The sequence below is a fragment of the Eucalyptus grandis genome, chromosome 10 (assembly GCF_016545825.1).
Source record: "Eucalyptus grandis isolate ANBG69807.140 chromosome 10, ASM1654582v1, whole genome shotgun sequence".
Classification (NCBI taxonomy): domain Eukaryota; kingdom Viridiplantae; phylum Streptophyta; class Magnoliopsida; order Myrtales; family Myrtaceae; genus Eucalyptus; species Eucalyptus grandis.
The window spans coordinates 23,478,992-23,551,080 of NC_052621.1; the positions used below are offsets into that span (position 1 = coordinate 23,478,992).

At 41.0% G+C, this 72,089-nt stretch overlaps 2 protein-coding genes and 1 pseudogene across 5 annotated transcripts; 1 reads left to right on the top strand and 2 right to left on the bottom strand.

The window, feature by feature from the left end:
• Positions 1-5,616: 5,616 nt before the first annotated feature.
• LOC120288771 (F-box/kelch-repeat protein SKIP20-like) lies at positions 5,617-6,348 on the top strand. Its single transcript, XM_039302919.1, has one exon. The coding sequence runs from the start codon at positions 5,617-5,619 to the stop codon at positions 6,346-6,348; it is 732 nt and encodes a 243-aa protein (XP_039158853.1).
• Positions 6,349-17,196: 10,848 nt separating this feature from the next.
• LOC104429320 (probable acyl-activating enzyme 18, peroxisomal) lies at positions 17,197-57,096 on the bottom strand. 4 transcript variants are annotated; one of them, XM_039303354.1, is made up of 14 exons: positions 56,436-57,096; positions 27,361-27,490; positions 26,588-26,847; positions 21,134-21,335; positions 20,627-20,667; positions 20,192-20,320; positions 19,918-19,988; positions 19,616-19,836; positions 19,169-19,263; positions 18,866-19,082; positions 18,424-18,549; positions 18,171-18,269; positions 17,718-17,924; positions 17,197-17,472 (listed from the first exon to the last, which is right to left on the bottom strand). In XM_039303354.1, the coding sequence occupies exons 1-14, from the start codon at positions 56,735-56,737 to the stop codon at positions 17,359-17,361; spliced, it is 2,214 nt and encodes a 737-aa protein (XP_039159288.1). In that variant the 5' UTR covers positions 56,738-57,096; the 3' UTR covers positions 17,197-17,358. The 4 variants fall into 4 exon arrangements, with proteins under 4 accessions (XP_039159288.1, XP_039159287.1, XP_010040496.2 ...); XM_039303353.1 differs by having other exon boundaries at positions 19,918-19,991; positions 56,436-57,090; XM_010042194.3 differs by lacking the exon at positions 56,436-57,096 and adding an exon at positions 28,133-28,544 and having other exon boundaries at positions 19,918-19,991.
• On the bottom strand, positions 31,435-34,545 carry LOC104429323 (annotated as a pseudogene).
• Positions 57,097-72,089: the final 14,993 nt, after the last annotated feature.

Consider the following 72,089-nt stretch of genomic DNA (forward strand, 5'->3'; position numbering starts at 1 on the left):
CCACCGATTGCATAATCCGATGCGTCCGTCTCTACCTCGTAAGGTTTGGTGTGGTTGGGCAACGCCAACACCGGCTCCTCGATCATGGCGGTCTTCAATCGGTCGAAGGCTCTTTGGCACCGATCCATCCACTCCCATGCTTTCTCCTTCTTTAGTAGGTCCGTGAGTGGCACGGTGATGCTCGAGTAACTCCGCACAAACCGTCAGTAGTAGTTGGTGAGACCCAAGAATGACCTCAACGCAGGTACCTTCATCGGCGGCTCCCATTCGACGATTGATTGAATCTTCGCCTTGTCCATGTGCACTTGTCCACCCCCGACGATGTGCCCCAAGAACGGAACTTCTTCTTGGGCAAATGCGCACTTCTCACGCTTGACGTACAACTTGTTCTCGCACAAGGTTTGGAAGACCTGCCTTATATGTTCGACATGCTCTTCCAACGTTCGGCTATATATGACAATATCGTCTAGGTAAACCACTACAGACCTATCTAGGAAAGGGTGGAGTACCTTGTTCATCATTGTGCAAAAAGTAGTCGGAGCGTTGGTCAAGCCGAACGGCATCACCAGGAACTCGTAGGACCCATACCGCGTCACGCAGGTTGTCTTCGGCTTGTCCCCTTCAGCGATCCGAACTTGGTAGTAGCCCGATCGAAGATCCAACTTGGTAAACCACTGAGCTCCACCAAGTTGATCGAAGAGATCCGCGATGAGCGGGATCGGGTACTTGTTCTTCACAGTCAGCTTGTTCAGCGCTCGGTAGTCGATGCACATCCGGAGTGACCCATCGTGCTTCTTTTGGAACAGGACCGGCGCACCGAACGGGGCTTTTGACGGCTGTATATAACCCGCGTCGAGCAGCTCCTTGAGTTGCCTCCTCAACTCTTCCAATTCGAGCGGCGCCATACGGTAAGGCGCCATGGCAGGCGGTCGAGCATCAGGCACAAGCTCGATCCAGTGATCCACCTCTCTCTTGGGTGGCAGCTTCTTCAGCGGTTCCGAAGGCATGACATCCTTGAACGAGTCGAGGACTTGGGTTGCTTCCGTCGGGACTCCCTTCCCTTCACCCTTGTCGTCCTCAATCTTCAAGGTTGCCAGGAAGGTCACCTCGCCCCTCCTTGCTTTTTTGGTGAGTCGCATGGCCGAGATCATCTTCCAATCACGATCCGACTCACGATGGACTGGAATCACGCATTGACTACTCTTGTCCAACACGCATATGCATTCGGCAAAGGGAACTACAACCGCATGGATTCTATCTAGGAATTTGATTCCAATGACAATATCGTAGTCATCAAGTGGAATTACCTCTAGAGTTTCTTTGCCTCTCCATGACCCGAGTTACAGCTTGACATCCCTCGCAACACCGATCGCGGGGACTTCCTTCGAATTCATGGTCTTGAGCCAACCGGCTCCCTTCTCAACCCGTAGGTTAAGTTTCTTTGCGGCTTCCTCCAAGATGAAGATGTTGGATGCTCCCATGTCCACGAGTGCACTCATCGTGGTCACCCCGATCTTCACGTCCGCGAACATCAAGCCTTTAGGCTCCTTCGCCTTCTTGGCCTTGATCGTGCTAAGGAGTCGCAGCGATCCCAACCGTGCTTCCTCCCTAGGCTCATCCTCTTTGCAAAGAGCGGCCAGCTTGGCCTTGTTCGAGCAAACCCGCGCCATGTGCGGACCATCGCAAAAGAAACAGCTATACGAGCATACCTTCCTTTGCCCACCTCCATTTGGCCCCGCATTAGCCCAGTGAGGGTGAGGACTATTCGGCGGTCTAGCTCCAGTCGGGCGATTGTTGAATCTACCCTAATCTCCCCCACCAGTGCCTTTATCCCTTGGACGGGTGTCCGGTCGAGATGTGGAAGGTGACGCATTGTACTCCACGAGCGACTCGGCTACGGTCATGGCCGTAGTGAGATCTCCCACGTTCTACCGCTTTAACTCTTGCTTCGTCCATGGCTTGAGACCGCCCATGAACTGGTGAAACGCTTTGACTTCATTCATCGAGGGGATTTGGAGTAGCAACTCCGAGAACCGCTTGATGTAGTCGCGCACACCACCCTTCTGCTCGAGACGCTTCAGCTTGTCACGAGCTTCCTCCTCCGCATAAGCGGGAAAGTAGTTTCGTTGGAACTCTTCGACGAAACCACCCCAGGTCGCGATAGGGTTCCCGCACCTATCATCTGACCGATGACGCCACCACAACAAAGCACTATCTGCTAAGTACATAGATGCAATGTTTACTCGTGTTTGGTCGTCGTTGATTCCCATGGCTTGGAAGTACCGCTCCATGTACCACAGAAAGTTGTCCACGTCCTTGGCCACCCGCGAGCCCTGGAACTCCTTTGGCTTCGGCGTGTCCACTCGTGGACCTTGCACCGTGATGACACCGTTCACTCGTGCAGCTTGTGCTTCAACGAGCTTACCCGTAAGCTCCGCGATCTCCGCGCGCATGGCCGTCATCATGGCCTCCAAGGGTTCACACCGTTGTGTGAGTTCCTCCTGCAGGGTCCCCAGCAACTCGTGGCGGAGCTCTCCCATGCCGGTCTTGAGCTCTTGCACATCTATAACCAGCTCCTCTCTTCCGGCGTCGACTCCGTCCACGGTCTGGGTCAGGTCATCGACCGATCCTTGGACATCGGTGACGAACAACTCCAGCTTTGTCATCCGTTGTGCAAGATCCCCCATTGGATCCCTAGAACTCGAAGCACCACGGTTCTTCTTCCCCTTGGCACCACCTTTCTCGGCGTTCCGCCCACGATCAGCGCAGTTCCCACCCATTGCCAGCGCCTCATCAGATCGTGGATCAGCCATTGCACTTGCGATTTAATCACAAATAAGCTCTGATACCACTTGTCACGGGTTGATTGATTCGCTCTCGATCACTCCTTGGCTTACCCGTGCGGCCTTAAGGTTTTACCCCTAAGCAGCCTTTCAACACTCGACTCATAAGGGACTTTGTAGAGAGAGAAACTTCTTAGAGAGAGAAGCTCTGCTTTTCATATAACATGTGAATGAGAATACAATGAGGGAGGAGACCCCTTTATATACAAGTACAAGCCAAACTGTATCCGTAGATCTCCCTTAGATCTAACGGTGGAGATTGCACCTCCCCATCTACCAACTACCAGCATTAATTACACAACTACTAGCTACTCGCATTTATAGAGTATGCGTACAAATACAGTATCGCCCGCCCCCAGGAGAATACTCTAAGTCTCGGGGGTATAAGCCGAGGGTCTTTAATGTGTCACGCCCGTGTTCGAGAAACCTCTTGGACATGCTTTCTTTCGGGCCGTGACACATGTCTAGGATCCTTCACAACACTGTCAACGCCCCTCTATGCCAAAATAACTCAAACAAATTATAGAAAATTCCACCACATTATATAGACGTGTGCTACTATTCACCATGCATAAATTATATAGTTATGGAGACGGAAGGCACCTTACGCGCTCCCTCGCCCTCATATCAGTAGGTTTCTTTCTATTCTCTTCTGCAAATACAACAGTCAACTCCCAACCAAGAAGCCCATATCCATCCATATGGTACTTAGCCTCCGCAGCATCTGCAGGATCTACATATTGGACGAAACCAAAACCACATGGCTCTCTGCATATAGAGAGAGAGAGAGATACAGGAAAAATTCATAACAGGGTTCATTTGAAAAGCCAAAAAATCAAACAACATAAACAGGGAAAACCACAGCATGTAACTTGCCAGAATATCCCCGACAAGACATAAAGTCAGGATAAGCAAGTAAAAGCAAGCACTCTGGCTGCTAACCTCGCAAGTGTGAGTTTTAAGATGACTTGATATTCTTCAAGACTTGGAACATCTTCTCAATGTATTCAAACCCAACTTCCTTCTAATCTTCACTTCCATTAACATCATCTTCAAATGAACTCTAATTACTTGATTGATCTCTTTAAAACTTTATTTTCACTGGGTAAATATCTCAACAACTTCAATAAAACACCCAACCGGTGAACAAAGGAGAACACAAAAAGCTGCCCTCTGATCCAAATTAAAGTTTGCAAAAATGAACCCTTTAGCATGCTGAGTCAATCTCCCGAAGATGATTTTACCAAAATGTAAACAGTGAAAGAAGACAAACTGAGTAAAACAATTACTAGGAAAAAAACATTTGGATCCACAAGCTCTTGAATATTTCTACAAATTTACTGTGAATAAGAATCATGTATTCAAATTCCTTGCAAATAAAATCCAAGGAGAAAATTGATTTGAATTATTATGACACAGAAATTTTCAGATGCATGGATAAAAGACTCGTTAAGTTTTATTAAATCAGCGTCAAACATGAAACTTGTGAACTCAAAATGGAGATAAGTAGAAAAATTGTATCAGGTAGAAGCTTCCAAAGGATTCCGAAACCAAAGTCTACTACATGATAGCATTAACGTAATTGGCTTCTGTTGCTCACCCAGTGTAGTAGTCCCTGGGCAAATAAATGTCCTTAAGAGCACCAAACTTGCCCAATTGGCTTCGAAGATCTTCTGGCCTGCAATAATTAGTCAAAGGTTATAGTATGCAACATGCCCACAAGAAACCAATATCATTTGCTTTCAAAGAAATGAATACATAGGACAGGAAGAAGAAAAAACTCAGGATATTAATTTTCTCAAGTATGAAGTCTTCAGTTCAATTCCATTGTTTTCTTTAAAAAAGAAAAAAAGAAGTGTGAAACAGGAAGAATTATGTGTAACAATTAAATCAAACGAAGTCCTAGATATGCCTGAAAGAACCAGCCACTGACTCATGTTCGTTCAACTTTATATTCCAATATGGCAATCAAAGAATTAAGTTTAATAAAGAACATACATAATGATCCACAAGGTCCAAGATTTTGGCAAAACAGGATGAAGGAAATGCATAAACAAATTATAAAAAAGAAAAAGAAAAACCTGCAATCATGATGAAGATTGCGAACAAGAAGGCTAGCAGGCATATCTCTGCTGCGACCAACATAACAACCCCTTGGACTAGGGCTCCGTCCTCTCCTGCCATACCCCCTCGGGGAGATGGGGTGTAGCTCCTTCCCTCATTAGAAAGATTGATGAACCCTACACAGTACACGAATGTTTCAGTATGCACACAAAAATGTTGAGGAAATGTAAGAGCAACCAGCATAGCATGATATCAAGGAGCTCGCCCATCTTTTGCTTTAACGAGAAATGAGAAAATTAAAGAAATAATTAAGACAACTAAATGACAGATTGACCGAATCATAATGTTATACGAGCACTGGTAGAGGGAGTCACATATGTCATCCAAAAAAACAAGCAAATTTTCATTGTCTTAATACACCAGAGGGAAATATAGCAATAAGAACAGGGTAATCAGTTCGATTCACAACAGCCATTACACAAGATCCCAAGAACCCAAACACAAGTACCCCACTATCATATGCCAGAGCTAAAGGTACTGAATAAGAAATCTGTACAACAGAGCCACATGAACCCGTATTCAATGTCATGACCCTCAGGGTCTTAAGTAGAATGAATCATCGATCATAAGTGATTGCGTAGAAATAAAATGACAATTACCCTCGATGTTAATGACTGTGTTAACTCATATATTCTCCATTTGCATAGAAATGTGGCCTACAGAGAATTCAAGGAGCTCAATGGCTCTCACGACCCAAAACTCTAACCCTATCATAGTACCATGTGGGCACAAGCTGGTCGGACCGCCCCGCTACTCCATCACCGTCTTCGACCTGGAGATCGGGGCCTGGGACCTGCTCGACCCGGTTCTAGACTACCCAGATGAGCTGCCGCTGTTCTGCCACCTCGCGAGCTGCGATGGCGAGCTGGTGGCCCTCGGGGGGTGGGACCCAGCGACCTACGAGCCGGTGGCCAACGTCTTCGCATACGACTTCGCAGCGCGGGGGGGCGTGGCGATGCCCCGACAGGCCTCCTTCTTCGCCGTGGGCGCGCACGGCAGGCGCATCTACGTGGCCGGGGGGCACAACAAGGGCAAGAACGCGTTGAGGTCGACGTGGGCATACGACATGGGGCGGGGCAAGTGGGCGGAGCTGCCATTGATGAGCCACAGCCGGGACAAGTGCGAGGGGCGGTCCTTCTGGGTGGTTAGCGAGTATGGGATGAAGGACCAGGGCTGGTTCGAGGGGAGCGCGGAGGTGTACGACTTCCGGACCAGGTTAGTGGCGGCGGGCGGAGAGGGTGTGGCCGCCGGAGCGATGCCTGAGCTCACGTGTCGGCACGGGGAGGGACGGGCGGCTATTCGACTGGGCTGGGTCGAACCCGGTGGTCTAGGCCAAGACGTGCTGGGTCGAGCTGGGGAGGCGGACCCGGTGGCGGGGTAGAGTACGAAGGGGGCAACAAGGGTTCTACATGGCAGAGGGGCAAAACAAGAAATTGGAGAGGATCAATGTTCCCGACAAGTTCTCCGAGTTTGCGAGGACTAGGTGCCGCGTCGAAGTCTAAAGCTAGGAAGCACCGATACTTTTCAGGAGTCCTCATGTCGTGTCGTGTCAAACACTTCGACACGTGTCCGATACTCTCGGACACTTGATCAATACGTGTCGAAAAATCCGACACCTGATCAACTTTCCCGACACTCGAGTCGGAATTCTGATATACGAGTTTTCAACATGTATTTCCGATATTGAGGTACATTTTAAAAAATTTCAATAAATGAGATGTCAAAATGTATATATGTGAAAAATAAAATAAAATAATAAAAATAATAAATTGAGAAAGAAGAAAAACCTAGTATTCTCTTTTCTTTTGACTCTCATTTCTTATAATACACAATTCATCCCTTAAGCTTTTTTTTTCCTGCTCTTCCGACATATCTAACATGCGAGATCAAAATGTAGATTGCTTGTTTTTCCGTAAGTTTTATGAATTATTGAGATAGAGTTGAATTTATCAAATTGAAATAATTAATTATATTAATAAATTGTGGATAATTATTTTTAGTATAAAGTCATTCTAGACTTATTTATTTCTTTATGATTTTGAATCAAATTAATTTGATTGAAATAAACATAAAAATGATAATTTATTATGTATATATAAAAATAGATATTAAATATCCAACGTGTCCCAATGTGTCGGAATTTTCTGTTCTTTTAGAAACAACATATCGACGTATCGTGTCGTGTCATGGCGCATGTCACATGTCGCGTGTCGCGTATTGCGTGTCGGTGTCGGTGTTACTTAGGTTTAAAACAAGGAATAAGGAGATCCTTCCCAAAAATGGAAACGGGCGTTTTTATGTTCGGAGCGTGCGGTTTCGGTCACTGTCCGAATTGAGATATTTTCGCCTTTTTCCTTTTTTGGTGCTCGTCTTTTTCTTTTTCTTTTTTGAGAAATGTCTGGAGATGAGATTTTGCTTGTGTACGATTGTAGGTACGGTTTGTCTTTCAACCAAAGCCGGGAAACACACCCAGTTTGGTTAATTGTTTCCTGAGTTTCTAATGATGATGCCTGAAGGTGTTGTGCACAAGCTTGAGCAATGTAATTATATGTGCTAAGCACCTTTTCTTTCTTAATAAGAGTCTATTTGGCGACTTGGACAAAGGATCCTATGTAGATGGAGTTATACACAGATTTAGTTCAGATGGGAACATGAACGATCCACCCTGATTCTTTTTGTTTACTCAACAGTACTCGCCACGATGATTGAGGTAAGTTCCTTTTTTTGTTAATTTTTTTTTTGTCGAGATCAAGGCAAATTCTAGTTGGTGATTATTTTCACCTTCGTTGAATGATGTCTGTTTTAATCCAATCCGATTCTATGTTAGTCAGGATTCAAAAGGTTAGGTGTATATTTATTATCCAAAGTCACCCATCATACAAAGAAATAGAAATTATTCAAGTCTTTAAGTCGGGTTTTTTGCTCTAAATGCCATGATCCACACCCGTTGAAGAAGTTTTCGAGCCCTTACGGCTTAGGTGGGCTCTAGGGTTACAAGACCCATGATCAGGTCATATGATTCCATTAATTTAAGGTGTGCAATACAATATTAAATGCAATGATCGGGTCATATGATTCCATTAATTTAAGGCGTTCAATACAATATTAAATTCAAAATAAACTATCAGAAGCAAAAGATAAGCCAAAAAGTAAGAGTACAACTCGCTCCAATATTATACCTATACCGGTATCCAAATTTAAGACAGTATTTGGGACGGGTTATGTCCCAAACCTATCCCATCAGCCGTTTATTATTTCCCAAATTGGCTATCTATTTTTGTTGGATATATTATTAATATAGTCCAAAATAATATGTTCACATACAAGCCCAATAGATGAAAGCATGGTTATTTGGGTCCATATGGGCCGGAGCCCAATAACATGCATATAAAAACTCTAGGGTTTCCCTACGCTGGAGATAACACTATTGAGCGTTCCAAACTTAACATCTCTTGGTGTAATACTTCAAGCAACCGCTTCTTCTCTCTCAAACCTATAACCTCCAACAATCTTGAAGTATTATGTTCGTGTGTTGGATTTGAGCGAGTAAGGTGTCTTCTTGAAGATTTCGTCAGACGAACTCACGGGTGTAATTTACTTTCGATTTCAACGGTGATATTGGTCGGGATCTAAGTTTGAAGATTCGGGTGACCGAAATCTTTGATTCAAGAATCCAAAAAATTATAGCCAATTTTAGAGGGTGAAACCACTTGAGCTTTGTTCTACTCGTCGATACAAACTTTTTGAGTGGTCACTCGCATCAATCGGAGGTCAGATGGAGAAGTTACGGCACCCGGAAGTTTCCATATGAATTTCTAGCGAATTTCGGGGACGAAATTTCCAGCGAGTTTCAGTGACAAGGACAGTCCATCTTAAGGTTTTTGGGCACTCAGGATCTGTTTTTAAGGTTGTTTCAGCGACAAGGGCAGTCCATCTTAAGTTACGGCACCCGGAAGTTTCCATCTGAATTTCTAGCGAATTTCGGGGACGAAATTTCAGCGAATTTCAGCAGCAGAAATTTCCAGCAACTTTCAGTGACAAGGGCAGTCCATCTTAAGGTTTTTGGGCACTCCATATCTGTTTTTAAGGTTGTTTCGGCGACAAGGGCAGTCCATCTTAAGGTTTTTGGGCACTCTAGATCTGTTTTTGGGTTTGTTTTGACAAATTCCATCTCTACAGAGCGGTTTGATCAAGGTTAAGGGAGTTATTCGACTTTGTTGCTCTGAGGACTTCAAGGTGCACTCTTTCTAACACTTTGCTTTGATTAAAATGGCAAATCGTAGTTCCTATAATATTATAAAGTTGCAATCTTTTGATGTTACTGAATTTCATGGCTATAAATTACATGTTCAATTTAGCATGAAAGAACGTGACATATTCTATACTGTATTTAGTGATTTTGCATCTACCACTGAAGATGTGAATGAATATCAATGGAACAAATATGAGGATTTTTATAGAGATTACTTGTTGAACTCTCTAAATCTTAATATGGCTATGACTTATAGTGAGTATAAGACGGCGAATGAGATATGGGATCACTTGAACACTCAGTTCCAAAAACAAGAGGGGTTATCTAAAACTCTCATAGCGGAGAAATTCTTTGACTTTAAATTCACTATGAATTCAAGCATCACCTCTCAGTTAGTTGAATTTGAGAACATGAGAAACAAGCTGAAAGATGATAATTCTGATATGTCCGATAATCTCTTTGTCGGTCTTGTGTTGAGCAAACTACCAACTGAATGGAGTTCTTTCAAGACTAAAATGCACATATTGAAGATACATATAGGACTGAATGAATTAAAGAGGTATATTTACATTGATGATCAAAATATTACTAGGAAGAGTTTGGAACAAGTGGGACAACAAAAGTCAGTTGCCAACTTAGTTTCACACTCCAATAAACCTCAGAAAAAGTCCAAGTCACCAAAAGGTGAATCCTCTTCACAGTTAGAGGCCAAAAAGACTATCTTCAAAAAGAAGAAGAAGGGCAAGTGCCATAACTGTGGAAAGTGGGGTCACTGAGCAGCAGAGTATAAGTTGTTGAGAAAGCCAAATAATGACACACCACATAATGATGCCAATATGCTAATAAGAGGATCTGAGCCTCAAGCCTTCATTGGAATGATGAAAAATGGAAAGGTCAGCGTCTCTTTTGAGTGGTGGTTGGATAGAGACGCTACTTGTCATGCTATAAATGACAAGAACTTACTCACTGAGGTCATAGAAGTGAAAGACACTGTGAAAAATTGCAATGGTGGTGAGGCAAATGTGACTCATGCTAAAACTGCAAATTTGGTGCTTTCTTCAAGTAAATTACTAACTCTAAAACATGTTAGAGTAGTAACTTTACTTTTGAAGAATTTGATATCTATGAGTTTACTTGATAAAGCCGGTATGTCTTTTTCAACTATGAATGGTAGAGTAACTTTATCTGTTAACTTATATTATTTTGATTGTGCATTCATGGTTAACGGTATGTATATGTTGAGTTTAAATGCTGATAGCATAAACCATGTAAATTCTACTTTGATTGATCCAAAGTTGCTTCATAATAGACTTGGACATGTGAATTACAGGAAAATGCAACATCTAGCTAAAACTCACAACATTCCATTAAATACTTCTATTCAATTTTATAAATGTGAAGTGTGTGCACAGGCTAAAATCACTAGAAAACCCTTTAAGTTGGTTTCTAAAAGCACACAACTTCTTGAGCTAATACATTCTGACATTTGTGATTTTAGAAATTACATCACTAAAGGTGGTCGGAAGTGTGACATTCCAGATTTTCAACCTTGTTTTCTACTGAGTAAATCGGGCATTTCATTGACGCGCCTATAGGGCTGTTCTCAAAACTGATTACTCTCGAGATAACTAGACTATCTGGGGAAACCACTAAGGATTTTAAGGCAAATAGACTTGAGAATTCGACTAGGAATCGATTTCTCGACCGTGCTCATCTTTAGAGGCCAATACGGCACAATATAAAATCGATTCGAAATCAGAGATAGGCTGGTTCAACTGAGATGTGTGGCTAATCGGGTGACACTACTAAATTGGAAAATTCTCGTCGACCGGCACTAGACTGATTTTCCTATTGTTTTGGGACCCTATGTCCGTATTTGTGTCCTCGAGATTTTCACGACAACCGAGAGTTGCCAATGAGTCGAGTGGATTCATTGTGGCTCGAAAAAAATCGACCACGGGCCATTTGTGCTAAAAATGCCTGAAAGTTACCCGGTAATCTAGGTCATGCTAAATTAGCTGTGAATTCAAGTCTGATTTTAGAAATTGAAGTTTCTGTGATGTCACAATAAATTCTAGGAGTATCGACTCAGTCTCAGAAGATTTTTCTGACAACCGAGACTTTTTGGGAAAAAGTCGTCGGCTCATTTTTGTGCAGAAAATGCCAAAGACGGTTTTCGATTGTGAAATTGAGAAGCATGAGGGATTCTTGGACGAGCAAAATTATCAATTTGATAAATGAGACATCAATTGATTTTATGAGAGCTGATTTAGAGAGAATCAAGAAGGAATTATTGCCAATTGAAGCTTTATTCTTCAAAATTCGTAATCCCCCACACCCTAGCCAAATTTGGACCATTGGGAAGGTTGTGTGGAGTGTTGGTGTGGCCAAGTGAAGGCCAAGGGAGGATACTTGGTTGAGGTTGAATCTTGGAGAGCAAGTTGTGGAAATATCAAGCAAGTGGAGCCCTCCATCCCTCACTTCTCCCCATCCTCTCTCTCTCTCTCTCTCTCTCTCATCTCTATCCTCTCCATTTCTCTCTCATTTCCACCATCCAAGACCCTCTCCTCTTCATTTTCGAATCCCTCAAGCCAGCAAGAAGACCGGCAAAAGGAGCTGCAGCCGTCGCATGCCTCCACCCGCACCACCACCGGTTTCTGCTTCAGCTGACCTCTCGCCAAAGATTTGAGTAAAAAGTTGACTTCCCGGATGAACCAGAGAACGAGCCACATATCACCGTGACGAGGACATCCAGAACGTTCCAACGAGTCTAACCTCATCCCCAATGGAGCCGCCGGACATCCCGTACGGCCGTCTCAAGCTGCCGGACGCCGGTCCGTTGGTCCCCTGCCCGCCTGCACTGTTTCGCGATTTTCTTCGTTTTTCTTCCATTCCGACCATTTCTTTGGCCGTTTCATCCACCTACAAGACCCCTTGACCCTCGGGAGCCATTGGTTGCCGGCCAATCCCTCGTCGGAGCTCCGATCGGCCCGTTTTCACCGTTGAAGTCGCTGGTTTCCTCTCTGCAGTCCGCAAGCCAAGCCCGCAGTTCAGCCCATTGGGATTCGGCCCAACTTCAGCCCAAGAATTGAGCCAAAGACAGCCCAGTATTGAGGCTCGCGAAGGAGCCAAAGCCCATCTTCAAAGTTCAGCCCACAGGTTCAGCAAGTCCATTTCCGAGCCCAAGCCCGCGAAGCAAGTCGGCCCAAGTTTGGCCCAAGCCCAGCTTTTTATGTGGGCCTGCAAGGCTTGTAAGTCTGGCCCGAGTGTCCGCTAACGCCGCCAAAAGTTTGGATTTCGACCGATGTCGCGTCGCCGTTGCGGTGATGCAGTCTTCGCTTTGCTCAAGTGAGTAATCTCACTAATCATTGCTTAGTAGACTAATGATGCTTAAGGGTTAATTAGATTTAATTAAGTGCAATTAGGTGGTTAGATTAGAGTAGATCAGTGATTATTAGATAATTGTGATGCATGTTAGACAATTGAATTATGCAATTAGCAAGTAGAGACGTACTATTATTTAATGAATGCTTCTCGGGATTTTTCCCGACCCTTATCGGGCTTCAATTAGGCATTACGGACCTAAATTGAATTTTTAGTAGTTATTTATTAATTTCGAAATTATTTATTTATTTATTTATTTTTCGAAAATTAGGCTGGGATAGCCGACGACCGAAATTTCGTGTTGATTGCAATGGTGTGTTTAGTTTCTGCAATTGAATGATGTATTGTTGAATTGAGTGATGATTGTGATATATAGGTATTTTAATTAGAAAATACTGGGTGTCCGGTGTTGACACCGAGAGTGGGCTTTAAGTACCATTTCATCTTTGGTGAGCATTGATCAGCTTAGGTGAGTAATATAGATCTATAATAGCTTCAGGGAGCCTTAATACCATTATAGATCTATAGTAGCTTCGGTGAGCAATGGCAAGCAATAATATCATTTAGCGACTTCGAGCAGCTTCAGTGATCATTTTAGATATCAGCTTTAGAGAGCACATGTCATTTAGCAGCTTTGGTGAGCAAATGTTATTAGCAGCTTCAATGAGCAAATTTAGACATCGGCTTTGGGGAGCAATGATATATAAGGATATCATTGGCGAAAACGACGCCTTAAAGAACGCACATAGACTGTCTGCGACTTACGTCACCTTGGCGAAAACGACGCCCAAGAGCATTAATGGAGCTCTGTGACTAAGTATACAATAGGAAGTTTTATATTGAGAAGTAAAATGACCTAGAAATGGTCCAACTGATATGTAATCAACTATGTCGATTGATCAATGATTTGATCCGTTTGTCGTGAATTGATTGATTGAATTGAAATGACCCATGAATGGTCCGATTGACATGAAATCGACTAGGTCGATTGATCGAGATATCGATCTGTGATGTGATTTCTTGGGTGCCTATTGAACTGTGTTAATATGCAGGTGGAATCTGAGGCCAAGGTAAGTCTTCTGACTCGTGTGTGCATAGGCAGCCGGTTAGCATATTTGTTTCCTAATTGAGTCTTAGTGGGGTAGAACTTGCTAAGATGTAGTCTCATCCCGGTTGTGAAACAACATTTCAAGCCCGTAGATGAGCCTGTGAAGAAGGAACCAGAAGAGGACGATGAGCTGGTAAAAGATAAAGAGCTTGAAGGATGTGAGCTTAGTGAGGAAGAGTCAAAAGAGGATCAGGATGATCCTGAGTACGACCCAAATGAGGATTGAAATCTCATCCTCTTTTGTGAATCCTGTATAAATGTGAATAGTGTGAGACTAGAAAGTTATGAATAGTTTTGTGAAGTACCTTGAGTTATGCTCTATATAAAAGTATGGTTGTGAATTTCAATATGGAAATTATGACTTTGCTTTTCTATCCCATCGTTTTATTGTCTTGGGATTTATAATTGCTTCTGCATGTGCTATTAAAAATGAAAGGGTCGGCGATACGTAGTCCTGGGATATCGCATTGTAAAATCGATCAAGTAGAAGGATGTGTGCATGCCCGAGGATTGGGGCGTGACAGGAAGTATCTAATAACATTCATAAACGATTTTTCTAGATATTGTCATGTCTATTTGTTGAAATCGAAAGATGAGGCTTTTGAAAAATTTAAGATTTTCAAGTCTAGAGTAGAAAATCAACTCAACTTGAAAATTAAGAGGTTTATAAGTGATAGAGGAGAAGAATATACTATGTCAAGGTTCAAGGAATTTTGTGCTTCAAAAGGTATAATACTTGAAACCACTACTCCTTATTCACCCCAATCAAATGGTGTTGCCGAGCGTAAGAATAGAAAGTTAATTGAAATGTTAAACTCTACATTACTTACAGCTAACATGCCTTCCTCCTACTGAGGAGAAGCAGTTCTAACTGCTAATCACATCTTGAACAGGTTGTCGCACTCTAAGTTGTCCATGACATCTTATGAGATATGGCAAAAACACTCTTGTAGATATGATACTCTTAAGACTTGGGGCTGTATTGCTTATGTAAGTATACCAGATCCTAAGAAACCTAAGGTGGGATCTAGAACCATTACTTGTGTATATCTAGGTAGTGCAGAAGATAGTGCTGCAAATAGGTTTTTAGATTTATCTACTAATACAGTGATAGAATCTAGAGATGTAGTGTTCTTCGAAAACAAGTTTCTCAGAGATCAAGGCTTGAATGTTTCTAGATCTACATATATGATTTTAGAATCTCCTGTAGAATCTGAAGCAGGCCCTTTTGACACTAATCCCACACAGTTGGCTATTGAACCAATCACAGTTAGAGTATCTACAAGAGAGAGAATTCCCAAAAGTTTTGGTGAGGACTTTGTTGCTTACCACCTTGAGGATGATCCATTCCCTATCAAGAAGCAATGAGATCTAGGGAATCTCTACTGTGGGCAGAAGCCATAGATGATGAAATGAGCTCTCTGCTGCAGAATCACACTTGGCAGCTAGTAAATTTGCCAAAAGGGGCTAAAGCTATAGGCTATAAATGGATGTTAAAAAAGAAACTGAATAGTGATGGATCAATAGCTAGATACAAAGCACGTTTAGTAGCTAAAGGCTATAAACAGTAGAGTGGAATAGACTATTATGATGTCTATTCACCTGTGTGTCATCTATCAACTATAAAAAAGAATTCTTGCTTTAGCATCTATTGAACACTTTGTAGTGCATTAAATGGATGTAAAAACAGCTTTCTTAAATGGGGATTTAAATTAGGAAATTTACATAAAACAACCGGAAGGATATGTTATGAAAGGTCTTGAGGACAAAATTTGTAAATTGAATAAATCCCTATATGGTCTTAAACAAGCACCTAAGATGTGGCATCTTAAATTTGATGAAGTGGTAAAGAGTTATGGCTTTCAGTCTAGTTATTCAGATAAATGATGATTTAGTTTAATACTTTACTGCTGAAATACTCTTTGACCGATCCAAGTTGATTATCTTGGACTGAATGCGGATGATTCATGTTTGTGTGAACATTACATTGACCACCTTTATTGGATTGTGTTGTATGGTGAACATAGGAGGAGATTATTGGATATATTATTAATATAGTCCAAAATAATATGTTCACATACAAGCCCTATAGGTGAAAGCATGGTTATTTTGGTCCATATGGGCCGGAGCCCAATAACATGCATATAAAAACTCTATAGTTTCCCTACTGTTGGAGTAACACTGCTGAGCGAAATGCCCAAACTTGACGTCTCTTGGTGTAATACTTCAAACAACCGCTTCTTCTCTCTCAAACCTATAACCTCCAACAGTTTTAACATAGTAGCTCAAACCAGGCCCACCTCACCTAAGTAGTCAAGTCCCATCTACTTCACCTCATTAACAAAGATGGTGTTCTTATTGAACATACCAAGAAATAAGAAGAAGAACACCCAGTAGCCTTCTTTACCAAAAAAAAAAACACCCAATAGCCTCGTGCCATCTTTTCTCCTCATCTATCAATGAGTTGGAGGCTTACTTGACAATCAACTACTCTAAGTACATTAAAAATAAGCTTGACATTTTTCAGTTTTTTCCACCGTCGCTCGGGACTTATTGACGTCACCTGTGTCTAGGATATTAACAGAGTCTATGGTTAATACTAGCCGATAGATTATGGAGAACATTTGATGCAGTTTGATCACGCAATTTCTCAATTCAACGTTTTTCACTGAGTTTTTAGCCTTTCGTGGATAAAAACGGGCCCTAATCGGACGGCTGGCACGTTTTTTAGCCTTTCTTGGGTAAAAAACAGGCCCCCGATCGGCCCAGCCGGCACGTGGGTACTGGGTAGGCGCGGCAACTGGCCGCCCGATGGCTAGCGCTTTCACTTCTCGTCGGCACTATCTTGTCGCCGCCGGTCACTTTCTTCCGCACTCCTCCGCTCCAATAATGCCACAACCAAAACGTTGAAAGAACATGCGTAGCGAGCGTGGTTTCCGCGTGGTCACAAAGACAGAATGCCACAACGACGCTGGTCCCTAATGCGATTTCCCGCACGTCCCCGTCATTCGTTTCGTCTTCCAATCACGGTCACACCGAGCACGCGGGAACAGTTCGGATATACGGGCATCAATGATTCAAATCTCGAACGGCCTAAACGTGGGTCATCGAAGGTCGACGGCTTGGTGGGTCCATCACGGTGCGTTGTTTACGAATATATGGATGATGCTTCATGAACATGCGCGTCGTTTACCGGAACGTTTCTGAATCTTTCGTTTTCGTCTTTGACCTTTACGAACATGTGGATGATACTTCATGGAAAGTGAACTTGATCGTGAGTGTCTGCCCATGAATCATGCCTCGTTCAGATGATGTTTTGGTAGGGTGACTGTGCTGCAATAAACTGCTTTACTCATGTGACGTGGTATTAATAAGTATCCTGAGCACTCCCTTGACAAAACTCTGCGAAGAAAAACTTCACACCAAAATCAACTTCAACTCGATTCAGAAACAACATGATGTCATTATTATTGAAAAGACGAGTGTTCTGAATTTCAACCGGATGGTGCTTCTTATTCCAACTATTAATTCTCACACATTTCCTTCAACCCAATTTATATCTCACAAGCAGGAAGTTGGAATCTAGAATCGGAACCTGCACATCGACAGTCGCAGCAAGAATATGGGACGATACTTCCCAGTTGCCTCTACAGCTTACTCTGCGCAAAGAGCTGTTGTCGCATCTGATCCCTCAACACTCTCCTCAGTAGCTTGTTAGAAGCCGTTCGAGGGAACTCGGCGACAATCTTGACAGAGCTTACCTGTCAATCAATTGAGACATTCCAGTTAGCGATCCTCGTGCATGTTCAGATGAAACAAATGCGTCGACCCAAAGATTAGAGATAATCTTCCACTTCTTAAATTCTTTTTTCATCATATTCAATTTTTAACAATAACGTCGATACCATTCATTGAGTTCGACCTTAATTTTTACTTCACAAAAAGCAAACCATGAGCAGCTTCAAAATGCACTGATGCATCAGCATTTACATCTCAAGGATCAAACCTTGAACAAAGGGTTGAGGTTTCGCTGGATGGCTTTCAAGAATTTCATCTTCAGATCATTCGGTTCAGCCTTACACCCCTTCTTGAGCACCACGAGGACAACCAACTGTTCTGGACCGCCAGTGGGTGGTGCTAGACTTATTGCGGCACTCTCTAGTATAGATTCATCTGCTCTATCACAGACGCGCTCAATCTCAACGGAACTAGTCTGCAATACCAAATGGTCCACATTAGAAGAGGAAAACAAATTCGCAGACCCATAAAACAGCATAAGTAAAAAGTTTTAGGTGGAAGTTGTAACATTCTTTTGACCCAGGAGAACCATATTAGAGCTTGTAGCTACTTTGCCTTCCACCACTACCACATATTGCCGGCATATCCAATTTAGTACAACAGCAAAGTTCTTAAGTACTTTTAGACGTTTTTATAAAGAGTGAAATTTGAAGGGTCGTACCTTAATGCCACCAAGGTTCATTGTGTCATCGGCCCTCCCTTGTACAATATAGTACCCTCCAACAGTTCTCTTAATGATGTCTCCATGTCTCCTCAGTTGCTGCAAGTTCGTTTGAATTTTTAAGGCCACGTTTCTTCCATCAATCTACTAAGTTTACTAAGCATAAATTTCCAGTAGCGACAAAACATCCGCATCCAGAGAAGGAAAATGGAATGAGTAAGCCACGAATATTCCACAAATCAACATGGCATACCACTCCCTTGTATGTTGGCATTCCCTTGAAGTAAACTTCCTCATGATCAGCATTGAGCAGCCTATCAGTTGCACCCATGTAAATAGGGAACAGTCCCACTTCGCCAACACAAGGTTGATCATCTGGCTGTACGCAATGAGACAGGAAATTAATTATGTACCATAGAAGGGATTGACTGGTTCTTTAAAATATGTTATTCCTAAAATTGATCATCTGAAGCAGTTTCCAGCAGCGCTGTGGAACCTGTAATTAAGACTACTTGGTGAAGGGCCATGATTTGTGAAATACCCATGTCCACGCCCTGAGAAATTTGTGGTTACTACAGTAAAGAGCTAAACGAGATGGTCTTCAAACTAAATTCAATTAGCTTCTTCTAAGGCTCATAAACACTGTTGGTGCGCATTCCTCGACAGAGAACCTCCTTTACTAGAGAGAATCTTACTCGAGGGACTCCATGGTCGTCCAGGATGACAAAGCCGGTCGTCATGGAAGCATTGCTAAATGCTCCAAAAGCTTGAGGCTGCAGATGATTTCCTTGAATGTAAGACGATGCGAGCTCCGTGCCGCCACAACACTCTATAATGGGGCTATAGAAGGACTTGGAAGAAAGCCAGAGGTCATCGTCGACATTGGATGTTTCCCCTGTGGAGCCAAATGACCTGAGCCACCATTCATAATCTTGTTACTTCTTTACAAAACATTTTGATGATCATGTGACCAATTTGATGAAAAGAAGAAAGAAAACCTGATCTTTGTCCAATCAAGTCCTTCCATACACTGCGTGCTCTTCCATGTTTTTACTAAACTTGGTACTGTGCCCAAAATGGTCACTCCTGCATCCTGAAATAGATGCAGGAACAGGAGAGAAAGTCTGGTTAACAACTTTATAAGTGCCATCTGTTAGTGCCCAACTACAAGAATTGATCTGAAGCTGCTAGAATTGCCTATAAAAGCTAGCGTTTACCGCGCATTGCACGGCTGTCATACACAAATATAATTAAAAATGGAGTATAAAATATTTTAGCATCGATATAACATTACTATTACAAAATCATGCATGCTAAGATAACAAAATCTAGTCTGCAACAATTTAGCATGGCCTTGTATATGTTCCCCCATGATAGGAGAAAACAAAGGAAAAGGGGTGATCCATGCAAAGTAAAAAGTAAACTGCCAGGACTGCAGGCCTCACCTGAACAAATTTTCCAAAATCACGTCCTAGTGGAGAACCATGGTAAAGAGCGAGAGTTGCACCAGCTAGAAAGCAAGAGTAGAGTGCAATCGGTCCCATGACCCACCCTAAGTTTGTAGGCCAGAAGAGCACGACTCCAGCCTGAACATCCATATGAGCCCACGAATCAGCACCGCATCGGATAGGCGAGAGTTGAGTCCAGGGTATCGCTTTTGGTTCTCCTAATTATTCGCAGGAAGGAATTACATCACAGAATTCTCAAAGTTAGGTGTAAACAAGGCGCTATCTTCAACTTACACTACCCGTAGTTCCAGAAGAAAAGAGAATATTTGTCACAGAGTCGGTACTTTGGTAAAAGGCTGGGTAATAATGCCTTCTGCAGAAAGTAACAGAAATCATACTTCTGTGCATGTCACATCTTGTCGACTGACGATCACAAGTTCATGACTACTCAAAAGACTTTCAAAATAGGGATGATGTTAATTAAAGACTTGAACGAGAGCTAACAAGAGGTTTTCTTGTCGACCTGTATACTTTTTTTGGGGAAATACTAGGCAATGCAAATGCTGGTGATACCTTGGAACATGATCCACTTGCGAAAGAAAAGCTTTCCATGATATGTCTTGCTCTCTCAACTTCACGCCCACACTATCTCCAGCCACAGGGAGCACAATCGCTTTCACTGGATTAGCTTCCACAACTCGACTGCAAGGGTGGAGAAGAACACCCGCTGTTAGTTCGTTAACAGAATATCTGCCTTCTAGTACTCTCTCTAGGGGACTTGAACAGTAAAGTACAGGTAAATTTACACAAGATAAGCACTTAATGTCAGAGTAAAGCCAAATATGACAAGTGAGATGATATGACAGCTAAAACTCGTAAGGGAAAAAATGGAATGAGACAGTCAGACACGCTCGATCCGTTTCTTCTCCATTTTCATCTTTTTTTATCCAATTGGTTTATTATCAAGAGAAAAGTCGCTACAAAGAAGAAATGGAGTGACCGATTTACCTATACAATGGAAACTTCCGGCCTCCTCTTTGTATAAAATCCTGAAACATATGAAGAATAATTTATAGTTTATGTAGTATTGCAGTTAACTCATAGAAGAAGCATGAAATTTCATGCGAGCTGAAAATTTTATCTGAAGCCTGCTTAAACAATACAGAAAAAACTTGAACCAGCAACCACTTGAAGGAAATAAAACTTAATCTAGGTGATACATTGACAAGTGAAAGCAAGCTTTTGGCTTAAAGACTAATAAAGCAATAGGGTCACATATATATACCAACAGAATATTAAAGAGATTCCCACGGTTAGGTCATGCATTTCTGTAATGAAATCTCCTATATAAATATCAATAGGTGTAACTTCGTTGATAAGTGTAACTTTGTCATATGCTATAACTACTTCCCTCTGCTTCAGCTCTTGTTAAAGTTGACACATCAGAACTTGAAGTTCCAAGCAAAGTTACAGCATTTACAGACAGCTTGATAACTCACAAGAATGAGAGGTCACCTGAGTAAAGATTCCTTTTGCCTTGGAAATGTGCAGACGGCTTACAATTTCCTTGGGTGCGAAACTGTCAGCTATTGATACAACAACAAATCCTCCAAGTACTATTGCCAAATATATGATAACAGCATGGACCGTCATTGGCATGTCAATTGCAATCGCATCTCCCTTTGAGAATGTCACGTCCAGAGCATTTGCCACCAACCTGCTTGTATTTCTATTTCTGTTAGGAACAGCAAAGTGAAAATGGACTGGCAAGTTTTACTAGTTTACAAAGAGCAATAGTTCAACCGAGGTCAATGGCGTGAGGATAGTGGAGGCAATCTACTTGATTGGAAAAGGCTTCGAATCTATTAATGTGGTTATTGCAGTCTCGTCATTGTCAAGCACAATGCTAAAAAAAGAACAGGAAAATGATTTGAAAAGTAAGGAGAAACCAATGGAGCTGGCATTTTTTGAAGATTTGAAATTATGTCACATTTCACATTGATTATGAATATCTCGGACAATGAAATTACATCATTGAGGCTGTGTGAGCACTCGCATGAGTTTGATTGTTTGGGTAGAAGGGCAATGTGCTTCAACAATTAGCATTTTGGGATAGGCATTGATCCCAAATCCATGATTTGATTTCATTGTCTGAGAACTTAGGTAAAAGGTAAGCGTGGCTTTTTGCAAACATTGACCTCTCGCAGGAGCAAAATTACGCTAGCATCAGAGGAAGAAGAGCATACTGTTGATGCTGATCAAAGCAGCAAAGAAGCAGAAATGCCAGATATCGAGGAAGAAAGAAGAAAAACAGAGGAAACAGAGAGAACAGAGCATAAAAACTGCCTTCTACGGTTCTCTAGTAAAAAGTCAAGTACAAAACACGACTTAAACCAAAAAGAAAAAAAAAATAACTGCACACACACACGTTCAGCTTGTAACTGCACCCGAACAAGTACTTAACTTCCTAAATAACACAACAACAACTGCATAACATAATTGACTAAGTAAGAAAATAAACTAAAACAATATAAAACAGAACAAAGAAGCTTTAGTCTAAAAACAGCAGCACTGAGACATCAAAAATCCAACAAACTCCTCCTTGGATCAGAGCTGCTGCATACTCCAATTTTCTTTTTCAATGCTTCAAATCTTCCAGCTTGAAGTGGTTTAGTGAACATATCAGCAAGTTGATCTTCAGATCTGCAATAAACCAGCATGACCTCACCATTTTGTTGCACCTCACGTAGAAAGAAGAACTTGACCTTGAAATGCTTAGTTTTGCCATGAAAAACTGGGTTCGAGATATTGCAATTGCAGCTTGGTTATCCACATTGATCTTGATACATTCATTGGAGTTCAGCCAAAGATCTTTCATTATCTTCTTCAGCCATAAGGCTTGATTTGCAGCTGTAGTAGCAGCTATAAACTCTGCTTCTGCAGTAGATTGAGCTACAATATCTTGCTTTTTAGAACACCAAGTGAAACAAGCTGATCCTAAACTGAAACAGTACCCAGATGTACTCTTCATATCATCCATCGAGCCAGCCCAATCACTATCAGAATAACCTTGTAGATTGAATTCTTGACTCCTTCGAAACTTCACTCCAAAAAACATGGTTCCTTTCAAATACCTTAAAATCCTTTTAGCTGCAATCAAATGAAGCTGACTTGGATCACTCATAAATCTGGACAGAACACTTACAGCAAATAGAATGTCTGGTCTGGTTGCTGTGAGGTACATGAGACAACCTATTAGACTTCTGTACATCGAGACATCCACAGCTTCAGTTCCATCACTCTTCTGCAACTTCTCTTTTGCTGCCATAGGTGTACTGACACTTCGACATTCTTCCATCTGAAACTTCTTCAAAATTTCCTTTAAGTACTTCCTCGACAAATGAAGATTTCATAAGGACTTTGCTTGATTTCCAGACCTAAGAAGTAAGCCATTTTTCCTAAGTCTGTCATCTCAAAACCAGCAAATAAGCCTTGCTTAACATTTTCTATCAGCTGAACATCATTTCTTGTTACCAAAAGATCATCCACATATAGAGACAGAACTACCACACTATGATTCACTTTCTTAATATAAAGAGTGAACTCACTCAAGCTCCTTTTAAAACCTAAATCCAAAGTAGATATCGATCAATTTTTCCATACCAGGCTCTTGGAGCTTGCTTCATCCATTTAAAGCTTTGTGCAATTTGTATACACTCTCTTCTTGCCCTTTAACACAGAACCCTTCAGGTTGTTCAATAAAAATTTCCTCTTCAAGCTCACCATTTAGAAATGCAGACTTGACATCAAGCTGAAAAATAGTCCAACCCTTCTCGACTGCAACAGCTAACAGGAGTCTTACTGTGTCCAGCCTTGCAACTAGAGCAAAAGTTTCAGAATAGTCTACTCCCCATACCTGAGCATAGCCTTTCACAACCAGCCTTGCTTTATACTTGTTAACAGAGCCATCAGGATTGAGTTTTGTCCTAAAGACCCACTTAACTCCAATTACATTCTTATTTAATGGCCTGTCTACCAATTCCCAAGTCTGATTTTTTTGAATCATTGTCATCTCCTCCCCGCATTGCTGCAAACCACTTCGATCTTCCTTGGCTTCAGCAAAATTTGATGGTTCAAGCACCGCCACATTACTCCTTTCATAGATCTCAGCAAGTGACCTTGTGCCTCTTACAGTTCATCATCTATATTTTCTTCCATTTCCCCTGTAATTTCATTAGTCTCCACATCAGTTTCAGGTTGTCTTTCAAAGTGCTTCAATTCAGTGTTCCTTCCATTTAACCAATTCCATTCATCTTCCTCTAAGAACATAACATCTCTGCTCACAGTAATCTTCCTTGTCTTTGGATAGAAAATTCTGTAAGCCTTTGATTGAGAGCTATATCCAACAAAAATTCCAATCTCAGCCTTTTTATCAAGCTTATCCCTTTTGACATCAGGAATATGAGTATAACACAAACTTCCAAAAACCTTCAAATTTTTCACAGAAGGTTTAGTGTCTTGCTAGCCCTCGAGAGGTGTTAGTTTCTCTAAAGCTTTTGTAGGTAATCTATTTAAAAGAAATACAGCAGTGTTGGCTGCCTTAGCCCAAAAACTTTTAGGCAAATTCTTTTCCTGCATCAAACATCTGGCCATCTCCATAATGCTTCTATTTTTCCTCTCACTAACCCCATTCTGTTGAGGTGGGTAAGGGGCTGTAAATTGCTGTACAATTCCAGCTTGCTCACAAATCAGTTTGAATTTGTTAGCTGTATACTCAGATCCATTGTCGACCTGAGAGCTTTGATTCTCTTCCCACTTTGATTTTCAACTAATGCTTTAAACTTCATAAATACATCAGCTACTTCAGTCTTAGCTTGCAGAAAATAGATCTAGCTCATTCTAGTCAGATCATCAGTAAAAGTAATAAAATACCTGCTTCCATTTAAAGAAGGTTCAGACATAGGTCCACACACATCAGTGTGAACTAATTCCAGCTTTTGATATGTCTTCGAGACTCCTCCTTTGAAGGGAAATCTGGTTTGTTTGCCAAAAAGGCAGGTTCTGCATTGTGGAAGCTCTTCCTTCAAGCTTGGTAAATCATCTACCAGGCCATTTCTCTGCATAACCAGCATACTCCTCCTATGAACATGCCCCAATCTTTTGTGCCACAGCTCTATATTATCTTCTGTACACTTCAAAGCCATCTGCTGCATCTCATTTGGCTTGAACACAAAACTTTTATCCCTCATTTGAACTCTCAAGACTTCATTGCTGTCAGTATCTTTAATGAGACATTCCCTTCCTTCAAACTTCACTATATAGCCCTTCTCCACTAACTGACCAACACTTAATAGATTTTGGTCAATGTTTGGCACAAAGAGGACATCCCTGATTAACTTCACCCCCTGGTTTCCTTTAACAGCAACTACACCTTTACCCTAAACTTCAATATGCTGTCCATTGCCAATTCTGACTTTGGACTTTACTGTTTTGTTTATGCTCTTGAATAGCTCTAAGTTGCCGTCGTGTGATTAGTACAACCACTATCTATCAGCCATGTACTATTTTCGACCGAATATTCACCAGCTGAAGCAACAAATAAGTGCTCTTCATCAACTTCACTCACTGCCACTTGTGCTTCTCCTATTTGCTGATAGGCTTTCCCTTTGCAAATAGTGGCATCTTCTGCACCTCACATCTGGCTGATTCCAGCATCTAAAGGACTGATGGTTGGTTCCACCACAAGATCGACATGGCCTTTTATTATTTTTCCATTTGCTAGATCCACCAACATTTCCTTCTTTTGGTAAAAATTTGAATCAGCAACATTTCCCTTAAACTGAATCCATTTCTTCCCTTTGCCTCCATCATTTTGCTTTACTTTGGCTTGCAATGCCCCCTCAACATGATCTTCTCTCCTCATTAGTCTTCGTGCTCCCGTGCCGCAAAGCATTCAGCAACTCTGCAAGTTTTATATCAGCCAAGTCCCTTGTGTTTTCCAGAGAAGCTATAGTAGCTTCAAATTTTTCTGGAAGAGACACTAGGATCTTCTAAACAAGCCTATCATCCCTCAAGTCAGTTCCCAAAACTCTGATTTTATCAGCTATTCCCACTAGCCTATCTGAGTATTCCTTCACTGACTCAGATTCCTTCATCTGCTGTCTCTCAAATTCTCTCAAGAGATTCAGCACCTTCATACCTCTTATCTTCTCATCTCCTTCATATTCTTCCTTCAAGAAATCCCATATGACCTTCGCAGAGTCACACTTCATAATTCTAGTGAAGATGGTAGGCGAGACAGCAGCATACAGGCAAGATTTTGCCTTGGCTTTCCTTGTGGTTCTCTCTTTATGAAGCTTGATTTGATTCATGGTCGGATTATTTGGAAGTGGAGCAACTTCATAATCATCCTCCACAGCTTCCCACAGATCATGACCCTCTAGAAATGCTTTCATTTTAACAGCCCATGCTTGATAATTCTCTCCAGTAAATACTGGAGAAGCCATCGTAGAAAAACCACTTGAACCTGTCTCCATCACCCTCTAACCTCTTTGCACTACAATACTTGCTTCACTTCACAGTCCCTCATGATCATTCGATGCTCTGATACCATTGTTGATGCTGATCAAAGCAGCAAAGAAGCAGAAATGCCAGAACTATAGATATCGAGGAAGAAAGAAGAAAAACAGAGGAAACAGAGAGAACAGAGCATAAAAACTGCCTTCTACGGTTCTCTAGTAAAAAGTCAAGTACAAAACACGACTTAAACCAAAAAGAAAAAAATAACTGCACACACACACGTTCAGCTTGTAACGCACCCGAACAAGTACTTAACTTCCTAAATAACACAACAACAACTGCATAACATAATTGACTAAGTAAGAAAATAAACTAAAACAATATAAAACAGAACAGAGAAGCTTTAGTCTAAAAACAGTAGCACTGAGACATCAAAAATCCAACACATACATTACTTGTTCTCGAAGCTCTTTTAGTGTCATACAATTAACATTCATGTGATCATAGCCTTCATCTCTCCATACTAAGGCTATGTTGTCATCCCCTCTCCTCTGTTGCTGTGAGGGCAATAAACAGCATTCAGCTATGTTGAATACCGCCCCCGGAAGCCATGTACCCCGGGGCTTTGATTTGTCACTGGTGTCGAGAATGCAGCTTGGGGGACGACAAAATGAAAGTGAGAGTTCATTAAGAGCTATCGACCAGTAGACCTGGAATCAGTTAAAAGTGTAATAACCTCCTATCTTGTCCCATAGCGAGGACGCTATTCTGTTAAGAGGTGGAAAGTGTAATAACCTCCTCTCTTGTCCCACATCGCAACCGCGTGTGAGACCACAGCTCGAATGTTGTTCTGATGCCCGTGGGGCCATAGCGAGGACGCTATTCTGTTAAGAGGTGGAGAGTGTAATAACCTCCTCTCTTATCCCACATCACCTAGGGAGGGGGATCTTGGTCAGCTTATAAGCTTGGGTTCCTCTAACCTGTGTAACACGTTTTAAAGCCGTGAGGGAAAAGACCGTGACTGGGATGGTGGTTCGTTCCCCAATATTACACAGTGGGGCCCGGGATGTTACAAAAAGAATCCTTTATATTATGAGCATAGAAAGTCGCTAGGAGCCATGGAAATTTCTAAGTGGAGAACAGAAAGTCGCTAGGAGCCAAGGAAATTTCTAAGTGGAGAACAAATTAAGTGGGCTCTTTCCAGTGCACAGAAACCGACTTACATCAGGATGCTCCACGGAGAATTTCTGAAAAAGGCTAAAGCTCGTTATGGGATCCTTGTATGATGACCCCAGAAGCTTTCTGCCATGCGATTCCATGAGACGTCCCAAGTTTGTTTCTTTTGATTGGGACCTGTCAAGAAAGGAATACTGCATTGGTTTAGATTTGAGCACAAAATGATTGAATTCACAGACAATTCCAAGAGCCGCACATGAATGCCTTGCAGCAAATATTCACCACGACCTCAGCCAATCATACATATTTTAAGTCTGCAAATGCACAAGTAAGTCATCCGGAAGGATTTGAACAGAAAAAGGAATCAATCCTGATTCACAACTAGCAACATTCATCTATTTCCCATAGACAGAAATGCTATAAATTAAGGCCAATCGCATCATTTACGCTCGCTACGTGCAAAATACGGACCATCACCTTTTTCACCAGTGGTTCGATGAATTCACAATTGCCAACCAGGCCACCGACCCACTCCACGTAAACTCGCTGTCCCTTTTCCTTCTTATACATTCTCCCTTACCTCCTTAGAGTGTGTCCAGGCTCATTCTACTTCTATCAACCAAATAACCGCCATTCCAAGAAAAAGCGCCAAGCACCACCGAAAGCACATTTTCAGACACTATCTTTCAACATTGATCCTACATCGTCCATGCAAAGAACCCAACAAAGACAAAAAGAACAAAAAGAATCCGCGAAATGGCCAACGGAATGATAAGAAACAGAGAACGGCGAAAACAGCTGCAAGAGAAGGCTCCTTACAGAGAAGTGGACCAGTAGAGAGGAGGGCCCCGAGCGGAGGCGTCCCAACTGGAGTACACCGAGTAGTACACCAGCTGATGCACCCGGTGCGGGTGCGACGGCTTCAACACCCCGGCGCTCGCCAGCTCTCTCCACACCTCCCTCGGGTCGAGCTCGAGCCCCGGCGATGTTGTCCCAGACCGCCGGGCTCGGGCCACCGACTCCCGGAGCGTCCGCTCGAGCTCGGCGGCGGCTTCCCTGGACAGGCCCGCCTCCACCAGGTCATCCAAGCCCACCTCGTTGATGCTCTCGGGATTGCCCATCTCCCTCTCCCTCTCCCTCTCTCTGGGCAACGAGCGTCAGTCGCTTGACACTTCATTAGGAGGCGCCATTGGAGTAGTAGGTGAGGGACGTGGATTCATGAGGGACCACGTGATTGTCCTTGTTTAAGTCAATAATTTCTTGAGATGTCGTCTCATTCGTCTGAAATTTTGTTATGGGTGATCAGGTGATGAGACAGCTCAAGGTTGTCAACTACCACAGGGCAGAGGTAGGTAGTTGGTTAGGACATGTTTCGTGGAGAACGTCGGGTAGCGATTTCTGGGATCGCCTCGTCATTCGCCCTTAAACACCAACCCAAGCACAGCAGCTTTCTTTATAATTCGGAAAGAGACGTGTTGCCATTCCCATCCAGACCAGAATAGCCCTTGGACATCGCCATGTTGGTTGTAGAGACTAGAGAGAGTTCCGGCTTGTGCTTGGTAACTAGCTTTTAACACTTTCAAACGGTTCGCTTACTTTTTGCCAATTGAGTGGCGCTATCTAGACAAGCTGGCGTCAGATGGTCGGCCAGCAGGCAATTATGTCGATTTGTAATTTCGAGTTAAATGCGACTGCGATGTAGGCTTTCGGCAACATGCATAAGTGGAATGATACCTACTTTGTGACGACCCAAACCCAAGACCGGAGTAGTACGGAGGGACGGACTAAGATTGCCTCGGCAGTACGCGGGCGAGGAGAGTGTGACGACCTGAGCGGTGGTGCGCGGGGAGGAGGGATGGCGGTGCGTCTGCGCCTCGTTCCCCGGACGTGCGCAATGAATGAGTCCCTCTCTTGTCTCACATCGCCTAGGGAGAGAGTTTTGGGTTAGCTTATAAGGTAATGGGCTCTCTAATGGGAAGGAGGGATGGCGGTGCGTTTGCGCCTTGGTCCCCAAATGAACAAAACCATGAGGACAAGCGAGTTCTGGCCTAGCTTATAAGGCAATAGACCCTCTCTAATTGTACATACGTGTTTTCGGAGGGAGTTCTGGGCTAACGTGTTTTCGGAGGAAGTTCTGGGCTAGCTTAGGACCCTCTAACTGTACCTAGCTTATAAGGCAATGAACCCTTTAACTTTGAGTTCTCTGGGCTAGCTTATAAGGTAATGGACCCTTTAACTGTACCTAGCTTATAAGGCAATGAACTCTCTAACTTTGAGTTATGGCCTAACTTATAAGGCAATGGACCCCCTAACTTTTCTTGGGGTAGTACGGACTACCCCGACCCGAGAGGAACAAAACTGTGAGGACAAGCGAGTTATGGCCTAGCTTATAAGGCAATGGACCCTCTAACTGTATATTTTCTTACACTGAGGACTTAATGTCCAAAGCAGACATACTACCCCGACCCGAGAGGAACAAAACCGTGAGGACAAACGAGTTCTGGCCTAGCTTATAAGACAATGGACCCTCTAACTGTACATACGCATTTTCTTGCCGTGAAGACTTAGTGTCCAAAGCAGACAATGTACAAGCAATGGACCCTTTAACTATACATACGTGTTTTCTTGCCGTGAGAACTTACTGTCCAAAGTAGACAATATGTGTACAGTGGAAACCCCGACCCGAGAGGAACAAAACTGTGAGGAACAAAACTGTGAGGACAAGCGAGTTTTGGCCTAACTTATAAGGCAATGGACCCTCTAACTGTACATACGCATTTTCTTGCCGTGAAGACTTAGTGTCCAAAGCAGACAATGTACAAGCAATGGACCCTTTAACTATACATACGTGTTTTCTTGCCGTGAGAACTTACTGTCCAAAGTAGACAATATGTGTACAGTGGAAACCCCGACCCGAGAGGAACAAAACTGTGAGGAACAAAACTGTGAGGACAAGCGAGTTTTGGCCTAACTTATAAGGCAATGGACCCTCTAACTATACATACGCGTTTTCTTGATATAGTATGAGCTGGCCCGACCCGAGAGGAACAAAACCGTGAAGACTTAATGTCCAAAGTGGACAATATATGTACAGTGGAAACCCGAAACCGTGAGGACTTAGTGTCCAAAGAAGATAATATATGTATAGTGGAGACTCGAGAGGAACAAAACCGTGAAGACTTAGTATCCAAAGTGGACAATATGTGTACAGTGGAGACCCAGGGTGTTACATACTTCGTAGCTAGAACCCAAGGGGGTTAGAGACCATTTCGAATGGCAGCTCTAGCTAAATCTCACCTCAAATGTTTTGATCCCGGACGTCTGTTGAGAGGACACTTGTCATAAAAAGAACAAAAGAAAAATAGAAGAGCACGGTTCAGAACTATTATTATTTTTAACAGCTTTTACTATCGATTCTAGGCTTTATATTACCGCTAACCAAACTTGTTTATTTTCCAGTCGGACATGTTGATAAGCAAAACTAAACTCCGAACGCGGAGATCTCCATCGCAAATGTCCTGAGAATAGATAAGAAGGATAAGTAGTTTGATCAAGGTCTCTATCGGACAACAATGAACTTTTGCAGCTCATGTGCTATAGCCAGTTCGCTCGGAATGCCCATATAGTTCATCAACCGAAGCACATCCTCAAGATCATCTTCAATAACATTTGATTGTCCCACCTCCTACATGTTAATCATTTTTACCTGTCCAAATTCCTAGATCTGATCTGACTATAAATTAAATTCCTAGGTCCGAAACAGTTGACTTTCTCATCAAGAAACACCCAGATATTTTACATAGTAGACAGTGACATCCGGGTGCACGTCAATTAAGTTCACTATTTCCACAATAACAGGGACACCTGAGGGCCGAATCCACCAACAATCAACAAAATTAAGTTCATCATGCAATCTCCATCAGATTGCGACATGAAAAAGACGTCCTACAATATCTAACGCCAACAGCAGAGGAGTCTACATACATAATGACAACAAACCACAAGGGTGCAACAGAGAGATTATTAAACTCAGAGACAAAATATGAAAGAAAGTCTGGAATTCTATCGGCTGGTTACTGACTATGTGACTAGGAGTCCCATCTCCATTTGGCTACCTGGCATTAGTCTTCAAGAGGAGGGCTTCGGCTTCGGCTCCTGCTTTTGCCTCGGGCCGGACTTTCACTGCGGCTTGGGGAACCATCGATAGGCGGGGATCGTGAGTATGACCTCTCCCGACTAGGACGTGGGGAGTATTGACTTCACTCGGCGGTGCCTTTTCTCTTGAGGCGAAGCAGATCTGACCCCAAAAAAATGCATCACATCATACGACAAAAATATGCAAAAGCTTTGGAACTCGAAAATATCACTGCATAAACCAAAATTTTAGAATTTTACAGGGAGATGTGTCAACTAAAATCTCTAGCAACTGGACGCAACTGGACAGATAATGAGATTCCCCAAAATACAATGATTACAACATACCAAGAACAAATTTCTTGCACAAGTTCAAAACCTCACCAAATGATAATAAAATGCATATCGTCAGGTATTGACTCAAAGTCATCAGGAGTTCTTATATCACAGCACACAACTTATGCCAAAAAAGTTCGCACACGTGTTGAATGATCCAACATAGCCTAAGTACCAGAAAAAAATAAATAATAAATTGCCATAGACCACAACTTGATGAGAACAAAACCATATTCACTAGATCCGGCTCGAGTCTACTGAGGTGATGATGTTTATAGGGAAGGTCCCATAGAAAAATAGCTTTACAACAGGATGAAAGAGTTACAGACAAGCCCAGAGAGCATTAGCCATTGCATGCCTTCTTATTTATTTGCCCTATTCAACTATCTATATGGTTTTGTTTTTTTTCCCCCTTCCCTAAATCAACTGAGGGAGGAAAAAGAACCTACAGCAAGAAACAAGAAATCAAAGCAGGTCACATACCTTGAATACCTTCTTTTCGCAGGATGGGAGTAATAATCACGACTACAGGACCGAGATCTTGCATGGCGAGGAGGTGGAGACTAGGAATATCCCACCAGAGACCGTCTTCGATCACTTCTGCCTCTGCTGCATAGAACCAGAAGAATCAAATCCAATTTTATTTTTTTTTTAAGAAAAAGTAATGCACACTTTTTCTTAAAAAGAAATTAAAAAAAAATCACCAAGACCAGACTCCAGTAGGTTCCTGTATTTAATTTATCAATTATTAACTCCAAGCAGATGCGGACAGTGTTTCGCCAAACCTGATTTTCTTCCACTTCATCCTATAACTTATTAACACAGGGATACAACCATTCATTCATGATGATGCCTCCGCTGTACATATGATTCCATTTCAGGATTTCTTCCCAACCTCCTCCAAAGAATAATAAACCCTTTCCAAATGTTTCCACCAATATACTGCAGAACAGATGATCAACTAAGCATATGCATGTCTAGGATCCTTCACAACATTGTCAATGCCCCTCTATGCCAAAATAACTCAAACAAATTATAGAAAATTCCATCACATTATATAGACTTGTGCTACTATTCACCATGCATAAATTATATAGTTATGGAGACGGAAGGCACCTTATGCGCTCCCTCGCCCTCATTTCAGTAGGTTTCTTTCTATTCTCTTCTGCAAATACAACAGTCAACTCCCAACCAAGAAGCACATATCCATCCATATGGTACTTAGCCTCCGCAGCATCAGCAGGATCTACATATTGGACGAAACCAAAACCACGTGGCTCTCTGCATATAGAGAGAGAAAGAGAGAGATACAGGAAAAAGTCATAACAGGGTTCATTTGAAAAGCCAAAAAAACAAACAACATAAACAGGGAAAACCACAGCATGTAACTTGCCAGAATATCCCCAACAAGCCATAAAGTCAGGATAAGCAAGTAAAAGCAAGCACTCTGGCTGCTAACCTTGCAAGTGTCAATTTTAAGATGACTTGATATTCTTCAAGACTTGGAACATCTTCTCAATGTATTCAAACCCAACTTCCTTCCACTCTTCACTACCATTAACATCATCTTCAAATGAACTCTAATTACTTGATTGATCTCTTTAAAACTTTATTTTCACTGGGTAAATATCTCAACAACTTCAATAAAACACCCAACTGGTGAACAAAGGAGAACACAGAAAGCTGCCCTCTGATCCAAATTAAAGTTTGCAAAAATGAACCCTTTAGCATGCTGAGTCAATCTCCCGAAGATAATTTTACCAAAATGTAAACAGTGAAAGAAGACAAACTGAGTAAAACAATTACTAGGAAAAAACATTTCGATGCACAAGCTCTTGAATATTTCTACAAATTTACTGTGAATAAGAATCATGTATTCAAATTCCTTGCAAATAAAATCCAAGCAGAACATTGATTTGAATTATTATGACACAGAAATTTTCAGATGCATGGATAAAAGACTCGTTAAGTTTTATTAAATCAGCATCAAACATGAAACTTGTGAACTCAAAATGGAGATAAGTAGAAAAATTGTATCAGATAGAAGCTTCCAAAGGATTCTGAAACCAAAGTCTACTATATGATAGCATTAACGTAATTGGCTGATGTTGCTCACCCAGTGTAGTAGTCCCTGGGCAAATAAATGTCCTTAAGAGCACCAAACTTGCCCAATTGACCTTCGAAGATCTTCTGGCCTGCAATAATTAGTCAAAGGTTATAGTATGCAACGTGCCCACAAGAAACCAATAGCATTTGCTTTCAAAGAAATGAATACATAGGAGAGGAAGAAGAAAAAACTCAGGATATTAATTTTCTCAAGTATGAAGTCTTCAGTTCAATTCCATTTTTTTCTTTAAAAAAGAAAAAAAAAGAAGTGTGAAACAGGAAGAATTATGTGTAACAATTAAATCAAACGAAGTCCTAGATATGCCTGAAAGAACCAGCCACTGACTCATGTTCGTTCAACTTTATATTCCAATATGGCAATCAAAGAATTAAGTTTAATAAAGAACATACATAATGATCCACAAGGTCCAAGATTTTTGCAAAACAGGATGAAGGAAATGCAGAAACAAATTTAAAAAAAAAAAAAAAAAAAAAAAACCTGCAGTCATGATGAAGATTGCGAACAAGGAGGCTAGCAGGCATATCTCTGCTGCGACCAACATAACGACCCCTTGGACTAGGGCTCCGTCCTCTCCTGCCATACCCCCTCGGAGGAGATGGGGTGTAGCTCCTTCCCCTCATTAGAAAGATTGATGAACCCTACACAGTACACGAATGTTTCAGTATGCACACAAAAATGTTGAGGAAATGTAAGAGCAACCAGCACAGCATGATATCAAGGAGCTCGCCCATCTTTTGCTTTAACGAGAAATGAGAAAATTAAAGAAATAATTAAGACAACTAAATGACATATTGACCGAATCATAATGTTATACGAGCACTGGTAGAGGGAGTCACATATGTCATCCAAAAAAACAAGCAAATTTTCATTGTCTTAATAGCACCAGAGGGAAATACAACAATAAGAACAGGGTAATCAGTTCGATTCACGACAGCCATCACACAAGATCCCAAGAACCCAAACACAGGTACCCCACCATCATATGCCAGAGCTAGGGGTAAGCAGCAGTCTAGGGTCGACCTTGGACTGACCCTGGACCGGCCTAACCCTGCTGGTCCTGGTCCGGTTTCCAAGGGGATCGGGTCGGTCCTCGGTCCTAAGATTCCAGGACCGATACTGTGCGGGTTGGTCCTCGGTCCTGGAAGTTTAGGGTCGGTCCAACCCGGACCAACCTTGATAATATATATATATATATATATATATATATATTAGTAAAGGAAATATATTTATATATAATATATTTTAGATATTTAATATATAATATTTTTTAATGTTTTTCTTATAAATAGTAAACCCAGCCATGTTCTTCACGCCGTGAAATGGGTGAATAGTGTTGTGAAATGGCTTAAAATGTCCTTAGCCTCTTGTATTATTCTTCTTATAGTTTAATTGTTTAGTTGCACTTTGCTTTTGAGTTTGTGTCAAATGGAAGAAGTTTTCGAATAGTAGTATTGCCATTGTTATGATGATGTGCCTATCAAGTGGTGTGAAGCTTAATTATTGATTGATTAGACTTTGCTTGATTGAATGTATGAATCATTTTTGCATATAGTGTTACAAGTATTATTAATAGATGATTGCAGGAGAAGATGCTTAGAAAACATTTTTTGGCCTAGAATTCTTTTCTCTTAAACTTCCCATCTCATCCCATTTCCTGAAGGGAAGAATTATTTGAAAGACAAATCAAAAACAAGAAATTTATAGTATGCTTTAGCGATGGAAACACTTTATCTCTATTAGCAATCTCGATCATTTATATAGTTTGTTGTTTTTAACTAGTGTGAACTTTTTATGATAACCTTGTCTTAAATTTATGTTGAATATGTACTTATATTTATAGTTTGGTTTGATATGTAATTTGAATTAATGAGTTTTACTTTTTAAGGAATAAAAAATGAAATAAAAAAAATTATTGGCTGATCTCGGGTTGACCCTAGGACCGGACCGAACCCATAGGGTCGGTCCGGTCCTCGATCCCAGACTCGACCGAGTCGGTCCTCGGTCCCAAAAATTGGGAACCGACACTGTACGGGTTGGTCCTAGGGTTAGGCATCAGACCGGCCCAACCCGGACCATGATCACCCCTAGCCAAAGCTAAAGGTACTGAATAAGAAATCTGTACAACAGAGCCACGTGAACCCGTATTCAATATCATGACCCTCAGGGTCTAAGTAGAATGAATCATCGATCATAAGTGATTACGTAGAAATAAAATGACAATTACCCTCGATGTTAATGCCTGTGTTAACTCAGATATTCTCCATTTGCATAGAAATATGGCCTACAGAGAATTCAAGGAGCTCAATGGCTCTCACGACCCAAAACTCTAACCCTATCATAGTACCATGCGGGCACAAGCCAGTCCGACCGCCCCGCTACTCCATCACCGTCTTTGATCCAGAGACTGGGGCCTGGGACCTGCTCGACCCGGTTCCGGACTACCCGGATGGGCTGCCGTTGTTCTGCCACGTCGCGAGCTAGTGGCCCTCGGGGGGTGGGACCCGGTGACCTACGAGCCAGTGGCCGATGTCTTTGCATACAACTTCGGGGCGCAGGGGGGGCGTGGCGATGCCTCGGCGGGCCTCCTTCTTCGCCGTGGGCGTGCACGGCGGGTGCGTCTACGTGGCCGGGGGGCACAACGAGGGCAAGAACGCGCTGAGGTCGGCGTGGGAGTATGACGTGGGGCGGGGTGAGTGGGCGGAGTTGCCCCCAATGAGCCACGGCCGGGACAAGTGCGAGAGGGTGGTGGCGGCCGAGGGGTGGTCCTTCTGGGTGCTCAGCGGGTACAGGACGGAGGACCAGGGCCAGTTCAAGGGGAGTGCGAAGGTGTACGACTTCGGGACCGGGGGAGTGGTGGCGGGCGGAGAGGGTGTGGCCGCTGGAGCGATGACCGAGCTCGCGCGTCCGCGCGGGAGGGACGGGCGGCTGTTCGACCGGGTCGGGTCGGACCCGGCGGTCCGGGCCGAGACGTGCCGGGTCTAGCTGGGGGAGGGCGGACCCTGGTGGCGGGGGCGGAGTACGAAGGGGGCGGTAGGGGTTCGACGTGGCAGAGGGGCAAAACAAGAAATTGGAGAGGATTAATGTTCCCGACAAGTTCTCCGAGTTCACGAGGACTGGGTGCCGCGTCCAAGTCTAAAGCTACGAAGCACCGATACATTTCAAGAGTTTTCATATCGTGTCGTGTTGAACACTTCAATACTTGTCCGATACTCTCGGACACTTGATCAATACGTGTCGAAAAATCCGACACTTGATCAACTTTCCCGACACTCGAGTCGGAATTCCGACATACAAGTTTTCAACATATATTTCCGATATCGAGGTACATTTTAAAAAATTTCAATAAATAAGAGGTCAAAATATATATATGTAAAAAAATAAAATAAAATAATAAAAATAATAAATTGAGAAAGAATAAAAACTTAATATTATCTTTTCTTTTGACTCTCATTTCCTGTAATACATAATTGTTTCCTGAGTTTCTAATGATGATGCCTGAAGGTGTTGTGTACAAGCTTGAGCAATGTAATTATGTGTGCTAAGCACTTTTTCTTTCTTAACAAGAGTCTGTTTGGCGACTTAGACAAAGGATCCTATGTAGACGGGGTTATACGTAGATTGAGTTCGGATGGAAACATGAACGATCTACCCCGATTCTTTGTGTTTACTCAACAATACTCGCCACGATGATTAAGGTAAGTTCCTTTTTTTGTTAATTTTTTTTTTGTCGAGATCGAGGCAAATTCTAGTTGGTGATTATTTTCACCTTCGTTCAATGATGTCTGTTTTAATCCAATCCGATTCTGTGTTAGTCAGGATTCAAAAGGTTAGGTGTATATTTATTATCCAAAGTCACCCATCATACAAAGAAATATAAATTATTCAAGTCTTTAAGTCGGGTTTTTTTCTCTAAATGCCCTGATCCACACCCGTTGAAGAAGTTTTCAAGCCCTTACGGCTTAGGTGGGCTCTAGGGTTACAAGACCCATGATCAAGTCATATGATTCCATTAATTTAAGGTCTTCAATACAATATTAAATGCAATGATCAGGTCATATGATTCCATTAATTTAAGGTATTCAATACAATATTAAATTCAAAATAAACTATCAGAAACAAAAGATAAGCCAAAAAGTAAGAGTACAACTCGCTCCAATTTTATACCTATACCGGTATCCAAATTTAAGACATATTTGGGACGGGTTATGTCCCAAACCTATCCCATCAGCCGTATATTATTTCCCAAATTGGCTACATGTTTTAACATAGTAGCTCAGACCAGGCCCGCCTCACCTAAGTAGTCAAGTCCTATCTACTTCACCTCATTAACAAAGATGGTGTTCTTATTGAACATACCGAGAAATCTATATGGTGTTTGTTTCGTAAGAAGAAGAACTAGGGGTGAGCATGGTCCGAGTTGGTCCGGGCCACCCCCTAACCCAAGGACCAACCCGTACAGTGTCGGTCCTCAATTTTTAGGACCGAGGACCAACCCATTGAGCTTGGGACCAAGGACCGGACCGAGTCCGGTCCGGTTCCAGGGTTAACCCGGGACCAATCGATAATTTTTTTTTGTCTTATTTTTTATACTCCCTAAAAAAGCAAACCTACAAATTCAAATTACACATCCATCGACAATGCGGCATTGTGCAACTAAACTATAAATACCAATACTTATTTAGCAAATTTAAGACGACACAATAATAGAAATTTCATACTTGCTAACCGCTCATCGAGATATGGGACAAGATGGAAAGTTCTTGTAATCATCTATCTTTAATATTCATAACATCATATGCAAAAGCGTTTCCTGCATTTGATCATGTAGAGTCCACTCAACCAAAAAATGAGCTTCACACCACTTGACTAGCAAATCACCGTAACAATTGTAGTACTACTCTACTATTCAAAAACTTCTACCATTTGACACAAATTGAAAAGCAAAGTGCAGCTGAAATTCATTAGTAAAATACAATTAAACCATAAAAATTTCAAAATACTTAATATAAACCATGAATATATAACTTCACATCTTGTTAATTCACTTGAACTTCTAAACACCTGAAAACAAAACAAACGATACATAATTAATACTCAATAAAAGTTTTAAATTGAAATTACTATTAGTGCCATTGATAGAACATCTCAATATAATATAATATAACAGACATTTTACTAAGGTTTGAATATATAAAGAATTATAAATAATATAATATAATATAATATACATAATTGGTCAAGGGTTGGACCGACCCAAAACTCTTAGGACCGAGGACCAACCCGCACAGTGTTGGTCCTAGAATTTCAGGACCAAGGACCGACCCAATTCCCTAGGGAACCGGACCAGGACCGGCAGGGTTGGGCCGGTCCAGGGTCGATCCAGGGTCGACCCTAGACCGCTGCTCACCCCTACCCAATAGCCTCGTGCCATCTTTTATCCTCATCTATCAATGAGATGGAGGCTTACTTGACACTCAACTACTCTAAGTACATTAAAAATACGCTTGACATTTTTCGGTTTTTTCCACCGTCGCTCGTGACTTATTGACCTCACCGGTGTCTAGGATATTGACAGAGTCTGTGGTTAATACTAGCCGATAGATTATGGAGAACAATCAACGCAGTGATCAAGCAATTTCTCAATTCAACGTTTTTCACTGAAGTTTTTAGCCTTTCGTGGATAAAAACGGGCCCTAATCGGCCGGCTGGCACATTTTTTAGCCTTTCTTGGGTAAAAAACAGGCCCCTGATCGGCCCAGCCGGCACGTGGGTAGGCGTGGCCGCCCGATGGCTAGCGCTTTCACTTCTCGTCGGCACTATCTTGTCGCCGCCGGTCACTTTCTTCCGCACTCCTCCGCTCCAATAATGCCACAACCAAAACGTTGAAAAGAACACGTGTAGCGAGCGAGGTTTCCGCATGGCAACAAAGACAGAATGCGACAACGAGGACGGTCCCTAATGCGATTTCCCGCACGTCCCCGTCATTCGTTTCGTCTTCCAATCACGGTCACACCGAGCACGCAGGAACAGTTCGGATATACGGGCATCGATGATTCAAATCTCGAACGGCCTAAACGTGAGTCGTCGAAGGTCGACGGCTTGGTGGGTCCATCAGGTGCATCGTTTACGAACATATGGATGATGCTTCATGAACATGTGCGTCGTTTACCGGAAAGTTTCTGAATCTTTCGTTTTCGTCTTGGACCTTTACGAACATGTGGATGGTACTTCATGGAAAGTGAACTTGATCGTGAGTGTCTGCCCATGAATCATGCCTCGTTCAGATGATGTTTTGGTAGGGTGACTGTGCTGCAACAAACTGCTTTACTCATGTGACGTGGAATTAATAAGTATCCTGAGCACTCTTTAACAAAACTCTGCGAGGAAAACCTTCACACCCAACTTTCTCAGGGGATGGGATGGGGACGCGTAAGTTTCAAGAGTGGGTTTCGACTCCCACGCCATGCAAGAAGTAGGGCAAAAGTATGAGAGTGAGTGTAGTGTAGGAATAGAGTAGAACTGACAAAAAAAAAATCAACTTCAACTCGATTCCCAAACAACATGATGTCATCATTATTGAAAAGACTAGTGTTCTGAATTCCAACCGGATGGTGCTTCTTATTCCAACTAATAATTATCACAGATTTCCTTCAACCCAATTTATTTGTCACAAGCAGGAAGTCAGAATCTAGAATCGGAACCGCACATCGACAGTCGCAGCAAGAATATGGGACAATACTTCCCAGTTGCCTCTACAGCTCACTCTGCGCAGAGAGCTGTTGTCGCATCTGATCCCTCAACACCCTCCTCAGTAGCTTGTTAGAAGCCGTTCGAGGGAACTCAGCGACAATCTTGACAGAGCTTACCTGTCAATCAATTGAGACATTCCAGTTAGCGATCCTCATGCATGTTCAGATGAAACAAATGCGTTGGACCAAAGATTTTAGAGATAATCTTACGCTTGTTGAATTCTTTTTTCATCATATTCAATTTTTAACAATAACGTCGATACCATTCATTGAGTTCGACCTTAATTTTTACTTCACAAAAAGCAAAGCATGAGCGGCTTCAAAATGCACTTATGCATCAGCATTTACATCTCAAGGATCAAACCTTGAACAAAGGGTTGAGGTTTTGCTGGATGGCTTTCAAGAATTTCATCTTCAGATCATTCGGTTCAGCCTTACACCCCTTCTTGAGCACCACGAGGACAACCAACTGTTCTGGACCGCCGGTTGGTGGCGCTAGACTTATTGCGGCAGTCTCTAGTATAGATTCATCTGCTCTATCACAGACCCGCTCAATCTCAACAGAACTAGTCTGCAATACCAATTGGTCCGCATTAGAAGAGGAAAACAAATTCGTAGACCCATAAAGCAGCATAAGTAAAAAGTTTTAGGTGGAAGCTGTAACATTCTTTTGACCCAGGAGAACCATATCAGAGCTTGTAGCTACTTTGCCTTCCACCGCTATACCACATATCGCCGGCATATCGAATTTAGTACAACAGCAAAGTTCTTAAGTACTTTCAGACGTCTTTATAAAGAGTGAAATTTGAAGCGTCGTACCTTAATGCCACCAAGGTTCATTGTGTCATCGGCCCTCCCTTGTACGATATAGTACCCTCCAACAGTTCTCTTAATGATGTCTCCATGTCTCCTCAGTTGCTGCAAGTTCGTTTGAATTTCTCAAGTCATGTTTCTTCCATCAATCTACTAAGTTTACTAAGCATAAATTTCCAGTAGCGACAAAACATCCGTATCCAGAGAAGGAAAATGGAATGAGTAAGCCGCAAGTATTCCACGAATTAACATGGCATACCACCCCTTTGTATGTCGGCATTCCCTTGAAGTAAACTTCTTCATGATCAGCATTGAGCAGCCTATCAGTTGCACCCATGTAAACAGGGAACAGTCCCACTTCGCCAACACAAGGTTGATCATCTGGCTGTACGCAGTGAGACAAGAAATTAATTATGTACCATAGAAGGGATTGACTGGTTTGTTAAAATATGTTATTCCTAAAATTTATCATCTGAAGCAGTTTCCAGCAGCCCTGTGGAACCTGCAATTAAGACTACTCGGTGAAGAGCCATGATTGGTGAAATACCCATGTCCACGCCCTGAGAAATTTGTTTGAGTACTACAGTAAAGAGCTAAATGGGATGGTCTTCATACTAAATTCAATTAGCTTTTACTAAGGCTTATAAACACTGTTGGTGCGCATCCCTCAACAGAGAACCTCCTTTACTAGAGAGAATCTTACTCGAGGGGCTCCATGGTCGTCCAGGATGACAAATCCGGCTGTCATGGAAGCATTGCTAAATGCTCCGAAAGCTTGAGGCTGCAGATGATTTCCTTGAATGTAAGATGATGCGAGCTCCGTGCCACCACAACACTCTATAATGGGGCTATAGAAGGACTTGGAAGAAAGCCAGAGGTCGTCGTCAATATTGGATGTTTCCCCTGTGGAGCCAAATGACCTGAACCACCATTCATAATCTTGTTACTTCTTTACAAAACACTTTGATGATCATGTGACCAATTTGATGAAAAGAAGAAAGAAAACCTGATCTTTGTCCAATCGAGTCCTTCCATACACTGCGTGCTCTTCCATGGTTTTACTAAGCTTGGTACTGTGCCCAAAATGGTCACTCCTGCATCCTGAAATAGATGCAGGAACAGGAGAGAAAGTCTGGTTAACAACTTTATAAGTGCCATCCGCCAGTGCCAACTACAAGAATTGATCCAAAGCTACTAGAATTGCCTATAAAAGCTGGCGTTTACCGCGCATTGCGCTGCTGTTATACAAAAATATTATTAAAAATGGAGTATGAAATATTTTAGAATCGATATAACATTATTATTACAAAATCATGTATGCTGAGATAACTGTTGAGAAAACTCCTACCAAGTTTTGAAGTTGACAAAACTTTATTGTTCTTATTCTTATTCTGAATACTAGTAGACTTCTCAAGTTATATCGCAGATTCTTGTCAAAATCTATTCATTCCAGAAGTCTTTTCCACTTTAATGCAATCCAAACTGAAACCAAGTTTAGAACGAAGATATAATCAGACTTAGATTTATTGATCTTGCGATAAGGATACTAATAGGGATTTATTCTTTAATATCTAGCTCTCTGATGAAAAATCTCACTTACCTTTTATAAATACATTGATGGAATCAATCACAAATTGATGAAATCAATATTGAAGACAAGTTCCTTTTTGGGAAGCATCTACTTATGGAAACCTAGATTCTAATTGTATGGGTGACCATAATCAACGAATTTTTATCTCAATCTTCAAACGGTTACAAGATTTTCTTAATCAATTCTATCCAACGGATTTATTGGAAGAAATTCCTCTACAAAATGCCAACGACTAGTGAGACATGGAGGAGTATTTAAGGAGGTGATCTAGTCCATTTGAGATAGTGTGTGAAAATTGAAATTTCAAAGTCTGAAGTCTTTCCAACCACTTGTTCTTTAATGACAGCTCTTACAAATTGTATTCAAGAGAGAAAATCACAAGAAGAGTGGCTTAGTGAGGGAAAAGAAATTTTCACTGAGTGTTTGCACTCAAATATTGTACTTTTCTATTGATACTATAGTCAATTCCAACCAGAAGGTTGCTAACGTGGGAGAGTAAACGCAGGCTTAATCTAAGCCGAATCACTATAAATCTCATGTGTAATTGTTTCTTTCCCTTAACTCTTTTCAGTTTTATCTGTTGCACATTTTTTAAGTATCGCAAAAATCTGTTCCATCACTTATCTGATTTTGAATTTTCACCAGAAGTCTAGTGGCTTATTTATTAGACTTTGATCCTTATTAATAAGTTGCTCACAACTTATTTTATTCTACATTTATTGGTCAAGGTTTATTTTAAACACATATTCATCATCCGTTAGGTGTTTGTACTAGCATTATCAATTGGTATCAAAGCCTTTTGCTTTTCTGTTGAAGTGTTTATACTTATGAGCTAAAGATCTTCTGTGGCTAGTTGTTTAGCACCAGGACTCGTGGAGGAGCAGAGCAATACCAAGCTACCTTATTTTGATGAAAAAAATACAGTGTGTGGAAGAATAAAATAAAGGCATTCCTGAGATCTAGAGATCCTCTTAAATGAGATGTTGTATAAAGAGGAATCAACCTAAAGGCAGCTTCAGCATCTGACAAGGGAAGAAGTCTTAGATAATAATGCTGAAGAATCCAACCAAGCAAAAATTACCAAGAGATAAGCTTTTGATGCAAAAGTCATCTATTCTTTATTCTATGCCTTGTCTCATATTGGATATAATAGAATTTCTTCATGTAAAATAGCTAAAGAAGTCCGAGATAGACTTCATGTCACCTATGAATGAATAGATCGTGTAAAGGAGACAAAAATAAAAATCTTACTTGGCCAATATGAATCCTTTAGAATGAAGACTAGAGAGTCTATTAGAGATATGTTCAGTCGATTTACAGAAATTGTAAATGGGTTGGCATATCAAGGTCAACCAATTTCTGCCCCAATGAAGATCAACTAATTTATGCGAAAACTTTAAAAGGACTGGAACCATGTGAAAATATCAATTCGGGAGACATAAAGAATTATGCATCTTTCTGTTGATGAGCTGATAGGCACTCTTCAATCATATGAAGTAGAATAGATCAATGATAAAGAGGATCCAAAATGTAAGAAGTTAATAGCGCTTAAATATAATTTTGATTCTGATGATACAGACACAAACGATGATATGGACAACGAGGAGCTGGCTCTCATGATAAAGAAATTCAGGAAATTGAATAGGAAATGAAGAAGATTGAACTGGAAAAAGCAAAGCAAGCAAAATTCCATAAAATATTAATGGAAGATGTTGAATCTAGCAAGGATGTGATATGCTTTGAGTGCAAGAAGAAGGGACACATTAAGCCTAACTGTCCTTTGCTGAAAAGAAAAAAGGAAAGTAGGAAAAATACAAGAAAGCTCTAAAAGCATAAACTTGGAGTGACACAAAATGTGAGGAAAGTGAAAAGGAGTTTGCAAATATCTGTCTGATGGCTCACTTAGAATCAGACTTAGAATCAAAGTCAGACTCAGACTTAGACACAGTCAAAATCTAACAAGTAAATCGAGGTGAGTCACTCAGAAATTCCTATTAAAGTTTTTAAGTATATAGATGAACTTTGCTTGAACTTCAAATCTTCTCTTAAAAGGATCTCCGAATTAAAGAAGGAAAATTCAAAACTCAAGCAACATGATAATTTTTGGAGAGAAAAGTTTGAGAATCTGAAAAAAGATTTTGATGATTTGAAAGAAAATACTGATTTCCTTTCTAAAGAAAATGAATGTTTGAAAAATGAGATTTCAGATATTTTTACAAAGTTCTCCAAAGGATCAAAAACTTTAGAGATAATTCATTCAACTCAAATACCCTATTATAACAAATCTTGTTTGGGTATGAATAAAGAAAGTGCTCTTTTAATCAATTTTCCTAAAATCAATGAGAAACTTAGACAAAGACCTCCAAAATCTTTTTACAAAAATTATTTTCAATTTTTTTTTTTTAAAACCTATTGGTTGGAGTGCTCTTAAATATTTTAAATGTAATAACTCAGAACATTTTGAGAATGAATGTCCTAAAGTCTAGAGACATGTTAAAAAAGATTGGACAAATGCTGTTTTTAGAACTAACTCACCAGGACCCAAGAAAATTTGGGTACCAAAAAAAGTTTGAGATTTTTTTTTACTGCAGGTTACTGTTAAGAGGAAAAGTAAATGGTACTTGGACAATGGCTGTTCTAGATATATTACTGGAGATTCAAGCAGTTTCATTAAACTAGAAAAACAAAGAGAAGGAAATATTTCTTTTGGTGGGAACAGCAAAGGAAAAATTATTGGACATGAAACAATGAGGATTGAAAATTTGATCATCAACAATGTATCCCTGGTGAAAGGTTTGAACTACAACATTCTAAGCATAAGCCAACTATGTGATACAGGATTCATAATCAATTTCTAAGAAGATATATGTTCTAGAGTTAGTCAAGCTTCTCCCAAACTTTCACTTAGCAAAGATATGGCAATATTTATCTTCTAGACATAAGTCCAGAGAGTTCTCAATGTCTTAGTTCAATTCAAGATGAAGTAAATATATGGCATTGTAAGCTTGGACATGTGAGTATGAAACAAATTGCTATACTATCGTCTAAGAAGCTGATTCGTGATCTTCCCAAAATGATGTACCAAAAGTTTGAGTTATGTACTCCATATATCTTGGGAAAACGGGTCAGGAGCTCATTTAAACCTATAAATCATGTTTCCACTAATCACGTCTTGCAACTTCTTCACATAGATCTCTTCGGACCAACCAGAATTCAAAGCATCGGTGGTAAAAAGTACTTTTTGGTAGTTGTGGATGATTATTCAAGATTTACATGGGTTTTCTTCTTGGCAAATAAAACAGAAACCTTCTCATATTTTTCAAAATTTGCTAAGAAGGTTCAAAATGAGAAAGGTTATGACATTACCAATATAAAGACTGATTATGGGGGTGAATTTGAAAATCAAGACTTTGCAAATTTTTATGATGAGAATGGTTCACAACATGTTTTCTCCTCTCCTTACACTCCAAAACAAAATGGAATTATAGAAAGGAAAAATAGGTCTTTCCAGGAGATGGTCGGAATTCTGCTAATTGAAAGTAGAGTCTCTTCTCTTTTTTGGACAGAAGCAATTTTTATTGCTTTTTTTTTTCAATTTTCACTGCTTGTTATATAATTAACAGAGTATTTTTAAAGCCCATCCTAGAGAAAACTTCCTATGAAGTTTACAAAGGGAAAAAGCCAAATACCTCTTATTTTCATGTGTTTTGTTGCAAGTGTTTTATTTTGAAGAATAGAAATGATCGGCTCAGGAAATTTGAAGAAAGATCGGATGAATGAATATTTCTTGACTATTCTACTTCAAGCAAAGCTTATAGGGTCTTCAACAAGAGTACACAGACTGTCAAAGAATCAATGAATGTCAAATTTCAAGAAAATGTCTAGAACCAACAAGACCAGATTCAACTTGAAGAATCTGAGCTAGTTTTAGACTTAATGAAGTCTTATTCCCCCAAGGAACCTCAGCCTTCTTGTGATTAAAGTCAAGCAGAAGAAAAATTATAAGAATAAAAGAAAATAGATGTTTAGCAAACCCTTGCAGACAATGACAAATTCAGCAATAACTGAAAACACAAATCAAGCCATCCTAAAGATCTCATCATTGGCGATATAGAAGAATGGATTCGTACCAGATCCAAAGTAAAGGGAGACTCAAGTGCTCTAGCTCTTATTTCTAAAATAGAACCAAAGGGAGTAGAAGAAACTTTATCTGATGAAAGATAGATAGAAGTAACGCAAAAAGAACTCAAACAATTCAGAATTAATGATGTTTGGGAGTTAGTTCCAATACCAAAAGGAAAATCTGTGATTGGAACAAAATGAGTGTTCAGAAACGAGATGGATGAAAAAGGTAAAATAACAAGAGATAAAGTAAGGATTATTGCAAACGGTTACACACAAAAGGAAGGAATAGATTGTGATGAGACATATGCACCTGTAGTCAGGTTAGAAACTATAAGATTATTGCTAGCATATGCATGTTTCCATGATTTTAGGTTATTCCAAATGGATGTCAAGAGTGTATTCCTAAATGGGTTCATATAAGAAGAAGTTTATGTGGAACAATCACTAGGATTCGAAGATCCCAGAAAACTTGTCCACAAACTGAAGAAGGCTTTATACGGTCTGAAACAGGCACCTCGAGCTTGATATGAGAGACTAAGTAAGTTTCTAGTAAGCAATAGTTTCAAAAAAATGAATGGTTGACACAACTTTGTTTATCAAAAGGGAAGAAAATGACTTTTTTACTTGTTCAAATATATGTAGATGATATAATCTTTAGATCTTCTAATGAAAATTTGTGCAAGAAAATTTTCAAAGTATATGCGAGAAGACTTCAAAATGAGCATGATGGTAAATTAACTTTATTTCTAGGTCTACAAGTCAGACAATCAAAGAAAGATACCTTCATTTATCAAGAGAGATATGCTAGAGATGTTATCAAGAAGTTTGGAATGGAAAACTGTAAGAAGATTGAGACTCCCATGTCAAGTTCTTCCAAACTCGACAAGAATGAAAATGGAAAGAAAGTAGACCAAAAGACATACAAAAGCATAATTGGTTCTCTTCTCTACCTTACTGCTTCACGACTTGATATTTTATTCAGTGTGTGTATGTGTGCTAAATTCTAAGCTGATCCTAGAGAATCTCATCTTAGTGCTGTCAAACATATTATCAAATATGTTGCAACGAATCCAAAATTAGGTCTATGATATCCAAAAGAATGAGACTTTACATTACTTGGATACTCAGATGCTGATTTAGCTTGTTATAAAGTTGACAGGAAAAGTACTTTAGGAACATGCCAACTTTTGGGATAAATGTTAATGTCCCGGTTCTTAAAGAAGCAGAACATTGTGGTACTCTCAACGGCAAAAGCAGAATATGTAGCTCTTAGAAGTTGATGTTCATAAATTCTTTAGATCAGGCAACAATTAAAGGACTTTGGAATAGAAGAACCTTGCACTGAAATCAAATGTGACAACACAAGTGTGATCAATCTCACCAAAAATCTTATTCTTCATTCAAGGGCAAAGCATATTGAAATTCGCCATCATTTCTTAAGAGACCATGTACAAAATGGCAAAATCAATGTTCAATTCATTGATTCGAAGAATCAACTGGCAAATATCTTCACCAAGCCATTGGAGAAAGGATCATTTGAGTTCATTAGTGAAAAGCTGAATATTACTCTTACATCTGGTTAAAGTTTATGGACATGCAAACTCATCAGTTCAACCTATGGTGGAAACCTCATTTGAAAGCCCTTTCAGACTCAGATAGTTATATTTCAAATTTTGACGCGTAAATTTATTTCCTTCTTGAATAGGTATGATTATTCTCAAATTATTACTTGCCTTTGGAAATTGTTATATCTCAGCTGATTTTTTGGAATTAATATTTCAAAAATTATTGACGATTACTTTTTAATTTTTTTTAAATGGAATTTTTTCTTTGGTGCTTGGTCGGTTGGCCTGGTTCGTTCTTTAAATAAAGTCTTCGATCCTTTTTTCCCCAATATCCAGACTCTTTTGCAAACCCTATTATTTCTCTCAAATCTTTGCTTCTCTTGATCTTGTCTCACATTCTCTGCAAAATTTTTCACTCGATCACTCTCGAACGTGTCATCAAAATCTTCCAAGTCCATTTCGACGTCTTATCAAAGGAAATCCTCTCGCATTACTAGTCGCAGGCCTCAATTTGTGCCTGATGATCCGATGCACTTTGATCTCACCAGAGATGAATCACCTCAAAGCACAAATCGGCCATCCGTGGAGGAAGAGGTTACTTAGGAAGCGACTCGTCTTTCCATAAGAAAGCCCAAGGTACATTTCAAACATTATGAATTTCTAAAAAAGGGAGGAAGTCCCATGGATTTCATAAGTTCATTCTCGAAAGAAAATGGCTATGGGAATGAAACTTTGTTCTTGAGAGACATGGAAAACTTAGGGCTAGTAGAGGCTGGAAGAGCGGAAAGGAATTTTCAAACTTTCCCGCTGATCCTCATTTTGGTACAAAGGGTTAGACTGAGAGTAAAAGGGAAGATGATGATGAGAGGGTGTTCAAAAACTTCCAACCCAAAATGGGTGTTGCTACAGAAATCGCTAGAACAAAAGGGAAGTTGTTTCGGTTGGAGGAACATAAGAAGGTCTACGCATAGATGCTGAACAGAGAGGTCATCAACCCTCGAACGCTAGATTTTGATTTTCTGGATTCCATCAAGGTGAATTTGCGAAAGAAATTTGCCAAACTTCAAATGAAAATGTTCTGTGTAGAGTCATCTAATGTTTATCCTAAATTGACTGTTTATTTCTATTCCAACATATCTGTTCTGGACCTTACTCATATTCAATTTATTGTGAGTGATAAAGTTTTTAATGTTGATATTAATTTGTTTGCCGATATTCTTAGAGTAGAAAGAAGTGGATTTTTGCCCATCAATGTGTCCAACGAAGAGGTTACCAAGTTTTTGGTGAAGGACAAAATTCCTAGGGGAAGCATTACTCACTCTAGGATGTCTGCTTATAATATTTTACTCCACAAGATCGTCATCAACTGCATCAAACTCAAAACTGCTTCCAAAATTGATGTCTCCATATTCGAGGCAAAAATGATGTGGGCCATTTGCAATGGAGTTGCTTTCTCACTCCCTCACACAATTCTACCGCACATGTACAAAACTGTCATTAAGGGAAAGAGACAACTTTCGTATACAGCTTTGGTAACCAAAATTTTCCGATACTTTTAGATTCAACTACCATCCAATTTTTGCTCCAGAACCATTCTTCCCATGCAAATTGAACTTAAAATGATCTCAAAATGAGATTAAAGGATCTCTCTAGAGCCTTGAAACTTTTGAAGAATGAATCTAATAGCAAAGTTAAGATAGAATCTATGGCTGTGAAGAAGTGCAAAGGGAAAAACATTGTCTCGTGCACTCCAAAAAGAAAAAGACCTGTTCTTCTTCTACAAGATGAAGAAGAGAAAGATGAAGACGAGACTGTCTCTGATATTATGGCAAACATTGCCATGCGAGATCCTCTTGGTGGCATAGCTAATTTTGAAGAAGAGGAAGAGGATGATAGCAAAAAAGAACTTGAAGAAGAAAGTGAATGAGAGGAAACTGGAGTGAAAGAGAATAAGGAGGATGACTCATATGATGAATAAGGAGATGCGAATCTAAACAAGGGATAGCATCATTCTGACAAGGAATGAAAAAGGTACAAGAGCAGTTAGTGCAAGAGATGCTAGAGAGAAGACCAAGGGAACTGGTCAACCAACTAGTGCTAGAAGAGAAGGAGTGCAGGAAGGAGAATGAGCTTTTCCTCAAACTGAAGGCACTGTGACAGGGGGAGTAAGTGAACAAAACTCCTCTTACTAACTAGCCTATAGAACCAACTACAAGTGATGGAAGCAACCGATGTCCTATAGATGCTAAAGATATTTATGCATCTCATTTCCCTGAAGAATCTTCTAGGGGTAAGGACAAAGATGATAATGTTCAGGGGAAGCACCAAAATTCACATGTTCAGGGGAAGCACCAAAATTCACATGTTCAGGTCGATGTTCCTTCACTTTTGGATACTTCACTAGTACATTTTGCAGAAGTTAGTGCCCAAACTGAATCAGACTCAAACTATCCTTGGATAGTGCAACTCCTTTTGGAGATTAAGGCGCAGTAATATGGGATGGAGGTTGAAATCCAGAAGTTGCATGCTGCTCTCGGTACTATCTAAGAATCTTTCATTGGAAAGGTACAATCTCTTGATGATAAGTTTCAGAACATAAATCAACAGGCATCTCAAAATTTAGCGAAGGTTGAGACTGTCTTCCGTCAATGCCTGACTAAGCTTGAGGAGACCGTGTAGACTTTGGAGGATTTCCGACTTGTTCGTGTACCTAGGCAACCTTGATCATTTTCGAAACCAACTTTTTTTCTTTTTCTTTATGCTTGTTTATTTTTCTCATTTTTGCTGTTGACAAAAAGGGGGAGAGTTTTGCAGATTTGAAGCTTTGACTGGTGCATGTTTGAGTTTTTCTATGCTGGTGTGATTGGTGTTCTTTTTACGCAAACTATTGGTTGGTGTGTTTTATGTGTGCAGACTATGTGTATTTTATGCAGACTTTTATTGTGCTTACTGTCTATTATCTTTGTCAATTATCATGTGCTGCTAAAGTGTTGTTTTGCAGGATAACTTTCATATTATACTTAAATCTGCATGAAAGTTTTGTCACCATTAAAAATGGTGAGATTGTTGAGAAAAATCTCACTAGGTTTTGAAGTTAACAAAACTTTCTTTTTCTTATTCTTATTCTGATTCTGAAGAATAATAGACTTATGAAGTTATATTGCAGACTTTTATCAAAGTCTATTCATTTCAGAAGTTTTTCCCACTCTGACGCAATCTAGACTGAAACAAATCTAGAATGAAAATATAATCAAACTCAGATTTATTGATTTTACAACAAGGATTTAGTATGAACATAATAGGGATTTATTCTTTAATATCTGGCTCTCTAGCAAAAAATCTCACTTACCTTTTATAAATACATTGATGGAATCAATCACAAATTGATGAAATCAACCTTGAAGACAAGTTTCTTTTTGGGAAGCATCTACTTATGAAAACACAGATTCTGATTGTATAAGCAATCAGAATCAACGGATTTTCATTTCAATCTTCAAACGGCTACAAGATTTCCTTAATTGATTCTGTCCAATGGATTGATTGGAAGAAATTCTTTTGGAAAATGCCAACGGCTAGTGAGGCATGAAGAAGTATTTAAGGAGGCCATTTAGTCTATTTGAGATAGTGTGTGAAAATTGAAATTCCAAAGTTTGAAGTATTTCCAATCACTTATTCTTCAACAACTCTTACAAATTGTATTCAAGAGAGAAAATCACAAGAAGAGTGACTTAACAAGAGAAAAGAAATTTTCTACTGAGTATTTGCTCTCGAAATATTGTACTTCTCTACCGATACTATAGTGAATTCCAGCCAGAAGGCTGCCAATGTGAAAAAGTGGACGTAAGCTTAATATAAGCCGAACTACTATAAATCTCGTGTGCAATTTTTTTTTTCCTATAACTCTTTTCAGTTTTATCTATTGCACATTTTTTAAGTATCGCAAAAATCTATTCCATCACTTATTCGATTTTGAATTTTCACCAAAAGTCTAGTGGCTCATTTATCAAACTCTGATCTTTATTTGGACTTTACTCGCAACTTATTTTATTCCGTATTTATTTGTCAAGGTTTATTTTAAACACCTATTCACCTCTCTCTAGGTATTCGTACTAGCATTATCAATAACAAAATCTAGCCCGCAACAATTTAGCATGGCCTTGTATATGTTTCTCCATGATAGGAGAAAACAAAGGAAAAGGGGTGATCCATGCAAAGTAAAAAGCAAACCGCAAGGACCGCAGGCCTCACCTGAACAAATTTTCCGAAATCACGTCCTAGTGGAGATCCATGGTAAAGAGCGAGAGTTGCACCAGCTAGAAAGCAAGAGTAGAGTACAATCGGGCCCATGACCCACCCTAAGTTTGTAGGCCAGCAGAACACATCTCCAGCCTGAATATTTATATAAGCCCACGAATCAGCACTGCATCGGATAGGCGAGAGTTGAGTCCAGGGTATCGCTTTTGGTTCTCCTAATTATTCGCAGGAAGGAATTACATCACAGAATTCTCAAAGTTAGGTGTAAACAAGGCGCTATCTTCAACTTACACAACCTGTCGTTCCGGAAGAAAAGAGGATATTTGTCACAGAGTCGGCGCTTTGGTAAAAGGCTGGGTAATAATGCCTTCTGCAGAAAGTAACAGAAATCACACTTTGTGCATGTCACATCTTCTCAACCGACGATCACAAGTTCATGACTACTCAGAAGACTTTCGAAATAGGGATGATGTTATTTAAAAACTTCAAGGATAGCCAACAATAGGTTTTCTTGTCGACCTGCATACTCTTTTTGTGGAAATACTGGGCAATGCAAATGTTGGTGATACCTTGGAACATGATCCACTTGTGAAAGAAAAGCTTTCCATGACATGTCTTGCTCTCTCAACTTCACGCCCACGCCATCTCCAGCCACAGGAAGCACGATCGCTTTCACTGGATTAGCTTCCACAACTCGACTGCAAGGGTGGAGAAGAACACCCGCGGTTAGTTCGTTAACAGAATATCCGCCTTCTAGTACCCTCTCTAGGGGACTTGAACAGTAAAGTACGGGTAAATTTACACAAGATAAGAACTTAATGTCAGAGTAAAGCCAAATATGACAAGTGAGATGATATGACAGCTAAAACTCGTAAGGGAAAAGATGGAACGAGACTGTCAGACACGCTCGATCCGTTTCTCCTCCATTTTCACCTTTTTTTATGCAATGGGTTCATTATCAAGAGAAAAGTCGCTACAAAGAAGAAATGAAGTGACCGATTTACCTATACAATGGAAACTTCCGGCCTCCTCTTTGTATAAAATCCTGAAACATATGAAGAATAATTTATAGTTCCTGTAGTATTGCAATTAACTCATAGAAGAGGCATGAAATTTCGTGCGAGCTGAAAATTTTATCTGAAGCCTGCTTAAATAATACAGAAAAAACTTGAACCAGCAACCACTTGAAGGAAATAAAACTTAATTTAGGTGATACATTGACAAGTGAAAGCAAGCTTTTGGCTTAAAGACTAATAAAGCAATAGGGTCACATATTAATACCAACAGAATATTAAAGAGATTCCCACGTTTAAGTCATGCATTTCTGTAATGAAATCTCCTATATAAATATCAATAGGTGTAACTTCGTTGATAGGTGTAACTTTGTCATATGCTATAACTACTTCCCTCTGCTTCAGCTCTTGTTAAAGTTGACATATCAGAACTCAGAAGCTCCAAGCAAAGTTACAGCAATTACAGACAGCTTGATAACTCACAAGAATGAGAGGTCACCTGAGTAAAGATTCCTTTTGCCTTGGAAATGTGCAGACGGCTTGCAATTTCCTTGGATGCGAAACTGTCAGCTATTGATACAACAACAAATCCGCCAAGTACTATTGCCAAATATATGATAACAGCATGGACCGTCATTGGCATGTCGATTGCAATCGCGTCTCCCTTTGAGAATGTCGCATCCAGAGCATTTGCCACCAACCTGCTTGTATTTCTATTTCTGTTAGCAGCAAAGTGAAAATGGACTGGCAAGTCTTACTAGTTTACAAAGAGCAATAGTTCAACCGAGGTCAATGGCGCAAGGATAGTGGAGGCAATCTACTTGATTGGAAAAGTTTTCGAATCTAGTAATGTGGTTATTGCAGTCTCGTCATTGTCAAGCACAATGCTAAAAAAAGAACAGGAAAATGATTTGAAAAGTAAGGAGAAACCAATGGAGCTGGCATTTTTTGAAGATTTGAAATTATGTCACATTTCATATTGATTATGAATACAACTCCGAATAGGCACACAAAATTTGAAGATGCACCTCCAAGTGCTGAGAAAATTTATTTAACCAAAGTTCTCGGACAATGAAATTACATCATCGAGGCTGTGTGAGCACTCGCCTGAGTTTGATTGTCTGGGTAGAAGTGCAATGTGCTTCAACAATTAGCACTTTGGGACAGGCATTGATTCCAAAACCATGATTTGATTTCATCGTTTGAGAACTTAGGAAAAAGGTAAGCGTGGCTTTTTGCAAACATCAACCTCTCACAGGAGCAAAATTATGCTAGCATCAGAGGAAGAAGAGCATACATTACTTGTTCTCGAAGCTCTTTTAGTGTCATACGGTTAACATTCATGTGATCATAGCCTTCATCTCTCCATACTAAGGCTATGCTGTCATCCCCTCTCCTCTGTTGCTGTGAGGGCAATAAACAGCATTCAGCTATGTTGAATACCGCCCCCGGAAGCCACGTACCCCGGGGCTTTGATTTGTCACTGGTGTCGAGAATGCAGCTTGGGGGACAATGAAATGAAAGTGAGAGTTCATTAAGAACTATCGACCAGTAGACCTGGAATCAGTTAAAAGAATCCGATAAACTATGAGCATAGAAAGTCGCTAGGAGCCATGGAAATTTCTAAGTGGAGAACAAATTAAGTGGGCTCTTTCCAGTACACAGAAACCGACTTACATCAGGATGCTCCACGGAGAATTTCTGAAAAAGGCTAAAGCTCGTTATGGGATCCTTGTATGATGACCCCAGAAGCTTTCTGCCATGCGATTCCATGAGGCGTCCCAAGTTTGTTTCTTTTGATTGGGACCTGTCAAGAAAGGAATACTGCATCGGTTTAGATTTGAACACAAAATGATTAAATTCACAGACAATTCCGAGAGCCACGCATGAAAGATTTGTAGCAAAATATTCACCACAACCTCAGCCAATCATACATATTTTAACTCTGCAAATGGCACAAATAAGTCATCTGGAAGGATTTGAACAGAAAAAGGAATCAGTCCTGATTCACAACTAGCAACATTCATCTATTTCCCCAAGACAGAAATGTTATAAATTAAGGCCAATCGCATCATTTACGCTCGCTAAGTGCAAAATACGGACCATCACCTTTTTCACCAGTGGTTCGATGAATTCACAATTGCCAACCAGGCCATCAACCCACTCCACGTAAACTCGCTGTCCCTTTTCCTTCTTATACATTCTCCCTTGCCTCCTTAGAGTGTGTCCAGGCTCATTCTACTTCTATCAACCAAGTAACCGCCATTCCAAGAAAAAGTGCCAAGCACCACCGAAAGCACATTTTCAGACACTATCTTTCAACATTGATCCTACATCGTCCATGCAAAGAACCCAACAAAGACAAAAGGAACGAAAAGAATCCGCGAAATGAGCTGCAAGAGAAGGATCCTTACAGAGAAGGGAACCAGTAGAGAGGAGGGCCCCGAGCGGAGGCGTCCCAACCGGAGTACACCGAGTAGTACACCAGCTGATGCACCCGGTGCGGGTGCGACGGCTTCAACGCCCCGGCGCTCGCCAGCTCTCTCCACACCTCCCTCGGGTCAAGCTCAAGCCCCGGCGACAGCGTCCCGGACCCCCGGGCTCGGGCCACCGACTCCCGGAGCTTCCGCTCGAGCTCAGCGGCGGCTTCCCTGGACAGGCCCACCTCCACCAGGTCATCCAAGCCCACCTCGTTGACGCTCTTGGGATTGCCCATCTCCCTCTCCCTCTCCCTCTCTCTGGGCAACGAGCGTCAGTCGCTTGACACTTCATTAGGAGGCGCCATTGGAGTAATAGGTGAGGGACGTGGGTTCACGATGGACCACGTGATTCGTACGAAATTTAGTTCTGGGTGATTCAGTGATGAGAGAGTTAAGGTTGTCAACTACCACAAGGCAGAGGAATTTAATTGGTTAGGACATGTTTCGTGGAGAACGTCGGGTAGCGATTTCTGGGATCGCCTCGTCATTAGCCCTTAAACACCAACCCAAGCACAGCAGCTTTCTTTATAATTCGGAAAGAGACGTGTTGCCATTCCCATCCAGACCAGAATAGCTCTTGGACATCGCCATGTTGGTTGTTGAGACTAGAGAGGGTTCCGGCTTGTGCTTGGTAACTAGCTTTTCCGCACTTTCAAACGGTTCGCTTACTTTTTGCCAATTGAGTGGCGCTATCTAGACAAGCTAGCGTCAGATGGTCGGCCAACAGGCAAGTACGTCGATTTGTAATTTTGAGTGAAATGCGACTGCGATGTAGGCTTTCGGCAACATGCCTAAGTGGAATGATACCTATTTCGTAGCTAGAACCCAAAGGGGTTAGGGACCATGTAGGCTTTCGGCAACATGCCTAAGTGGGATGATACCTACTTCGTAGCTAGAACCCAAAGGGGTTAGGGACCATTTCGAATGGCAGCTTTAGTTAAATCTCACCTCAAATGTTTTGATCCCTGACGCCTGTTGAGAGTACACTTGTCATAAAAAGAACGAAAGCAAAATAGAAGAGCACGCTTCAGAACTATTATTATAATTAACAGTGTTTACTATCGATTCTAGGCTTTCTATTACCGCCAACCAAACTTGTTTATTTTCCAGTCGGACATGTCGATAAGCAAAACTAAGCTCCTGACGTGGAGATCTCCATCGCAAATGTCCTGAGAATAGATTAGAACGATAAGTAGTTTGATCAAGGTCTCTATCGGACAACAATGAACTTTTGCAGCTCATGTGCTATAGCCAGTTCGCTTGGAATGCCCATATGGTTCATCAACCGAAGCACATCCTCAAGATCATCTTCAATAACATTTGATTGTCCCACCTCCTACATGTTAATCATTTTTACCTGTCCAAATTCCTAGATCCGATCTGACCAAAAATTAAATTTCTAGGTACGAAACAGTTGACTTTCTCATCAAGAAACACCCATATATTTTACATAGTAGACAGTGACATCCGGGTGCATGTCAATTAAGTTCACTATTTCCACAATAACAGGGACACCTAAGGGCCGAATCCACCAACAATCAACAAAATTAAGTTCATCATGCAATCTCCATCAGATTGCGACACGAAAAAAGACGTCCTACAATATTTAACGCCAACAGCAGAGGAGTCTACATACATAATGACAACAAACCACAAAGGTGTAGCAGAGAGATTATCAAACTCAGAGACTGTAGTACTTTAGCTGGTACGTCCATGATGGGGTGCGATTGGAATGCACCATTTCGTCTTGATGCATTACGATGGAAAGACACTAATGGAAGGGTACAAAGGGAGACATATAAAAGCCTCCCGAACACAACCGTTGGACCGGTTGGAAAACATACACACCAGATTTCTCTCCATTTCCATCAAAGAAGAAGAAGGCATTCCAATTTCAGTTTTGCAAGAACAATCGGCATTTACACCGTGGAAATCGGGTGTTTTCCTTGTGATTGCATCCAGACTACCGTGAGGAAGTGTTGTTCGTGTTTCATCGGCAATTCAACATTCGTTCCGGGGCTATTTGTTGTTTGTGCATCGGAATCCGGTAAGTCGTCTTCCGCCGACTTGAATTCCAACATTGGTATCAGAGCTCGGTTGTGATTTCTGCCTTATTTTTCATCGACTTTTCTCATTTACCATTTGATATTGAGATCAAGAGATTGTATTATAAACTGTTTTTGACATATATTCGGAATTGCAATCTGAAAACTCGAATTCGAACCGAAGCGAAGAACGGGTTCGGGGTCGCGTGCATCCATGAAGTCTTGGCTGTTTTTCGAATTACTTTTTTGGCCAAAATCAACTTTTGAATATACAGAATGAAAGTACTCGTCGAGACGAGTCCGACGGTGGTTCGAGCACGACCGAAGGAGGCCGAACGCGTCTACACGCGCGGCCAAAAGCCGCTGCGCATGGGCCTCACGCACCTGAAGCGCTGGGGACGCCAGCGCGTGCGCAACATGCGCCGGTCGACGAATCGATGCGTGCGCGTCACGCGCGCGTCGCTCGGAGCGACACGACGCTCGATGACGTCATCCAACGATCGGTAACCGCTTGGATGACGTCAACACCGACGGCAGTTGGCCAGCCGGTCATTGGCCGGCGACCCGACCCGTGACTCGAACCGACCCGAGATCCGACCCGAGATCTGACCGACCGTTGACCGGTCAACGGTCGGACCTGTGGCATCCTAGAATTTCATAAAAATCCCTGAATATGCCATGAACCATGGATAGGTGATGGAAATACTGATATTGTACTTTATAGCCTTCTAATCCATGATTTGTGATGAGATGTATGGCCAAGTCTTTAATGGATGAATTTTGGAAAGGAAGTTTTATCTTTGGCTATATGTATGATAAATGGGAACTTATAGATTTATAATTTCAAGTATATAGTTATCTTAATTTGCAATTTAGTGCTTTAATTAAATAGGGATTTAATTAGTTTTTAAAAGGGTTAATCTTAGGTTAATTAAACTTGGGTCTTAGGCCCAAGAGGGATGGACCTAAGATGGGCCAAGCTGGCCGGCCCATAGAGCCCATAAAGGGCTGTCGATCGCACGATGAGGGGAGGGGAAGAGACTGGTTTTGCATGCCCTCCCCCACTTGTCCTTTGAAGTGTGCCAAGTGTCCTTCATGCATGCCTAATCATAGCTAATGATTGAGGGGAAGAAATTAGGGGATGATGAGGCCAGCTTAAGCGAGAAAGAGAGGGAGAGAGAGGGCTTCGTCCGAAGGAAGAGAGAGAGAGAGAGGGCTTCGTCCGAAGGAAGAGAGAGAGAGAGAGGGCTTCGTCCGAAGGAAGAGAGAGAGAGAGAGAGTTACCGAGAGAAAGAGAGAAATCGAGAGAGAAAGGGAGAGTGAGAGTGCAAAGAAGAAGGAAGCCGCTCGTCCATCGCTCGTCATCGTCATGTCCAATCGCCGTGTGCTCGTGTTTGCTCGGTTTGGAGGCAAGTTGGGATTCTTAATCTGCTCTTGCATGTTGTGTAGCATGTGTGCTTGAATGGTGATAGATTTCGGATGTTTAGGGTGATAAAAGTCGAAGTTCTAAGAGGGATGTTTGATACTAGAAAACTGTTCTTGAGAAAACAGTTTGACCTTGAATGTTCTATTGGCTTGCACGTGTTGTTTGAGTTGAATTTTGGCCGTGACTTCTAAATGAAAGTTGTTAAAGACATCTTGAAATATAACATACTCAAATTTTAGACAAAAAAAACAAGTATAAGTAGGTGAAATCTTCATTTTTCGGAGAGACTAGATCTGGAACTCGTTGTGCCGACCTTCAGTGGTTTCGTGGTCTGTAAAGTAAACTTCTTGTGAAAATATCACCTTTATCTCTTAACTAAAGTTGTAAAGGACATCTTTATATTTAACATATAAAAAAATTAGAGAAAACCAACAAGAATAGCTAGGTGAAACCGTGGTTTTTCGGAGGGTGTTGAATCTGGAAATTTCGGTACTAGGAACAGAAGTTTTAACCACCTATATTTAATTATCTAGGACGAATCTGACTTTGATTCCTTGATGAAAAATATACTCTAGGATCTTGACTACCACATATTCAAATTTCATAATTTTTGAAGGTCATTAGAGTATTTAATCGGAAATATTTCAAAAACCGTGCAATCTGACGCGTTCGGACTTAGTCAGTTTCAGTGCGTGGGCCATATCATTTTGCATAAAACTCCTTCGGAAAAATGTTCTTCATGAAGTATATTTATTTATTTCTTCCCTGCAACATATTCAAATTTCATAATTCTTGAAGTTCATTTGCCTATTTAACCAAAAATGTTTCAAAAACTATGCAAGTTGTATTGATAGAATAGAAATTCTGTGATGCGTGATCTATATCAAATTGTATGAGGGTCTTTTGGTGCAGCGTCCTGTATGAAATATCTTCCATTATGTCTTGACTATCACATGTTCGAATTTCATAATTTTTCAAGGCCATTTGGGTATTTAATGGAAATATTTTCTAAAACTGTGCAAGCTGGATTGTGCGAATTCCAAATGCTGAAATTTATGATTATTCTGTTTTGGATGAGCCCTATTAATTATATTGATTGAGGTGATTGAATCTTGCTGAGCATGTGATGAAATTTGGCATTGCATATAGAATCAAATGCTGAATTTGACTTTGTTGCCATTACATCATGTGCCATGTTGATTGTGAGACATAAATTGGTGAATATGAATTATGATGAATGAGGAAACTATTGGAGGTGGGCCGATAATGCCCTGGGAGTGTCAAGATGCCCGGGATGGGGGGTGCCGGATGCCCGGTTGTATTGAGATACATGCTCGGATGTCCTCGGGAGTTTCGAGATGCCCAGAATGGTTGGGTGCCGGAAGCCTCGGAGGTTTGTGCCCGGGGAATGCCTCTTGATGCCAGTTGGGATGCGAGATGCCCGGAATGTGGGGGTGCCGGATGCCCGGTGGTGTGTGCTAGAGGTTTCTCGCAATGCCAGGTTGGGGTGCGAGTGATAGAATGTGGAATGCAATTACTGATCCCGGGAAAGAAAGATGTGGTGATCAAATTGAAAGATAAAAAGTGGAAATCGAATCATGCACATATGGTATGATTGCATATGCATGGTTGTATGATATGATGATGATGAGTGCATGGTTGTGTGTACACCTATGATATGATGATGATGAGTGCATGATTGTGTGTGCACTTATGGCATGACAGTACATGTATGACATGATGATGATGAGTGCATGGTTGTATGTGCACCTATGGCACGATGGTATGCGTACATGAGGCATGATATATGTATGACATGATGGTGATGAGTATATAAGGATGTATGTACATATGGTATGATGACATATGCATGGCTTCAAGGTAAGTTATGCTTGGATGCATGAATGATATGTATTATGCTATGATTGTTATGATTGTATTGTGTGATGCATTGAGTAGTTTATTGGATCCTTTATCTGCTGAGTGGTTGTACTCACCCCTTCGGGGACCAACATTTCAGATTAGGAAGATACCGCTCCCTCCGATCACGCGGGGTACCTTCTATGGCCTCCCATCTGACGTGGAGGTAGAGTGTTTGGAGATTGACTACGTTACCATCCCTGGTCTGACGTTTGTGCGAGTTCGATTGCTGGTCATGTACGATGTGGGCCTAGTTGGGGGCCCAGTCATTCAGGAGTTTTTGTCGGTCCACGTCCGCCGAGATGGAGTGTTTAGGGGGATGTTGCCGCCACCAACGCCCGACACGCCAGGATGGGTGTGATGGCCGCGTGAGGAGTAGAGAGCTGACGTTTCTTTTTTAGGGTAGCCGACGCTGGTAGATGGGGGATGACACGTGATCGATATAAGGGTCGAGATATCTTTTGGGTTGTGGCCAAGTGTAGTTAAAAATCTTGGCTTTTCTTTTTGGTTGTACCGACCCAAAAATCCATCATGAAAATATGTAAATAAAAGTGGCTCGGCTTTATCTTTTCATATGGTGCGTAGTTGGTGTGCATTGCATTATGGTTATTGGAGGGAAAGATGGTGAGATTCAATTATGCTTCCACTAATAAGTTGCGCTGGGACCGTTTTCAAAAAAAAAAATGCCTATGAACTATGATGCTTCTACTAAGAGATGTAACTAGTGTTCATTAGGTATAGCGATAGGTACCTGTGGCGACCTTAGGTGTTTCGGGGTGCCACAGCCGTCCTTGTTAGTATCAGAGCAATGGTTATAGGTTGGAGTGATAAGGAGCCTCATTTGAAAATTGAGGAACGTGATGACAGTGCATACCCTAGGATATTGACTGGAATAGTTGGGTAACTTTGAATAACGGGTGATAAGTAATCACTCGTAGATCCCTAGTAGTTATTATTAGTTGCTTTTAGGTACCAGTAACATGGTTATGTTACTTATTTTTCCTTAGTGTTGTTGTCTTTAATGAAGACATTGAGTCACAGATATTTCCTGAGGCAAATGCTTGGAAACTGCAGGAAAATCATGGTACGATATGGAAGTCATCATCCGTCAAGGGCTGAAGCCTCTGCTGCAAGGGCTGAACCCCGGATGGAAGATATCCTGCAGGCATTGGCCAATATAGGAAATCTGATGGAAAGATAAGCGCAGCAACAACCCGGAGCAGAATGCCGTACTCAAGGACTAGTAGAGCAATTTTTGAAGTTGAAACCACCTAAGTTCAGTGGAATGGGAAGTCCTGAGGAGGCGGAGCATTGGATTGATGGAATGGAACGAATTTTCCGGTTGTTGGACTGCAATGATGTTGAGAAAATAACTTTGGCAGAGTACCAGCTAGAGGGAAATGCAAAGTTTTGGTGGAGAGCTTCGAGAGACACCATCTTTCCACCAGGTACTGATGTTAATTAGGATGAGTTTGTCAGAGCCTTCAATAGAAAACATTTTTCTGACTGTGCTAAGGACAAGAAAATTTCAGAATTTGTTCAGTTAGAACAAAAGAAGCTGACAGTAGACCAATATAAGGCTAGATTTTCTAAATTGTCTAGATATGCTCCTAGACTAATCGAGGATCAAGAAGAGAAAGCTAAGAGATTTCTGAAAGGGTTGAGAACTAATATTAGGAAGCAACTGGTGCCTTTGAACATAAGGGATTATCATGAGATTTATGAAGGGGCACAGTTAGTGGAGCAAGAGCTGGTGAGAGAGCAATCAGAGTTTAAGAGACCGCTGAACTTTAGTGATGTGAGAAGGGGTAAGAGACCCTACCTTGGTCAAGGTCAGACTTGGAATGTGAAGAAAAAGAGCAATTTTGGAAATTTTGGGAAAGCAAAAGATGGCCTGAATATAGGGAAAGCACCCTATCAGCCTGATGTTTGTGAAAGGTGTGATGGGCGACATGGCCTAGGACCTTGCAATGGACGACTGAGATGTTTTGGTTGTGGACAAGTGGGCCACCTTAGGAGAAGTTGCCCACAAGAAAGGTCATAAATGAGTGTTGGCTCGGTGCGACAGGGACAACAGAGTACGGTTAGATCAAACCTTTCAAGGAATCCTTAGAGGCCACCAGCACAAGGAATGGTGTGTGTGGTCACCCAAGAGGAAGCGAAAGCTTCCAAAAACGTTATCTCAGGTACGATCCTTATAAATGGTAAAAAGACATATGCATTGTTTGATATAGGTGCTACGCATTTGAGTAAAATAGAAGTTACGCCCCTTGAGACACCTCTTTGTGCTTCCACGCCTTTAAAGAATATGGTATTGTCTACGCTGGTGTGTGGGAATTGTAAGATATCAATGGGAGGAAAAGATATGGAAATAGACTTGGTCGTAATGGCTATGTACGATTTTGATGTTATTATAGGAATGGATTGGCTTCGTAAGTATCAGGCCAAAATGGATTATTATAGAAAAGTGATCCAATTTGTCTTACCTGATCAGTCTAGTTGTGAATTTTTGGGAGGTGAGACCAACCTATCTATAGTACTTATTTCAAAAATAGAAGCTCGTGCGTTACTTGACAAGGGATGTCAAGGATACCTGGCTATGGTTAAAGATTATACTAGGGAAGAGCCTAAACTTGATGAAGTTCGAGTGGTTAATGAATTTCAAGATGTATTTCCTGAGGAGTTGCCCGGATTACCGCCAAAGCGAGAAATTGAGTTTGAAATTGAATTAATGCCTAGAACATAACCTATATCGAAAGCCCCGTACAGGATGGCCTTAGTCGAGTTGAAGGAATTAAAGGTGCAACTACAAGAGTTGCTTGATAAAAGATTCATTAGGCCAAATGCTTCACCTTGGGGTGCACCAGTTTTGTTTGTGAAAAAGAAAGATGGGTCGATGCGCTTGTGCATAAACTATAGGCAACTAAATCAAGTAACCATTAAAAATAAATATCCTTTGCCTAGAATTGATGACCTATTTGACCAACTCCAAGGAAGTTCGGTCTTCTCTAAGATTGACTTAAAGTCGGGATACCATCAACTAAGAATTAAGAAAGAGGACATTCCTAAGACTGCGTTTAGGACTCGTTATGGACATTACGAGTTCCTGGTCATGCCATTTGGATTGACAAATGCACCGGCTGCATTTATGAATCTAATGAATAGGGTATTTAAGCCTTATTTAGACCAGTTTGTGATTGTTTTTATTGATGATATTCTAATATATTCAAGAGGGCCTAAAGAGCATGAACAGCATTTGATGATAGTTTTGCAAACCTTGAGAGATCATAAGCTGTATGCCAAATTTAGCAAGTGTGAATTCTGGCTGGACCAAATAATATTTTTAGGGCATGTGGTATCGGGAGAAGGGATTGCAGTAGACCCGGCGAAAGTTGAAATGGTAATAAATTAGCCAAGACCGACAACGCCTACTGAAATACGAAGTTTCTTAGGACTGGCTGGCTACTATAGAAGGTTTATTGAAGGATTTTCATGATTGGCGGGTCCTTTAACAAAATTGACTCGAAAGAACGTGAAGTTTGAATGGAATGGGGAATGTGAAAGGAGTTTCCAGAAGCTTAAAAGAAAATTGACCTCGGCTCCAATCTTGACTATACCGATAGGATCGGATGGTTTTACAGTGTATAGTGATGCATCTCACAAAGGACTGGGATGTGTTTTGATGCAGCATGGCAAGGTCATAGCATATGTGTCCAGACAACTGAAACCCCATGAACTGAACTACCCAACGCATGATTTAGAACTGCCAGCTATAGTGTTCGCTTTGAAAATATGGAGGCATTATTTATATGAGGAAAAGTTTGAGATTTATACAGATCATAAGAGCTTGAAATATCTGTTCTCACAAAAGGAGTTGAACATGAGACAAAGGAGGTGGATGGAATTGTTAAAGGATTATGATTGTGAGATACGATACCATCCAGGGAAAGCAAATAAAGTAGCGGATGCTCTTAGTCGTAAGTCAGCTATCGAGATTGCCAGTTTAAGAATGGCGGAATGGAGCTTGTTAAAGTCCATAGTGGACTCAGAGTTTAAATTAAAAATGGATTGTCTTACTGGTATGCTTAGTGCATTAAGGATTGAACCTGAAATTATTCAGAAAGTTAAGATTTTACAAGAATCTGACCCGAAAATTATGAAAGTGAAAGACGCGGTGTCTTTAGGAAAAAGACCAGAATTTCATGTCTCTGAAGATGGAGTGGTAAGATGCCAATGACGACTTTGTATTCCCAACAGTGAAGAAGTAAAGAAGGAAATTTTGTCGGAGGCACATAGGAGTAATTACAGTGTTCATCCAGGTAGTACAAAGATGTACAGGAATTTACGTTAGCAATTTTGGTGGAATGGTATGAAAGCAGATACGGCTAAGCACGTTTCTCAATGTTTAACGTGCTAGCAAGTAAAAGCGGAGCATTGCAAACCCGCAGGACTCTTGAGACCGTTAGACATACCAGAATGGAAATGGGAACATATAACAATGGACTTTGTACAAGGATTGCCAAGGACATCAAGTGGTCATGACTCTATCTGGGTAATAGTGAACCGTTTGACTAAGTCTGCTCATTTCCTAGCAGTTCGTATAGATTACCCAATGGACAAATACGCGGATATATATATATATGTAAGTCAAATAGTACGTTTACATGGTGTTCCAGTAATTATTACCTCAGATCGGGATTCAAGATTTACTTCGAACTTTTGGCGGAGTCTTCAAATTGCCTTAGGAACTAAACTCCAGTTTAGTACTGCTTTTCACCCTCAAACATATGGACAAACAGAAAGAGTAATCCAGATATTAGAGAATATGTTGAGGGCTTGTGTAATTGATTTCAAAGGAAATTGGGATGAAAGATTGCATTTGGTGGAGTTTGCTTATAATAATAGTTTTCAGAAAAGTATAGACATGGCTCCTTATGAAGCATTATATGGAAGGAGATGTAGGACTCATATCTGTTGGAATGAAGTAGGTGAAAAGAAATTGATAGGACCTGAACTGGTACAAGTTACCACTGAAGCTGTCGAAATTATCAGGAAAAGACTTAAAACAGCTCAGAGTAGACAGAAAGACTACATAGATAGACGTAGAAGGCCTTTGGAATTTAATGTGGGAGATCGTGTATTCCTTAAAGTATCTCCAATGAAAGGAATATCTCGATTTGGAATGAAGGGTAAGTTAAGCCCTAGATTTGTTGGACCTTTTGAGATACTTGAAAGAATAGGAGATGTAGCCTATCGTTTGGCGTTGCCTCCTAAATTGGGAAATTTACATGATGTGTCTCATGTATCGAAGCTGAGAAAGTACCAGCCGGATCCTGGTCACATACTCGATCATGAAGCCATCAAAGTGGATGAGAAAGTGAGGTATATCGAAGAACCTATGCAAGTACTGGATCGAAAAGAACAAATTCTTAGGACTAAGAAGATTCCTCTGGTTAAGGTATTATGGCGACATCATGATATGGAAGAAACCACATGGGAAAGTGAAGATCAGATGAAGGAAAAGTACCCCTACTTGTTTCAAAAGGCATGAGTAACTGTCTAATTTCGAGGACGAAATTCTCTAAGGAGGGGAGAATTGTGGCATCCTAGAATTTCATAAAAATCCCTGAATATGCCATGAACCATGGATAGGCGATGGAAATACCGATATTGTACTTTGTAGCCTTCTAATCCATGATTTGTGATGAGATGTATGGCCAAGTCTTTAATGGATGAATTTTGGAAAGGAAGTTTTATCTTTGGCTTATGATAAATGGGAACTTATAGATTTATAATTTCAAGTATATAGCTATCTTAATTTGCAATTTAGTGCTGTAATTAAATAGGGATTTAATTAGTTTTTAAAAGGGTTAATCTTAGGTTAATTAAACTTGGGTCTTAGGCCCAAGAGGGATGGGCCTAAGATGGGCCAAGCTAGCCGGCCCATAGAGCCCATAAAGGGCTGTCGATCGCACGAAGAGGGGAGGGGAAGAGACCGGTTTTGCATGCCCTCCCCCACTTGTCCTTTGAAGTGTGCCAAGTGTCCTTCATGCATGCCTAATCATAGCTAATGATTGAGGGGAAGAAATTAGGGGATGATGAGGCCAGCTTAAGCGAGAAAGAGAGGGAGAGAGAGGGCTTCGTCCGAAGGAGAGAGAGAGAGAGAGAGAGAGAGTTACCAAGAGAAAGAGAGAAATCGAGAGAGAAAGGGAGAGTGAGAGTGCGAAGAAGAAGGAAGCCGCTCGTCCGTCGCTCGTCGTCGCCGTGTCCAGTCGCCGTGTGCTCGTGTTTGCTCGGTTTGGAGGCAAGTTGGGATTCTTAATCTGCTCTTGCATGTTGTGTAGCATGTGTGCTTGAATGGTGATAGATTTCGGATGTTTAGGGTGATAAAAGTCGAAGTTCTAAGAGGGATGTTTGATACTAGAAAACTGTTCTTGAGAAAACAGTTTGACCTTGAATGTTCTATTGGCTTGCACGTGTTGTTTGAGTTGGATTTTGACCGTGACTTCTAAATGAAAGTTGTTAAGGACATCTTGAAATATAACATACTCAAATTTTAGACATAAAAAAAACAAGTATAAGTAGGTGAAATCTTCATTTTTCGGAGAGACTAGATCTGGAACTTGTTGTGCCGACCTTCAGTGGTTTCGTGGTCTGTAAAGTAAACTTCTTGTGAAAATATCACCTTTATCTCTTAACTAAAGTTGTAAAGGACATCTTTATATTTAACATATAAAAAAATTAGAGAAAACCAACAAGAATAGCTAGGTGAAATTGTGGTTTTTCGGAGGGTGTTGAATCTGGAAATTTCGGTACTAGGAACAGAATTTTTAACCACCTATATTTAATTATCTAGGACGAATCTGACTTTTATTCCTTCATGAAAAATATACTTTAGGATCTTTACTACCACATATTCAAATTTCATAATTTTTGAAGGTCATTAGAGTATTTAATCGGAAATATTTCAAAAACCGTGCAATCTGACGCGTTCGGACTTAGTCAGTTTCAGTGCGTGGGCCATATCATTTTTCATAAAATTATTTCGGCAAAGTGTTCTTCATGAAGTATATTTATTTATTTCTTCCCTGAAACATATTCAAATTTCATAATTTTTTAAGTTCATTTGCCTATTTAACCAAAAAAATTTCAAAAACTGTGCAAGCTGTATTGATAGAATAAAAATGCTGTGATGCGTGATCTATATCAAATTTTATGAGGGTCTTTTGGTGCAGTGTCCTGTATGAAATATCTGCCATTATGTCTTGACTATCACATGTTCGAATCTCATAATTTTTAAAGGCCATTTGGGTATTTAATGGAAATATTTTCTAAAACTGTGCAAGCTGGATTGTGCGAATTCCAAATGCTGAAATTTATGATTATTCTGTTTTGGATTAGCCCTATTAATTATATTGATTGAGGTGATTGAATCTTGCTGAGCATGTGATGACATTCGGCCTTGCATATAGAATCAAATGCTGAATTTGACTTTGTTGCCATTACATCATGTGCCATGTTGATTGTGAGACATAAATTGGTGAATATGGATTATGATGAATGAGGAAACCGTTGGAGGTGGGCCGATAATGCCCTGGGAGTGTCAAGATGCCCGGGATGGGGGGTGCCGGATGCCCAGTTGTATTGAGATACATGCCCGGATGTCCTCGGGAGTTTCGAGATGCCCGGAATGGTTGGGTGCCGGAAGCCTCGGAGGTTTGTGCCCGGGGAATGCCTCGTGATGCCAGTTGGGATGCGAGATTCCCGGAATGTGGGGGTGCCAGATGCCCGGTGGTGTGTGCCGGAGGTTTCTCGCGATTCCAGGTTGGGGTTCGAGTGATAGAATATGGGATGCAATTACTGATCCCGGGAAAGAAAGATGTGGTGATCAAATTGAAAGATAAAAAGTGGAAGTGGAATCATATACATATGGTATGATTGCATATGCATGGCTGTATGATATGATGATGATGAGTGCATGGTTGTGTGTACACCTATGATATGATGGTACATATATGATATGATGATGATGAGTGCATGGTTGTGTGTGCACCTATGGCATGACGGTACATGTATGACATGATGATGATGAGTGCATGGTTGTATGTGCACCTATGGCACGATGGTATGCGTACATGAGGCATGATATATGTATGACATGATGGTGATGAGTATATAAGGATGTATGTACATATGGTATGATGACATATGCATGGCTTCAAGGTAAGTTATGCTTGGATGCATGAATGATATGTACTATACTATGATTGTTATGATTGTATTGTGTGATGTATTGAGTAGTTTATTGGATCCTTTATCTGCTGAGTGGCTGTACTCACCCCTTCGGGGACCAACATTTTAGATTAGGAAGATGCCGCTCCCTCCGATCACGCGGGGTACCTTCTATGTCCTCCCATCTGACGTGGAGGTAGAGTGTTTGGAGATTGACTGCGTTACCATCCCTAGTCTGACGTTTGTGCGAGTTCGAGTGCTGGTCATGTACGATGTGGGCCTGGCTGGGGGCCCAGTCATTCAGGAGTTTTTGTCGGTCCACGTCCACCGAGATGGAGTGTTTAGGGGGATGTTCCACCATCACCACCCGACGCGCCAGGATGGGTGTGATGGCCGCATGAGGAGTAGAGAGCTGACGTTTCTTTTTTAGGGTAGCCGACGCTGGTAGATGGAGAATGATGAGATAGCTAGTATAAACACCTAGAGGGGGGTGAATAGGTGCACAAACAATTTGTCGAGATACGGAAGCGATTCTTGGCAAACGATAGAAAGGAAATTCTCTCTTGATTAACAAAATGAAATACGATCAAGGTAGAGAGAGTGAGGAAGAGAAAATTGAACACAGGATTTATAGTGGTTCGGCTTATTCCAAGCCTACGTCCACTCTTCCGCAGCGACAGCCCACCGGCTGGATTTCACTATGATCAAAAGAGAAGTTACAGCACAGCTTTGCCTTATTCCAAGGTGTAGATGTTCTTTCACACCTCCTCAAGGTTTCTCACAAATATAGACTCTCTTTTGTATACAAGTATTTGCTCAAAAGAATTGTCTAAACAAAAAGGAGCTTCAGACTTTGGAATTCTTCTATCGCGCACACCTTGAACAACTAAGAACGTCTTCCTTATATACTCCTTTATGCCATCATACCCGTTGGCACTTACCAAAGGAATTCCTCCAATCTACCCGTTGGACAGAATCAATTAGGAAGATTGTTCGAGCTATTAAAGGAACGTGTTGATAGCCCATCAATCCTCGTTCACCCATACAATCGGGATCTCGGTTTCCATAAGTAGAACCTTCCAATAATATTTAGACAATCATCGAATCTTCAATCATCGAATCAATCTCGATCAATCAAAGGATTCTGTTACGTCTTTTCCAGCCACGAGGTCTTCTCCAGATGATAAGGTTAAATCCTTAACGAAACATTCAGTTACGGATAGCCTTTCTTCAACGGATTAGAGCTGTCAATGAGGATAGACTTTGAGTCTTGAGTCGGCTGTCCAGGAGGTCTTCGGACTTTAAATAGAGTCTGCAAGCCTTCAAACTAGACGATAGAAACGTTTTGTCAACTTCAAAACACTTCAAGAAGATTTCTCCAACAATCTCCCCCTTTTTTATGGTGACAAAACTTTCTGCAGATTTGGATAACTTTGACCGCAAAACATTTCTCAAACACATATGCATATCTTATAGAGATAAATGGCTAAAAGAATAACACTAGAATCTGCAACCACAGAAAATAGGTTAGTCTAGTATATGATAAAGCCATCCATAAGATATCAATACTAGTTTAATAGAAGCAGTCAAGTCCAAATCTAGTTCAGTTCTCATCCAGACACAAAACAAAGTCAAAGTCAAAGTCAAACAGAGTTTAAACAACAAAACAATCCAACAAACAATTAAAAGTTTAATGATTGAAGGTTTGAAAGTTTGCTCAAATCTTGCATCTCTCCCCTTTTTGTCATCATTAAAAAGGATGAGATGAATTCAAGATTGCTTGGGAACGCGGACAAGCTGGAAATCTTCCATAGACTGAACGATGCCTTCCAGCCTTTTAAAATCTTCCTTTAGCTGTGCAATCTCCTCACTCTTGGCATTGGCCTGATTCGAATAGAGAGGGCTTGCATCTTATCATTCAATGAACAGGAAGAAGCTTGACCTTCATTCTTCAAGCTTTGAACC

Excerpts from the sequence above, each read along its gene's own strand:
- LOC104429320 (XM_039303353.1), bottom strand. The coding sequence starts at position 56,737 with ATGGGCAATCCCAAGAGCGTCAACGAGGTGGGCTTGGATGACCTGGTG. Across the intron at positions 19,837-19,917 it reads CTTTTCTTCTGGAACTACGG|GAGAACCAAAAGCGATACCC; the intron begins GTAGTGTAAGTT and ends GCGAATAATTAG. Across the intron at positions 18,270-18,423 it reads TGCCAACATACAAGGGAGTG|CAACTGAGGAGACATGGAGA; the intron begins GTATGCCATGTT and ends ACGAACTTGCAG.
- LOC120288771 (XM_039302919.1), top strand. The coding sequence starts at position 5,617 with ATGTGGCCTACAGAGAATTCAAGGAGCTCAATGGCTCTCACGACCCAA.